Source organism: Lemur catta, chromosome 13 (assembly GCF_020740605.2).
Source record: "Lemur catta isolate mLemCat1 chromosome 13, mLemCat1.pri, whole genome shotgun sequence".
Taxonomy (NCBI): Eukaryota; Metazoa; Chordata; class Mammalia; order Primates; family Lemuridae; genus Lemur; species Lemur catta.
The window spans coordinates 81,930,149-82,000,045 of record NC_059140.1 but is presented as its reverse complement, the minus strand read 5'-3'; the positions used below and the strand labels follow the sequence as shown (position 1 = coordinate 82,000,045).

The window sequence follows — 69,897 nt, the reverse complement described above, 5'->3', positions numbered from 1 at the left end:
GCTGCGGGGGCGGGGAAGGAGGAGGACGAGGGAGAGGGGCAGGGAGAGGACATGGGGGAGGGGAGGGGAGGGGAGAGGGAGGCAGGGGACGGGGAGGGCCCAGCTGGGAGCCCGAGGGCACCGTCCCCACCCAGGCGAAGGGCCCCAGGGCCTACCCCAGTTGCTACTCAGGGAGATCCCCTGGCTCTTAGGGTGTCCGCGGACCGCAGCGGCGACCCCGGTGGGGGTCCCCGTGAGGAGCAGCAGCAGCAGCAAGCCCAGGGCAAAGGCCGGGCATCGGCCCCGGGCTGATAGGGGCGCGGCCATGAGGCCGAGTCGGTGTCCCCAGCACGTGACCCGGCACTGCGCCCCCAGCCGGCGAGGGCATCCCCCGGCATGTGACTGCGCCCGCAGCAGGTGACTGTGCCCCCGTCATGTGACTATGCCCCAGGACGTGAGTGCGCCCCCAGCAGGTGACTCTGCTCCCCGCACGTGACTACCCACGCCTGGACCCCTAACAGCACCCCCACGCATGATTGCGCCTGAGCGCTGGACACATGACTGACACCAACAGGTGACAGCACTCCCAGCAGGTGAGGGCGCCAGTCCGGGTACAGCACGTGACAGCACCTCAGCCCCACCCCAGCGCCCCTAGGTTTGCGTAGTCAGCGTCCCACAGTCAGATCTGGACGCACCGGCTCCATTTGAGACTTCCGTGTTGGGAATCGCGATGTTCTCGGCTTTCTCCGTGGCAGAATTGATTCTTTTAGGTCAGTTACTGTTTATTTACACAATCTGCCACCCAGCTGTCAAAAACCTTTTTATTAAGGTTTCATTTGCACACAGTAAAATTCACTCCATGTTGCAAGTTTTGACAAATGCGTACAGTCCTGATGCCACTACCAAGATACGGAAAAGTTCCATGGGATTACCTAACAACAGATGGGAAGATTTATAAAACTTCATTGAGAGATGTTAAAAGCAAGTGGAGAGAAAGGAAGGCTTAATGTTACTAAATAGAAATACAATCGTCTTCAATCAATCTAGAGAATCAATGCAATTCCAATCAAAATCCTGACATAAGTTTTAATTAAAATTATTTTTAATTGGTCATAATTATATTACATTTAGGGAGAACAATGGGATGTTTTGATACATGTATACAATGTGGAATGATTAAATCAAGCTAATTAACATTTATCACCTCACTTAACATTTTTTGTGGTGATATATTTGAAATTTACACTCTTAGTATTTTTAAATATACAATGCATTTTTCTTGACTATCGCCACCCTGCTGAGCAATACATCTCAAAACTTATTTCTCCTGTCCAGCCGGAACTCTGCACCCAGCAGCTCCCCATTGCCTGTCTCCCCAACCCCCAGCCTGTGTGACCACCACCCTGCTCTCCACTACTATGAATTCAACTTTTTTTTAGATTTCACACACAAGCAATATCATGTGGTATTTGCCTTTTTGCGATTGGCTTATTTCACTTAGCATAATGTCCTCTAGGTTTATCCATGTTGCCCCAAATGACAGAATTTCATTCTAAGGCTGAGTAGCATTCCATTGTGCGTATATACCACATTTTCTTTACCTGTTTATCCGTTGATGGGCACTTAGGTTGATTCCAGATCTTGGCTGTGATGAATAGTGTGGCGATGAACATGGGAGTGAAGATATCTCTTTGGCACTCTGATTTCATTCCCTCTGGATATATACCTAGAAGTGGGATTGCTGGATCACATGGTAGTTCGTATATTTAGTTTTTTGAGAAAACTAATGGCGGTGCCAATTTACGCTGGCACCGACAGTGTACAACGGTTCCCTCATCTCCCCTTCTTTGCCAACAACCTTTATCTTTCATCTTTTTTGTAAAAGCCTTTCTAACAGGTGTGAGGTGGCAGCTCATTGTGGTTTTAATTTGCATTTCCCTAGTGATTATTGCTGCCGAGCACTTTTTCATATAGCTGTTGGCCATTCGTGTGTCTTCTTCTGAGAAGTGTCTGTTCAGGTCCTCTGTCCATTTTTAAATTGGGTGGGTTGCTTTCTTACTGTTGAGTTCTTTATATATTTTGAATATTAACCCCTTATTAGATATGATTTGCAAATATTTTTTCCCACTCTGTGGGTTATCTCTTCCTTTTGTTAATTGTTAATTAATTAATTAATTTGTTAATTTGCTTTTTGTAAAAGCTTTTTAGTTTGATGCATTTTCATTTGTCTACTTTTGCTTTTGTTGCCTGAGCTTTTGGAATTGTATCCAAAAAATCCCTGGCCAGGCCAATGTCAAGGAACTTTTCCCCTATGTTTTCTTCTGGTAGTTTTATAGTTTCAGGTCTTATGTTTAAGTCTTTAATCCATTTGGAGTTGAGTTTTGTGCATGGTGTAAGATAAGGGTCTAATTTTATTCTTTTGCATGTGGATAACCAGTCTTCTCAGCACCATTTATTGAGTAGACTGTTTTTTCCCCATTGTGTGTTCTTACCACCTTTGTCAAAAATCAATTGACTATAAATGCATGGGTTTATTTTGTATCTCTTAATAATTTATTGTACGGTTGTTTTTAATAGTTTGTATTTTAACTCTCAAAGTAAAGATAAAATTGTGTTACATGCTACCCTTCCAGTAGTACAGAATTCTGAATATGACCATATATTACCTATACCATTAAGTTTTTTACTTTCATGCTTTATGTTATTAATTAGCAGCCTTTTGTTTCAGCTCAAAGAACTTCCTTTTGCAATTCCTGTAGAATGGGCCTAGTGGTGATAAACTCCTTAAGCTTTTGTTTGGGGAAGTTTTTATTTTTCCTTTTTTTATATCTCCCTCATTTCTGAAGGATAGCTTTGTGGGTACAGTATTCTTGGTTGATGGGGTTTTCTTCTTCAGCACTTTGAATATACATCCCACTCTCTCATGGCCTGGAGGGTTTCTGACAAGAAAATCATTGATAGCCACAGTGGGACTCTCTTAAATGTAGTATATTTCTTACCTCTTGCTGCTTTCAGTATTCTTTATCCCTTTTTTTTGGATAATTTGATTATGATATATCTTGGTGAACTCTTAGATTAAATTTGATTGAAGACCTCTGAGCTTCCTGTACCTGGATGTTGTCATCTTTCCTCAGATTTGGAAAACATTCAGCCATTATTACCTTAAATACACTGTGCCTTTTTCTCTCTCTTCTTCAGGAACTCCCATTATTCATAATAGTGCCTCATAATTCTTGTAGGACTTATTTTTTCTTCTCTGACTGAATCATTTCAAATGCTCTAACTTCAAGTTCACTGATTCTTTCTTCTGTTTGATCAAGTGTGTTGCTGTAGCTTTCTATTGAACTTTTTAGTTCAGTTATTGTATTCTTTATCTCTAGGATTTCTATTTATTTTTTATTGCTTCTATTTCTTTGCCTGACATAGTTTTTTTAAATGCACACTGAAGGCTTATTTTAAGTTATAATTCATGTGGAATGGTAAAAGTCCAACAAGAATAAGGCAGATAAAATTTTCTTACAAGATACCAAATCTTATTGACGCTATAGTAAATTAATGGATAATGGAATTGTCCTAGTCATTCGGGGTGCTATAACAAAATATAATAAAATGGGTGGCTAATAGACAAGATTTATTTGTCATAGCTCTGGAGGCTGGGAAGTCTGAGGCCAGCATGGTTAGGTTCTGATGAGAGTGCTCTTTTAGGTTGTACAATTCTATTATATCTTCTCACTGTGACCTCACATGGTGGAAGAGTGTGAGGGCTTTCAGGAGTCCCTTTAATAATGGCACTAATCCCATTCATGAAGGCTCCACTCTCAACCTAATCACTTTTGAAAGGTCCCACCTCTTAATACCATCACACTGGGGGCTAGGATCCCAACATATGAATTTTGACAGAACACAAACATTCAGTCCAACAAGACTAGAGCTCAGAATTAGATCTCTCTCCATACATGGAATTGAGGTGCATAACTGAGGTGGCCTGGGAGATCAGCGGGGAACAGAAGAACTACTCAATAAATGGTTCTTGGAAAACTGGTTATCTATATGGGGAAAAATGAAAAAAGAAAACTGCTTCACACTTTATACAAGAAAAAACTTAAATGACAAAACAGAACCCTTTAAAACTTTAGATTAAAATACAGATAGGTTTGCAATAATGGCAAACAATGTCCTAAGGGCCAGTTCTACCAATGAAGACAACTGAAAATTCATGACAAAACATAAAAGCCATCTCCATAGAAGCAGGAAATATCTACAAGCTGGTGATGAATCACCAGAATCAGACGGAGGGAAGCAAGGAGGGCCAAGTATTGGAGGCTGTTTCTGGCCTTTTGGAAACGGCAGCTAAGTGACTTAGTGTCATTTTTGGCAGTCTTTTCGGGTTAGGGAAACAAAAGTAGGAGTCCAGGATTCACCACGGGTGTGGCCCATGGTCAACCACACCTGCTCCAGGCTGAAAACAAGAAGGGACGCATCCGGGGAATGAGGGTGAATCAGAGGTAGCCAGCCCGTCGGTGGCTGCAGCCCAGCTTTGAGTAACTGTGGTGGCTCAGAAAATCTCAAACCCTGAACGTGGGATAAGGCAACTCCAGATTGCCAGCGTCTCCACGTGCTCAGCAAAAGCAAACAAAATCCTTTTAGGGTGATGATGGTATCACCCTTCCCCATAAATTACTAATAAAAACAAATTTTGAATACCTTTCCAGCACATAAGCAAAGAAGACCAGAAACGTGAGATACTATGCCATGACTGAGAATCAGCAGAAAAACAGACTTGAAGAAACCCAGACACTTGGGTTGTCGGCCAGAAACTGTAAAACGAGTGCGCTTATTATGCTCCAGGGGGTAAAACCAGGCTTGTAAATTTTTCGCAACAACTGAAAACTACACATTTGACAAAGGAGATTTTTCCCCCATAAAGAACCAAAAGAGAACTTCTAGAAATGAAAAACACAAAAATCAAAATTCAGAACTCATCGAATGGCTTTAAAAACAGTTTAGACCTGGATGAAGAGAGAATTCAGGATCTAGAACACAGTCAGGAGAAACTACTTAGAATGGGAAGGGAAAAGGGGCTGCTCAGAAGAGGAGTATGAATGCACTTTAGTGCTATATGTATGCACATTTTTTTAAAGAAAAAGTGCTATTTTTGCTTTGATTGTTTGAATAAAACAATAAAAAGAACTTATGTTTCTGGCCAAGATACAGTAACAAGAGTCAGGCATACCCTTCACCGGAAACAACCAAAATATAAAAAAGAATAAATATAGGAAATTGGTTTTCAAGACTTGAACAGTAAGCAAAGAAAGATTGTGACCCCTGAGAGATGGGAAATAAATGGAGTTGGCCCTGTGATGGCCTCAGCTTCCAGGCCACGGCGCAGGAACGGTGAGCCCAGATGGAGCCTGGGGGCAGATCCGAGCCGTGGAGGCAGGGGTGAGAGTTCTCAGGCCACGGTGCCAGAGGTGCCAGAGCTGCACAGAGAGGGAGAACCCTGAGAAATGAACAGCGTCCCCCGCGGGTAGATCAGCACAATCATGTTTGAAACTTACCCAGGTGGGATAAAGAATATCCCCAAAGAATTAAAAAGAACGGTACCCAGTACTCAAACAGGGGCTGGGAAGAGTGCCTGTTCCTACTGGCCAGATATAAAAACCTCTTAAGTCACAGGGCCCTGGGTAGAGTGCTTATGAAGCTCTTGCCTAAGCAATGAGAAATAATTCACATTAGACTGAACAGTGTGGCAAACCTGTAGCCTTAGTGCCACATGTGGCCCTCCAGGTCCCCAAGTGTGGCCCCTCAACCAAACCCAAACTTCACAGAACAAATCCCTTTATTAAAAGGATTTGTTCTGGCCGGGTGCGGTGGCTCATGCCTGTAATCCTAGCACTCGGGGAGGCCAAGGCGAGAGGCTCACTTGAGGTCAGGAGTTCAAGACCAGACTGAGCAAGAGCGAGACCCTGTCTCTACTAAAAGTAGAAAAAATTAGCCAGGCATGGTGGCACATGCCTACTGTAGTCCCAGCTACTTGGGAGGCTGAGGCAGGAGGATCGCTTGAGCCCAGGAGTTTGAGGTTGCCTTGAGCTAGGCTGACGCCACGGCACTCACTCTAGCCTGGGCAACAGAGTGAGACTCTGTCTAAAAAAAAGAAAAAAAAAGATTTGTTCCATAAAATTTGGATTCAGTCAAAAGGCCACACTCAAGGGTCCAGAAGGCCACGTGTGGTCCCCAGGCCGCAGGTTCCCCACTCCTAAGCAAGACCTAAAAGATCTAACTATATTTAAACAACTGCAGCATCACGGATCTGGCCCGAGGTCCTACAGTGGGAAGGCCCAGGGAGAAAACAGTGCAGCAAGATGGCCGCGGTCCCAACTTTGGGAGCGGTCACTAAAGGCTTCGCGATCTGCAAAGGAACATCTCGTATCTCTCCAAGTCCCAGCATCCCACGTAGAGGTGGCACCGGGCTACGTCCAGGGCAGGCCCGAGGCGTTTCTCTCTGTGTCTTCATGTCCCACCCGGTGATTATGTCGTCCTCACACTTTTGAGTTTTTCTCCACACTTAAAAGAACCCAGTTGTGGTGTTAGATCATAGAAGTTCCTCAGAGAATCTGTGATTTCTTTTTCTTTCTTTTCTTTTCTTTTCTTTTTTTTTTTTGAGACAGACTCTTGCTCTGTTACCTGGGCTAGAGTGCTGTGGCGTCAGCCCAGCACGGCAACCTGTCTCCTGGCTTCATGCGATCCTCCTGCCTCAGCCTCCCGAGTAGCTGGGACTACGGGCACCACCATGCCCAGCTCATTTTTTTTACTTTTAGTAGAGACAGGGTCTTGCTCTTGCTCAGGCTGGTCTCAAACTCCTGACCTGAAGTGATGCTCCTGCCTTGGCCTTGCAGAGTGCTAGGATTGCAGGCATGAGCCGCCGTGCCCAGCCTTGCTCAGAGAATCTGGACCATGTTCACAGTTTGGTGCTTTTCTTGATATGTTGGTGCTGTGGGCTGGCTCTACCACACATACCACCGGCCAGGTATCTGGGCTCAAATATGTGGGTGAATTTACCCTTTTAAGTGATTCATTTTTCATCACTTTTCTGCATAACATGCTTTGAAACGTACACATTCTTTGGGTATGGTTTAATGACACTCTACAAAGTTTTTCATGCCTATGTTTAAGTCCCCAACAAAGACACAGAATGTTTGTGTCTCCCTAGAAATTTTCGTGTGTCCTTTGGCATTTCCTGAACCCCCTGGTAGGGACATCTGCCTCTTTGTTGTGGGCAGGTGAGGAGGCTCCTGTGTCCTGAGGCTGCCCCTCCCTCCACCCGCCCCGGCCAGACACACTCACCTGTGCAGTTAAACAGTCAGGAGTGACGTGGTCCCCAGTCCCGTCCAGGTGGACCACGATCTGCCAATCGGAGCCCCTCGCTGCCCTGCCACTGCCCGCAGCACGTGGAGTCTGCTGATGGGAAAACCCCAAACTCTGTAAAATAACTTAAAGAGGTTTATTCTGAGCTAAGGTGTGTGACCATGGCTGGGGAGGCCACATCCAAGAAGCCTTGAGCAAGTGGTCCTGAGGCAGTCGGGTCACAGTTTGGCTTTACACATTTTTGGGAGTCAGGAATTACGTGTAAAATCATAAATCAATACATGGAAGGTGCACATGGCTTTGGCCAGAAAAGGCAACACATCTTGGAGTGGGGGCTTACAGGTTATAGGTGGGTTCAGAGACTCTTTGATTTATAATTGCTTACAGAAATAAAGCTCTGACTGAAAGCCTGGAGTGTTTTAAGTTTAGATAAGAAAGCCCGTTGATCAGAGACAAGCCACAATATACGGACTCAAGTGATCTGTTGAGCAAATTGATGGCCTGCGGGTGATGTAACCCTTGCCCTGCGTGGGTTGGGTCCTGTAGTATTTAATGGTCACAAAGAGTCTCTTCTGTCAGCCTTATGGTCTCTGTTTAACATTAATGCAGTCAATTGTTGGGTCTAAACTCCAAAGGGAGGGGGTAGAATGAGGCATGTCAGACCTCCCTTCCCTTCATGGCCAAGAACTCAATTTTAAGGTTTTTCTGGGGCCCCTTGGCCAGTAGGGGCTTCGTTCTGTCTGCGGCAGGGCTTAGGATGTTATTTTAGTTCTCAAGTCACAGGTGGCCCCTGGGCCATCCCCACACCCACCTTCCTCCCATCCCTTCTCTTGAGAGAGGGTCTCATGGCCCCCACCGGGGTGGGAGGACGGAGAGGGGGCAGCAGTCCTGGTCCCCCCAGGCAGCAGAAGCAGCGAGGGCTGCCCGGGGCTCTCTGGCCAGGGACAGAGGATGCTGAGAAGCGAGGCCGTGGCGCTGGCACCACCCCCACTGTGTCCAGGGCCCCCGACCCACCGGCTCAGCAGTCACCACATGCCATCGCGTTTTCAACTTGGAGGGAAGGGAGCACGTAGTGAAGTCATCAGAAAGAGAGAAACTGAGGCAGAGGAGAGGCTGGTGAGAGCAGGGACAGCCAGAAGCCCAGATGCTGGACAGGGCCACGAAAGGATGGGGACCGTAGCAGGCCAAGCCTTGCGGGCTGAGGGGAGGATGTACATTCCTCCTGCTCCCCCAGGGGGCTGCACACCGAGGGGTCTCATGGTCCCTTCACAGTGAAGATTGCGAGAGGCGGGAGTAGACGCCCAGGCTGCTTTGGAACCTCTCCTGGGATGGTGGGGTTTGCTCCCGAGACACACCAGGCTGGGCCCCGCCAATCACTGAGCACAAGTCCAGGCATTTTGGTTTAGGGGCACCGGGCCCCCTCAGCCCAGCCTCCTCACACACAGCACACTTCGTCCTAGCGACCCACCCACCACCGGCCACCCTGGGGCCATCCAAGCCCTTCCCTGGGGACCCACCTTCTGGCTCTGCACCCCTGCAGGGTCCCCCTTGCGGGTGAGGCTGTTGAGGGTCACATCCAGGAGGGGAAGGGACTCTAGGTGGGGTGGGCAATGCCGTGGCGGTGGCTGGGGGACCTTGAGCAGCCACCATGAGCAACCAGCCCACCACACACCACACAGTGTGCACAGCCCCCAACCTCAAGGCAGTGGGATGCAAGCACATGGGGACCCCAATGCCTGCCCCATGCCCCATGCAAACACCTTCTGTGGGGTCTTCAACCCCCCTCCCCCCTCCCTGCAGCCTGGTCCCAGAAACATGGGACCTGGCAGGGGTCTTGAGGACCATCTACCCCAGGAGGAAATACCCAGGTGTTGGGGCCCAGAGCCCAGGCCACAATGTGGGGGTGAAGGTTCCTTCCAAGTTCTGCTCCCAACACTGGTGAGGACCCCAGCCTGGGTAGGGAAGCCAGGCTGCCCTGGGCCTGGGGTGGGCGCACGACGTAACCCTCCGAGTCGTCGTCACGAGATGGCAGCTGGTATCTTCACTGGCGTTCACAGCCCCCTGGGGGCCCTGTCTTCTTCCACGGCCCCCAAGGCAGGAGGGCAGCCCACCACGGCTGCAGGATGTCAGGGTTGGGGCCAGCTCAGGGCTCCAAGTTGGATCCTGCTCTTACCAGCTCCGGGCCGGCCTCAGATGGTTGGGCAGCCCGGGCCTCAACTTCCCCTCTGCAGACAGACAGGCCTAGAGGCACCACGTGGTTCTGGCCCCCTGTGCAGCCTGGTCTCCCCTCCTCTCTGGACAAAAGGTAGGGTCCCCCAGGCTGTTCACAGGGTGGGCAGGTCGGCAGGTGCCCAGACACTGAAAGGGACCACCGCCTCAAGTGGTTCACGTTTGTAGAGCCTGAGGGCTTCTTACCAATCACTGGCATCCCCCGGGATTGGCGGGAGACCTGAGCACCCCACACCCCACAGCCTGAGTCACCGCAGATCTGTGTCCCCATGTCCAGCTGAGCTGCAGCCACTGGGCCAGCCAGCCCTGTTCACAGCCCAGGAGAAGGTGCCCCAACCACTCGCGGAGTCCTGAGCATCCAGCCCGGCCCACCGGAGCCCAGCTCCGTCCTGCGCCGCCCCGGGCCTGCCAGCAGGACCCAGGGGCAGAAAGAAGCAGCAGCATCCCCAGCCCAGCACACGGCTTCAATCAGAGCCTGGGCGAGGTCCGGCCAGGGCAAGGAGCCTCCCTGCTTCCCGGGCCAGCGCGTCCAGACGAGGAACACGCCCACTGCAGCCCAGCCCACCCAAGGCCCTCTCCTGCCAGCTGTCTGCTTTTGAACTTGGGGGAAATGGGAGGCAGATTCCTGCGGTCAGAACAGCGTCTGCTGTGGTGGGGGGTGGGGACGGGGGCGCTGGGTCCTCGCTGTGGACGAGGGATCGGCCCGGGCTCCCTGTGGGCCTGGCGGGGTGCTGCTCCCCGGGCAGGGCCGAGCTCCCTGTCCCTGGAGCTGCCCCCACCCCAGACGGGGCTCCCTGGAAGAGCGTCGTCAGGAAGGGCCGGGCCTGGCCAGGTGGCCAAACCGATTGAGCTCCGGGCAGCCGTCCACGGGCCTGGAGCACAGGCGGCCCCTCCCGTGTGCCGGGTCAGCCAGAGGCCTTGAGGCGGCCGCCCGGCCCCACCTGCCAGGCGGAGCCAGTTCCCAGCCCCGCCAGGCAGCCAGCATGCCTGGAATGTTCTCCTGCATCCTGCGAGGGCAGCTCCGCACATGCAAGCAGCGTGGGCAGGCTGCAGGACACCGGCGACAGGCGGCACGGGGCGCGGCGCACAACGTGGAACGGAAACGCCCCGCACCCCCCGCCCCCTCGCTCAGGCTGTCCTGTGCACGCAGGTAGGAATAGGCGGCCAGGGACACACCCGCACATTGAAGATGTCAGTTGCCGGCCGCCAGTTGCCAGCCCTGAGGTAAGTCGCCCTTCATTCACGGGTACAGCGAATGCTGCGGTGACGGCCGCGCACCCCACGCTCGCTTCCGTAGGACGGAGCCTTTCTGCGCGCGGAGGGTGGAGGGTCAGACCGGGGGACACCGTCAAGCTGCCCTAACGCGGGCCCAGAGGGACTTGAGCTCCCACCAAGGCACCTAGGAGCTTTCTAGAAGAATTTCAGCTGTGTCACACTTCCAAGAGCCTGGCAAGCATTGCATTTTCCCCCATGTTATTATTGTTTCACAGCTTGACGTTCTGGCCCAGGAGTCAGCTTGCACCTGTGTCTGGATGGCTTGCTCGCTAGGAATGCTGCTTACATTTGTACACGGGTGAAAAACATTAAAAGAAGAAGAATGTGTCATCACGTGAAATTTATGTGAAATCCACATTTTGGGGTCCATGAGCCATGTTGGACCACAGGGACGCTCACTCCTTTACCTGCCGGCCAGGGCTGCTTGGCTGTGACAGGAGCAGAGCTGAGGATCCACACACAGTGCAGGGCCGCGAAGCTGCAGGCCCCCGACGGGCAGGGGGGAAAAAAGGGTGATACCTTGTCATCTGTGGGGGTGGCCACCCAGAGCAGGAGGACAGACAAAAAAAACAGAAACAGAAAGGGATACAAGAGAGGGGGAAAGTATCAGTTCCTCCTGAGGGGAGGAGGAGGGAGGAGGGAGGACCTTCTGAGGGAAGGGGGAGGGAGGCAGGGAGGACTTTCTGAGGGGAGGAGGAGGAGGGAGGGAGGACCTTCTGAGGGAAGGAGGGAGGGAGGGAGGACCTTCTGAGGGAAGGAGGGAGGAGGGAGGACTTTCTGAGGGAAGGAGGAGGGAGGGAGGGAGGACTTTCTGAGGGGAGGAGGAGGGAGGCAGGGAGGACTTTCTGAGGGGAGGAGGAGGGAGGCAGGGAGGACTTTCTGAGGGAAGGAGGAGGGAGGCAGGGAGGACTTTCTGAGGCGAGGAGGAGGGAGGCAGGGAGGACTTTCTGAGGCGAGGAGGAGGGAGGCAGGGAGGACTTTCTGAGGGAAGGAGGAGGGAGGCAGGGAGGACTTTCTGAGGGAAGGAGGAGGGAGGAGGGAGGACTTTCTGAGGGAAGGAGGAGGGAGGCAGGGAGGACTTTCTGAGGCGAGGAGGAGGGAGGCAGGGAGGACTTTCTGAGGCGAGGAGGAGGGAGGCAGGGAGGACTTTCTGAGGCGAGGAGGAGGGAGGCAGGGAGGACTTTCTGAGGCGAGGAGGAGGGAGGCAGGGAGGACTTTCTGAGGGAAGGAGGAGGGAGGAGGGAGGACTTTCTGAGGGAAGGAGGAGGGAGGCAGGGAGGACTTTCTGAGGCGAGGAGGAGGGAGGCAGGGAGGACTTTCTGAGGGAAGGAGGAGGGAGGCAGGGAGGACTTTCTGAGGGAAGGAGGAGGGAGGCAGGGAGGACTTCCTGAGGGAAGGAGGAGGGAGGGAGGGAGGACTTTCTGAGGGAAGGAGGAGGGAGGGAGGGAGGACTTCCTGAGGGAAGGAGGAGGGAGGGAGGGAGGACTTTCTGAGGGAAGGAGGAGGGAGGCAGGGAGGACTTTCTGAGGGAAGGAGGAGGGAGGCAGGGAGGAGTTTCTGAGGGAAGGAGGAGGGAGGCAGGGAGGACTTCCTGAGGGAAGGAGGAGGGAGGCAGGGAGGAGTTTCTGAGGGAAGGAGGAGGGAGGGAGGACCTCCTGGGCGAAGGCTAATGTGGGGAAGAGCTGAACTTCACCACAGCCTGCTCCCTTCGTCCTCCTGCACCCCTGCTGTCTCCTCGAAGCCTGGCCCTTCCCCCTCTGTGTCACCCCCACCCCTTTCCTTATGTCTCAACCAAAGTAAACTGATTTCAACCCTCTTCTAGCCAGCTCTTCCCAAACACCCACTGGGCCCACTCTGCCCCCAAGGTGTGAGGTCCCCAGGGTTCAGCTCCTGCGGTACCACTGGCTGGCCCACAGCGTCCTAGGTGTGACAGGTGCCCTGTTCCCAGCGTGAGTCTGCAGGTGCTGTTACCCCATGCACGGCGGCTGCCGCACGGCTAGCAGGAGGGCGCGAGGGCCAGCTTCCCAGCCACCCGGTGCCCAGGCGGGTGTGGCGAGGTTCAGCCCCGCTGCCCGGATGTGCCTGGGTCCTCCCTCTCAAGTGGCCGGATGCTGGGGTGGCTCCGGAGCCTAAATTCCCTGTGCCACTGCTGGCTGTCACGCTCCCAGAGAAGCCCTCAGCGGCTAGCCGGAGAAGCGTCCCAGCGAGCACGGCCCCACCCAGAGGCGCCGCACAGCTAGGACTCAAGAGTCCAGGCGTGGCCCGGGAGCTGGGGCCAAGGACCTGCCGTGGGGCGGCCAGTGTGGCACAGGGCAGGTCCCTGCGTGGTCAGACAAGGGTCTGCCGCACTCGGCATTCCCCGCCTCAGTTTCTCCACTGTGAGGTCTCCTCGGGGAGGTCCCCTGCGCTGGGAGTTCCTGCAGACACGTCCCCTCCGGCCGGGCCAGCACAGCTGGTTCTGATTAGGGCAGGCTCCGCGGCCCTCCGTGATGTGAGCTTGTCAGGGAGGGAAACCCGATCCCTCCCTCGCCCCACATTCCTGCCTGAGGAGCCGCAGTGGGGTCCTGCCTCCTCCTGGATCCCGGGGACTGGGCAGGACACAGCCAGGATGTGGCTTCTGGCAGGAGAGCTGTCCAGAGAGCTGTCCCCTCCAGTGCCCTGGCTTCTGGGGGACGCTGGCTTTTGGCTCCGGGGCCTCCTCGGGAGGTGTGGGGCTTGCTCCCCCCCGCCCAGGGCCACGCACCGGCTGGTCCCCGCTCAGCAGGCCCCGAGCTCCCCGGGACATGAGAAGATACACCTCCCGTGCCCCAGCCCCTCGCGGACCCAGTGACGGCCTGCCCAACTAGACGGGAGGGCAGGAGCCACCAGGAACATGCCACCACGCCACCTGCTTCCCTCCTGCCCACCTCCAGGGTCCGGGAAGGGCAGACGCAACAAGAGGTTGTGCTGACCCTGAGGCCTCCGTGTGGGCCCTGCGTCCGGGGTCCTGTGCCCCTGTGAGCACGGGCCCCGTGTCTGTCCGCATTCCAGTGTCTGCAGTGGGCTGGGGTGAGCTGGGCCTGCCAGAGACGCCATGGCCCACTGTCCCCGCGGCCGCGGCCCCAGGCCCGTGCTCTGGAGCAGAGGCCCTCGGGCTCCCAGGATGGGCCTGTGGGAAAGCCCTGGGAACTCGGAGTCTCCCTGGATCCCCCATGCCGGTGGCACCCAAGCCCAGGCCAGGAGCCCGAGGTTGGCTGGGCAGACTGAAGGCTCTGGGCCCACCCCTAGACACAGCAAAACAGACACCAGACATGGCTGCAGGGTCCACGTGGGCTCTCAGCATTCTCAGGGGACAGAGATGCCCCCGGAGTCCCATTCAGGGGCCTCTGCGTGTGTGCAGAGGCTGCTCTGTCAAACCAGAACAACCACTCGCCGACAAGGGCCTGGAAGCAGCAGCTCCCCTGGCACCGGCCGAATGGCCACGCTGGAAAGCGTCTGGGGCAGAGCTCTGGGCCAACACCCTTCCCGCTGTCCCGACACGGCGAAGATCGTGACGGGGGTCTAAAGCCAAGCCCTGCCCTCCTCCAAGCGCCCTCTCTGATCCCCGCATTGTACCCGGCCTGGAGAGGACAGTCCCCAGCAGTCCAGATGCCGGGGACGTATCAGGCGTGCAGATCGGGGCAGGCGTGATGCCGGGCGCGGGGAGCTCCCAGGGAGCCCAGCAGGGCAAGGCTCTGCCCCGGCTGGTCACAACTCTGACCCAAGGGCCCCTGCAGGGGGGGTCCAAGCTTCACATGGTGAAGCCATCTTAACCTTCTTGTAACTCTGTATTTATTTTCTGAGATTTTCCATGCATTTGGCTGCACTGGGTACATGCTGTGGGTGCCTCAGGGTGTCTGCAGGTATCTGTGTGTCTCTGTGTACATGTGCATATGCATGCGCCCGTGCGCGGCGCGCACACACACACACACACACACACGAATAAACACCTGCTCTGCTGGAGCAGAGATCACATTATGCCTGCCTCGGTGGGGATGGAGGAATCCCAGGGAGACTCTCCCCACGCTGGTTTTGGAGGATGGGCACATGCCCCCAGGAGCTGGGAGACAAGAGGGTATACTTCCATTCTGCAAATAACCACCTGTCCTTACATAGATTGAAAAACAAAGTAGAGGCTGGGCATTGTGGTTCATGCTTGTAATCCCAGCACTTTGGGAGGCTGAGGTGGGAGGATCACTTGAGGCCAGGAGTTTGAGATCAGCCTGGGCAACATGGCAAGACCCTGTTTCTGCAAAAAACAAGAAAAATTAGCCAGGTGAGTTGAAGTGTGCCTGTAATCTCAGCTACTCAGGAGGCTGTGGAGAGAAGATCACTTAAGCCCAGGAGTTCTAGGCTGCAGTGAGCTATGAGCATGCTACTGCACTCCAGCCTGGGCAACATAGCAAGACCCCTCTCTACAAAAAAAGAAAAAATTATCCGGGTGTGATGGCACCTGTAGTCCCAGCTGCTCAGAAGGCTGAGGCAGGAGGATTGCTTGAGCCCAGGAATTTGAGGCTGCAGTGAGCAATGATGACACCACTGTACTCCAGGATGGGTGACAGAGCAAGGCTCTGTCTCTAAAATAACAAAGAAAAAATTTTTAAAAAAGAAAAGAAAATGGCAATCAAAGAACAATCCCCGAGAAGAGATTGTGGATTTCAAACTTACTGTTGGCAGCAAAACAAACGAAATACTTTAAATTATGCACTTACAACTATGCACTAAGTGCATAACATCTCTGAAGACAACAAGGATAACAAGACTGCTTTGATACACACAAAAAGTGAAATCTGAGAATATGAATGACCATGTGGTCTCAGCCATAATTTATTTTGTGGGTTGACCAATAAATTCAATGTTTTTTTTTTGTAGCTTGACTTGCAATGTCCAAAGACATTTTAATTAAACTGACCCAGACGCTCAAGAGAAGGAAAGTGTTGTGAAGTTCATTCACAAGTGCTTGCATTTTTAATCATAAATAATAGAAGTTGGCAAGAAGTACCCAAAACTTACAAGGACTTTAAAACCATCCCTAATATGTGAAAACGTTTAGTTTAAACATAGGGTTAGGGTTAGGGTTAAGTTTAGAGTTAGGGTTACTTTTGCATTAGGGTCAGGGTTTGGGTTAATGTTAGGGTTAGGGTTAATAGCAAACGCTGTGGCAGAAGGCTCTGACTCCTATCAGAGAATGTTCCAGAGACCAGCCCTTGCAGAATACAGTGCCTGGATGTAGTTTGCCTGTTCTATGAAACCTCCAGCGAGCCCAGGCTCATGCCACAGACAGCAGAGCCCACCTGCTCAAGGTCCCCTTTGGGGTCAAACCCTCCATTTTTGGAAGCACCTGGCCATAACTCTGTAGAATGGTGTTGGGGCCCTGTTGCCATGGTTGGTAGCCTCGGGCAGCTGCTCACCTGCCCTGGGCCCAGGCTCTGTCCAGCAGCTGGTGGTTCCTCTGCCGAGGGGCTCCTGCCCCTCAGAGTTGAGCCCAGCCTGTGACAGCCACTGTCCCTGCTCCCAGCCCTCGGCCATCGGAGGAGGTGCCCAGGCCTGGCCAGCTCACAGTGCCAGGAAGCCTTCTCTCCTGTGCCACCCACCCTACCCTGGCGGGCGCCCAGACAGAAAGCCTGGTGGGAGCAGAACCAGCGGCCAGGCAGCGGCCAGCACATGCCCACCGGGACAAGCAGGACGCAGCCTGCAGGGGCTGCGGCTGGGGCATCGTTTTGCAGAGGGCGCTGCTGGCAGGGTCTGGCTGTGGCCACAGGAGCTGCAACCTGAAGCCAGGTGTGGGTGTGAGGCTCACTTCTCCTCAGACCCTGCCAGGGCCTGCAGGGGAGCGGACATAGGTGACAGGGTCTTTTCTGACCGATTTTGGAGAGCTCCCAAGGCCCCAGTGAGGACGGGGCCTCAGAGAGGCAGAGCAGCTGGGGTGGGCAGCCCCGTGGAGAGTGTAGGGAGAGCCCGGACTTACTCCCCGGCTCATCCGGGGCCAGAGAGGGAAGTCACTGGGGGTTGGTGAACTGATTCTCTGATCTATCAGGGACCCACAGCCCTCCTACTGACGCCCCACATCCCAGGAAACCCCTCCTGGGATGTGAAGAAGCCCAGCGTTTGGGGACAAATGGGAAAAACTGGAGGAAAACTGAAAAATCCACAGGGTGATCCTCAAACTGGGGTCGAAAGCAGCAAGGTTGTTAGTGCCCAGCGGATACAACCCCTGGTTCACACACATGAACACATAAGAACACACCATGCACATGCACACACACCTACACACACCCGAGTACACACGCCATGCATGGGCACAGACACTAGCACACACCTGAGCACACACTCGCACACACAACACGCACATGCACACACATGCCCGCACACACACCACTTGGCCTGTGCTCCTCCCACCCAGGGCCCGGAAGGCTGAGAGCCCACAGGAAGGGGGCCTGGTGGGCTTCAAGGGGAACGCCCCCACGGCTCCCCAAGCCAGGCCGCCCTGTGCCTGGACACACTACGCGATCAGAGCGCTGCAGACGCACCTTTGCGGTACAGGGTCCCTCCGTCCGTCCCTCGGGTAAGCCCCGGCAGACCGAACCCACCTCTGGAGCGGCTGGTGAGACGCTGCTCCGGGTCAGCGTCCTGCGAAGTCCCGGGACCCCTGCAGGAGACCCCAGGCCGCGGGTGTGGGCGGGCCGGGCTGCACGGCGTGGGCGAGGGACCCGCGTCACCTGGGGGCTGTTTCCAGCTCACTCCGGGCCTCCCGAAGGTGCAAATCCTTTCCTCCCCTCCCCTCGCACTCACGGAGGGCCCCTCGGCCTCGCTCCGCTGCCGCCGCCCCCGCTCGCTCCCTCCACGCACGCGCTGGTGCGGGCTGCAGCGCGGGAGGTGTCCGCGCCGCGACCACCGACCCCTGTGCCCCCCCGCCTCCGCTCCACGTGGACGCCGTCGCTCCCCCACCGCGGGTCCCATCCCGGCGGCTCTCCAGACCCCAGTCCCACCCCCACCGCCCACTGCGGGGAACCCCCCTGCCGCGGGGCCGCTCCTCCCCCCACCAGGCCACGCCCACCGCGGGCCCCTCCCACTCCGCCTGCCCTGCCCGCCCCGCCCACCCACCGAGGCCACGGCCAGCCACCGCCCGGCCACTCCCACTTCCCTCAGCCCACAGGCCACGCCCACAGCTCCTCTGCGGGCCCCTCCCACTCCGCCCAGCCACCGAGGCCACGCCCAGCCACCGCCCGGCCACTCCCACTTTCCTCGGCCCACAGGCCACGCCCACCACCTGGCCCGCTGCGCCTCCCCCCCATTCCCGCCCCACCCCGCGCTCATCGGGGTCGCCCCGGCCCCGCGCCCCGGCTGGGCTCGCGTTCCCCCTCCGGGGTCTGGGCGGCGTCGGGCGCCCCTGCCCGGGCCGGCACCTGCGCGCTCCCGCTCGGGGCTCCAGGCCGGCGCGCGCCGCGCTCCCCCCGGGAGGGTCCTGCGCGCCCGCAGACGGCGGCGGGTGCCGGGCAGAGCGGCCTCGCTTTCATCGGACTCCAAACGTCGGGAAGGAGTTAACTCTAAAGGAGGGATCGCTTCCAAAGCTAAGCAGAGGTTCTTGTTTTGGAAGCGTCTCCTCTGAAAAATCGCGGAACGTCGATGCTTTCTCCCGAAACCGCAGGCGACGTGTTTACCGAGCCGAGCTGCGCGCTCGCGGGCCGGGCCGCCTGCAGCCCTCCGAAGCCCTCCCGCCGCGTAGAGTCCCCGCCGTTCGCCACCTCCTCCAGACAGGCTGGAGAAGTTGGGCACCCTGGTTGGGTTCGGAGAAGATAACGGTGTGTCAGCTCTCTCCGAGCAGTCCGTGGGTCCACCACGGGGTCTGTTCCCAGCACTCAGGTCTCACGCCGCAAAGCTTCGGCCCCCAGCCTGCGCCGTCTGCTGTGCCTGGCCAGCCTGTTCCTGCCCCCACAGCCTGGGCGCCCTCAAGACACACACACACACACACACACACACACACCCCTCTGAGCCTGGCCCCCTCCTCTGAGCCACCTTCCCTCTCACAGGTACCACCAGGTTCTCCCTCCTCGGAGCCTGCAGGGAGGCCCATGTGGCCTGCACCTTCCTCCCTGGACCCCAAGTCCCCTGAGTCCAGGACAGGCCTCTTCTCCCTCCCAGGGACTTAGGGGTTGTGGGTTGCATGACCTCAGGGCCAGGAGGGCCAGTCTCCTCTCAGAGGGCCCACACATGTCCCGTGCTGACCAGCCAGAGGCAGCGCCCTGTGTGCTAGATGGGACTACTAGCCATGACTGCGCCGTTTGTGTCGCTGGCTTCACTGCTGCAAACACTCCACTGCGACATAAACCATTAAATTAAAAACATGCTGCACATGTGGAATGGATCCGAATGTCTCCATGGATGGCATTTTTAACTACCTGGCCTTTCTCAGGGAGAGCAGGGGAAGCCCTCCCTCTCCCTGGTGCTGGGCAGTTGCTCCATGTGGCCACACACTCGGCGGCCCTTGGTGTCTGGACTGGCCACCACCCTGCAGTCCTGTGGCCAGGGACAGCAGCATAAGGTGCTCAGGACAGAGGTGCAAGCCACCTCGTGTCAGCAGGGCTGGAGACAGCAAGGGGTGGTCTCTTCCCCTCCCTCAAAGACACCTCAGTAGACCAAGGGGGCTCAGGCCTCCCAGGTCCACCAGCACCGAGGGGCTTCTGTAGCAGGAGCAACCTTCAAGAGGGTCATTCTGTAGGTCTCCTTCAGCCCCAGAAGCCCTCGGGAGGAGGGGCTGCGGAGAGGAGGTAACGCCTGCCCTGTGGGGGCCCACGCCAGCAAAGGCCTGGTGGGGGCACAGGTCTTTAGAACTGTGTGTGGGATGCGGAGACAGATGTTCAGAGACAGATGTAACTTCCTGAGGCCCTGCAGACAGTTCTCCACTCCCACCAGGTGAGTGGGCAGAGCTGGCCCGCGGCTTCCTGGAGGAAGGAAACGCAGAGGGGGCAGATCCTAAGATGCCCAAGATCCAGGGACCTCAGTCCTGCTGCCACGAGGAACCGAATTCTACCAACAACCTGGGTGAACTTGGAAGAGCCTGAGATGGGCCCGGATGACAGGGCCCCACTGACACCTTGATTTCAAATGCCGGCACTGGGAATTGTGAGACAAATAAATCTCTGTTGCCTCAAGCCACATGGTCTGTGGTACGTTGTTATGGCAGCCCCCCCAGGGAACCAGCACAGATGTTGTTACCAGGAAGTAGGGGGCTGGTGGGGGGGTGCTGCTGTAAGAAATACCTAAACACGCAGAAATGGCTTTGGAATTAGGAAATGGGTAGAGGCTTGAAAAATGTTGAGGCACGTGATGGAAAAAGCCTAGACTCCCTTGAACACTGCTGGTAGAAATGTGGACGTTAAGGCCTCTGCCAGTAAAGGCTCAGAGGAAATGGGGAAGACGTTACTGGAAACTTGCTATGAAGTGGCAGAGAACTTGGTTGAATACTGTCCTGCTCTTGGGTGGAAAGCAGAACTGGCGAATGATGAACTTGAGGAGATTTCTAAGCAAAGTGTTGAAGGTGCAGCCTGTTTTCTCCTTGATGCTTACAGTAAATGCAAAACGACAGAGATAAATTGAGGATGGGACTGTTAAGCAAATAAAAACCACAACCAACATTTGATGATCTGGGAAATTCTCAGCCTGTCCAGACAGCAAAAGATGCTAAAATTAGGAGATTCATCGTTAGGAAGGTGTGCTCTGGAGAGAACACCAAGCATGTGGCTGGACATTTTACTAAAGAGATTAGTTGTGTGACTCATGGTGCATTCAACCATCTCAACAGAAGCCAGGAATAAAGATGGGGCTGTCTAAGAAAGACCTGTGGAGGACCCTGTTGTCTAATGTATCGATCCCTGTGACATACACAGGAGACCCACATGGTTTTTGAGATTGTTATATCAGCCACACGCCCAGGAATGCCCAGAGCCCCCAGGAGCGGGAAGAGGCTATGCAGGGTCTCCCCGAGCCTTGGAGGGAGCATGGCCCAGGACACCTTGATCTGGGGGTTCCTGGTCTCAGACCTAGGGGAATGATCGCTGTTGCAGGTGCCCGAGCTTGGGAGACACCAGCTCCAGGGCACTAAGGCTGCGCTGTGGGTGCCATCCTGGGAGGGCCACAGCGGGTTAGACTCCGCCTGAGGACAGGGCTTCCGAGGCATGGCCGTCCCGGGCTGCTGTGACTGGGTAGGGCCGCTGGCCAAGGCCACGCCAACCTCCCTGTGCAGGACAGCCGTGCACCCCACGTCCTTGAGGGTGCTTGGGACACACAGAACCACTTGGCAGGGAACACTAACATGCATCTTTAAGGAAAATTCTAAAACTAGCACTTCCCTTTTATTTCTGGATGGAAATAAAGCCATGAAAGCAAAATCAACACTTTTTTTTAAAGGTACAGTCATGCTGTTCTCACTTTTGGTCAAAAACATGGCAATGAGCAAATACGCAGGACGAGGTGACTGTGGCGGGCGGGCCTGTGCCCTGGAGGCCGTGGGGCTGTCCTGGGTTCCGGACCCCGCCCTGCTCACAGAACATCCTGCAGACACCTGCAGGGAGACCTCGTGACTGACATCTTCCTCTCACGCTCACAGAAACAGTGGAAGGAAGACGCAGCCTCCGCGCTGGGCCGGGCTGCCACGGCTCCGCTGGGCAGAGCAGCCGCTGAGCTGGGGCGCACAGCCCCATGGTCTCAGGCCCCGAGTCAGGCGATACCTCCCTTGGGGCGTCACAAGAGCACCACCTTCCAGGCCTTGATCTTGGGGGCATGTGCGGGGCAGAGACAGGAACCCGGGGCAGGCCTGTGGGAGGAAGGCAGCTCTACATCAGCTTCCTCATCCGCCGGTTGTGCTTATCGATGGTCAGGGTCGCCCGGTCCACGGCCGTGGCCATGCCGTCCAGGGCCTCGTCCTGCCTCTCCAGCTCCGTCTCAGCACCCAGGGCCAGCCCCTTCATCCTCCTCAGGATCTGCGGAGAAGCGCAAGACCACCGGTGAGCTGCCTCCCTGCACTCTGCACACACTGCAGCCCTGCCGTCCCCGCCACAGGCCCTCTGCCTGTGCGGAACCGTTCCCGGGCTGGCTGCACTCAGGTACTGGCTGCAGACGGACGTGGGCGAAACAGGGTTTAGAAGGAAAAGTAAAACCCTTGTCTTGTCTGTAGGTGCGAGATGTTTCCCACACAAACGCCAATGCCCCCCCGTGGAGGAGGAACCGCGCGACACGCACCCTCGGCAGAGCACGCGTGGAAGTGCCAGCGGCACCTGGGGCCTGGCGGGTGTGCTCGGGAAGCAGCAGTGCGTGCTGCCCACGGGAATGCCGCGAGCCGCGAGAGGAGGATCCCTGGGGTGCTGCCGGCCAAGGACACGCGCAGGCCCCTCTGTTCTGACCCCGCCGGGTCCATGACAGGCTCACTGTGAAGCGTTGGTCCACCTGCACGCTCACTGAGCCTGGATTTAACAACTTAAAATACTTATGTGGCAACAAAAAGGAACACATTTTAATAGAAAGTTTAGTGACCCACCACTTGCAGTAAACACGTGCCCGTCTTGCAGGGACAGTTCCAGATCGCTGGTTAGGTCAGGAGAAAGGGCCCACAGACGCCGACCCACGGGAGCTGCTCTGGGTACTGAGTCCCACGGCCGGGCCCCTGCGGCAGGGCAGTGGCGATCGAGGGCAGGGCCCCAAGCACAGCGGGAACCCTGGCGCCCGGGCTCTTCACTGCTCGGTGGCAGGCAGGGCAGCAGCCTGGTGGGATGCAGACGGCTCGGGGTCTAGTCACAGAGACGCCGCCTGCCCTCCTGGCCCACCCCTGACCTGACCCGAAGCCTTGGCGATGCCTCCTGACGCCGCCTAAGCAACCAGAAACAGGACAAAGGCGGAGGTGGCCAGGAGGGAGGGCAGGGCGGTCAGATCCAGCTTCCTCCACGGGAACTCGCAGCTCACATGAGATCACAAATGCGAACAAGCTGTGAAAACCGGAAAGGGCCCTGCCAGGGTCGCCACATGCACATGGGAGCCGCACCGACAGAGCCCACCCCTCTCCGTGGACGGGGTGGGGGCTGGGTCACGCCAGGGCGCGGCAAAGCAAGGAGAGGTGAGAAGAGCCACGTCGCTCTTTCCAAACAGCGTCCCCGCTGTGATCTCTGTCATGAGACAGATGAACAAACTCCTGGTGTGAGCCGGAGTCTCACCCTCTGGGAACTGATGGAAAGTACATCAGTTGAGTCATGACTTAGAAAACTGGACGGGGCTCTGGAAAGTATACGGTGGGGTCAGCGGCTGGGGGGCGGTGACCTCATACAGTAGGTCTTTTCCATCTCACTCTCCCATGAGCTCACATGGCTGGTGCCCAAGCCCGGGAATCAGGAGGACAGGAAACGGCAGCTCCCCGCCGGGTGGCGGGTTCCCTCCGTCTGCCCCACTCTCGCTGGCATCGGGGGTCCCGCCGCACACATCCCAACACTCAGGCCGTGAGGGGGCCTCCCCAGCATCCACCAGGTGGGGACACGGATCTGCGCCAAGTCTCTTCTCTGAGTCCCTGTCCTTGTCAACTGCATTAAAATGTGATTTAAGTTTGTTTTAAACTGAAACGTCCTTCAGGACCACAGCTGGGAAAGGGACTTTTTGCGACTCGGCCCCAAGGGAAGCCCAGGCCCCGGCCAGAGCCCTCGACACGCAGGCTCCCACCAGCCACGCACGAGTCCTGCCGCCTCCACGGCCACTTGCTTTCATCCTGATGAAACAGTGCGCGTGGACAGTCAGAAACAGGACAGAAACTAGAGGAGAGACAAAAGCCGTCCACAGTCCGGACCGCTGCCCGTCAGACCACGCCGTCAGTGCCGCGGCGCATTTTCACCCATCTCCCCCTCCCTCCATCCACATATGCGCCCGGAAAGCACGCACACGTACAACTTTGTTTCCTGTTCTTCACCCTCCCGCTGTCCTCAATAAAAGCTAAGAGTCTGGAGACCTGTGCCAGGCACCTGACACTGCTCTCAGAACGCTGCCACTTTACCTCAGTTGAGCCTCAAACTCATCCTGCGTCTCACATGAGGTGACGCGCCCCCAGCTCCACCTCGGCTGAGCCGCCCATGGCAGGGAGCGCTCTGGGCACCACTGGGACACGCCCCACTCAGGTCACATCCCAGCACCCTGCCAGAAATCGCATATCCCCTCAAAGGCAGTGGAAAGGCCCTGACACAGCCAAGGGGGGCCGGGCCCAGGCCCCGCGCTGGCTCCACAGCCCTGAGAGTCCACAAGGAGACGGCCACGGGGCAGCCCGGAAGGGCCACTTCACGCCTTCATACACCCACACGTGCATACGTGAAAAATGACAGGTAAAATTAATTTTAACAAAATATTTTACTTACTCCAATATCCAAAATACTGCCATTTCAACACGCAATCAAGATGCTGACATTGATGATACATCATATTCTTCTACCATACAAAGTCCCGGCAAGCCAGTGTGAGTGTCACACACACAGCACGTCTCGCTTGGACCAGCCACCATTCAGGGCACCCGGAGCCACATGAGGTCACAACCACAGCGCGGCACGATGCCCCTCCACCCCTCAAAAGGCTGAATGACAGCCGTGTGAGAGGACGGGTGTGCCAATCACCCTGGTCTGACCCCGCACGCTCCACGTATCAGAACATCACTATGTACCCCATGTGGACAACTGTGTGTCAATTACAAAATAAAATTAATGTTTAAAGAACAGGCTGAATAAACTACCTTTTCCCAGTCCACAACTGAACAGTGGGAAAAGCAAAAATATCTAGATTGTGGGCCTTTGCCTAATAAACACTGTAATAATATGCACATATAATTAACCGTGACCAAGACCAGCTGATCTGTGTACAAAAGCTGGGGCATTCTACTGTGTACACATTCGAAATAAAGGCTGGTTCCCATTCAACTTTTTGATTCAGAGAAAGTCTCACCAAGCGGAAGGCCTTAAAAAACAGAACTCATTCCAAACAGCCTGTTGAGACCCTCAGCCTGCCTGCCAAAATTGCACTTGAAATTAATTAATGCTGCGAAGCTACAGGAGAGATCTTTGCAGCTGTGAGGTCGGCAGACAAAGAAAATTCCTGCGTTAACCTTCAAACTACTAGTGCCTTTGGAATACCGGTCCAGAGTCTTTTTCCTTTAAGAAAGGGGCTGAAGTAATTAAATGGCATCGTGTGCATTCCATAGAACAGGGACGGAAAGAATGGAGCACACGGAGTCTGGCCAAGCCTGAGAACAGTCGTTCATCCCGAGGCCTGGGATGACAGGCCGTCTAGTCATCGATGTGCGATGTGGCCAGCCCGGGAACATCGTGTGGCCTCTGGGAGCCCGCGCTGGGCTCTCCCCAACCGGAGTCACCAGTAAACCAGCCCAGCAACCGCCTGCCCTGCGCCACCGCCACCTCCACCGAAATCACTTGTCCAAAGGGCCTTTGGGTTTTGGGAGAAACTAACTTTTCTACACTTTGAGGAAGGACACAGCCCACATATGCACAGGCAGGATATGTAACAGTCCGATGGGAGCACAGCCCAGGAGAAGCATTTGGAGAGAAACCACAGGAGCAAGGAGAGCTCTCGGGCTCAGTGTGGCTGCAGATGCCCGATGGGCGCCAAGCAGCAAGCTCCGGTCCTCGAGCTGGGAAGGGGGCAGCCAGAGGGGACTCAGGCAGGAAGTGGGAGGCACAACGTGAACGGACGGAGCCAGAGAACTAACGAGGCTAAGGAGGGAAGAAGACGGCCGTGGGACCCAGGACAGCACGTAAGTCCCCTTCCTCAAACACCACCGGCGAGGGGACTCTGCAGGCTCTGCTGACCTGGGCAGCAGCTGTTCTGGAAGAAGTGCCTTCCACTCCGTCACCTGCCACAGAAGCCTCTGTCTCCGCAAAGCTCTGGCGGACTCGGGCCCAGCGCCACCAATGTCATCTGGGCTGATAGTGACATCACACCAGGTACACACAGCAAATGTGGGGACAGTCCACGATTTTCAGCATTTCCACTTTATTTATAAAGACAAAAACTAAATTATGGACAGAGAGCTGAACAGAGTAGCGTGGGTCTACGCGCCCAACAGACGAGTTTAGATACATGTGCCGTCAAGCTGCAGGCTGGGGACGGGGCCCTAAAGTGTCCCTGGCCCAACCACAGCCCGGGGGGAACCCGCTCTGTAGAACACAGGGTCTTGACACTTCCAAACCATCTGTGAGCCCCGGCTGTTGTCCCCACACACCCCACACAGCCTGGGAGCACACCCTGGGCCACGCCTGGCCACACAGACCAGGACTTAGCTGCCCTGAGCGCAAGGCCTCCGTGAGCCGTGGTGTCTGCCCTGGCTTGTTACTAAGCTGACTCACCAAGGAACTGTGAATTTTCTTGCAGTGAGAAATTAGCAACCATTTAAGAACAGAGCTGGGATAAATCAAGCTGTCTGCAACTCAAAATAGTTCTCCCAGTCGGGGCCATTAACGTGCTGCAGAGGTAGTTAAGAGGGGAAAGTTGGCTTTCGCTGTGGCCAAAGCCCTGGAGGCCGTAAACAACACTCTCGGCTGCCATCTGTCACACTCGGCACTTGCAGACCACCCTGGGCCTGCACAGTCCCCTCCTGCATTCCTGGGGGCCGCAGGGGTCTGGGCTCCCCATCTCGGGACCCCCCGGGCCTCACTGTTCCTAGGGGCCTTTGAGATGGGAGAAGTGCCCAGCCCATGCCTTCAGGGGTCCCTCGGCCTGGTGCTGCCTCTGCCAGCCCCACCGGTCACAAGTGGCCAAGCTTGCTCAAGACTGGGACACAGAACGGCAGGGGACAGAGGGTGTCCTGGGGGCTGGCCTGGACTGTCCAGTGGATCTGATCCAGGCTCCCCACTATAAGACCACAAGGGAGTTTCCCATTAAGAGGGTCAGTGTGTAAGAGAGCAACAAGCCCTCACCAAATAAAACATCTGATTAATTTGAAAGGAGCACCACTGAAGGTGCATGTCACCCCTGGATGTGAGACCTTCAGCAGTCCCCTCAACAGGAAACAAGCTGAAAATGCATTAAAATTTGGCTCTTGGCCAGGAGCAGTGACACCTGTCATCCCAGCACATCCCAGCACTTTGAGAGGCTGAGGTAGGAGGATCATTTGAAGCCAGGAGTTCGAGACCAGCCTGGGCAAGATAGTGAGACCCCCATCTCTACAAAAAGTTAAAAAATTAGCTGGGTATTGTGTTGTGCCTGTAATCCCAGCTACTCAGGAGGCTGAGGCGAGGGGATCGCTTGAGCCTAAGAGTTCGAGGCTGCAGTGAGCTATGATGACACCACTGCACTCCAGCCTGGGTGACAGAGTAAGACCCTGCCTCTAAAAAAAAAAATTAAATAAAAAAATAGAAATAGAAATAAAATTTTAAAATGTGGCTCTTCCCAGTTGACAGGGGCATAGCCCACAGCACACCTGATGCTCTTCCTTGTGGGTGCGGGCCTCGTGGCAGGACACTGCTCTGTGGAAAGGGGGTGAGAACGGGGCCTGGCACGGGGGAGTCACGTGACCCACCATCCATGCACGTGCTCCCAGGACACCTGCGGCACTGCTCTCGCCCACTCAGCACAGACGGGCACGGCTGCATCAGAGACCACACAAAACCCACTTCCCAGCCTGACCCAAAGCCTGCACGGCACTTGCTGGCTGTTTTGAAAAGTTGTTAAACAGATGTCAATAAAAGACAGAACTCTACGCAGACGATCAGTCAGGAAACAGCACTGAGCAGCGCTGTGGACCCCCCGGACCTGGAGACCATGCAGGACTCTCGCCCCAGACAGCAGCTGCCTGCCCCCCGATGCACGTCTACCCCAGGACTGACCGCGTGCTGCGCGAGCCTCCACGAGCTTCAGACTGAAATAACAGGCGTCTTCTCTGACCACGGTGGAATGAAACCAGGAACACGGAAAACTAGAACACTCACAAATTAAACTACCAACAGATCAAGGAAGGGAAACTGGTAAATCCTTTGAGATGAATAAAAGTGAAAACGCAACATGCTGAAATACAGTCATGGGCGCTGAACCACTGGGACGCCTGCTGAGACACGCGTTGGCGGGTGGGTCCGTTGCCGTGTGACAGCAGTGTCCTCACACACCTGAGTGGTGCAACCGCCCTCACCTGAGCGCTGTGGTGCAGCCTCCTGCTTTGGGGCCGCAGCGAGTGACGTGTGGACGCTGCAGGCAACGGCAACGCAGCTGTGGCCGTGGTAAGTACCCAGATATATCTCAACACAGGGCAGGTGCAGCGAGCACACAGCGTAAAAGGTACAGGCAGGAACTCTGTGCTCACAGAGCGCGCAGGCAGCCTGTCGGGCTGGAGGCTGCTCGGGCGAGGGACGGCACCAGACGCTCCTGCAGACTTCACAACCCGGACACTTCGCCTACACCAAGTTTATTTAAAAAAAGTTTTTCTTCAATAATTAATTAATGTAACTGTTCATCTTATAAACTTAAATTTTTAAAAACTTTTGACTCTGTAATAATACTTAGCTTAAAACACAAGCACACTGTGCAGTTGCCTGAAAATATTTTCTCGTTACATTCTCATTCTGTAAGTTTTTTCCTATTTTTAAAATTTTATTTTTTTTTAACTTTTCAAACTTTTTTGTTAAAATCTAAGACACATGGCCGGGCGCAGTGGCTCACTCTGGGAGGCCGAGGCGGGCGGATTGTTTGAGCTCAGGAGTTCGAGACCAGCCTGAGCAAGAGGGAGACCCCGTCTCTACTAAAAATAGAAAGAAATTATATGAACAGCTAAAAATATACATAGAAAAAATTAGCCAGGCATGGTGGCACATGCCTGTAGTCCCAGATACTACAGAGGCTGAGGCAGGAGGATCGCTTGAGCCCAGGAGTGTGAGGTTGCTGTGAGCTAGGCTGACACCACGGCACTCTAGCCCAGGCAACAGAGTGAGACTGTCTCAAAAAACAAACAAACAAAAAAAAAAAACAAGACATAAACACACATTAGCCGAGGCCTCTGCAGAGTCGGAGCATCCAGGTGACGGACTTTTTTGGCTCTGCAGTAATCCGACAGGACCACTGTAGTACAGGTGGGTCACCGCTGACAGAAGTGTCACTCTGTGGCACGTGACTGCACCAGCAAACCACAGCCACGTGGTGCTGACCCTGGAGTACGGGGTTCGGCATAAGAAAGTCCACATGATCCACCACATCCACAGAACGAAGAGAAAAACCACACAATCATCACAACTGACGCAGAAAAGGCAGTGCCAAGCCCAACATCCTTTCATGATTAAGAAAACAAAAAATACTCAGAAAACTAGGAGTAGAAAGAACTTCTTCAAAGTGACTCAGGGCAATTGTGAAAAATGCACATCTAACAGCATGGCCAGAGGAGAAGCCTGAAGCCCTCCCTAGAGACGAGGAACAAGGGAAGCTGCCCCTGCACCACTGCAAGGCCTGGCCAGCGCCACGAGGCGAGAAAAAGGACCCGTGCCGCAAAGGAAGCAGCAAAACTACCTTTGCTTGCAGAGGCCACGGTTGTAGTGGAGAAAACCACAGAAAGACTCCACAAAAAACTGCCACAACTAAAATACTAATCCAGTAAAGTTGCAGGATATAAGATCAACACAAGAAAAATCAGTTGTGTTTCTTTTTTTTTTTTTTTTTTTTAGATGGAGACTTGCTCTGTTGTCCAGGCTAGAGTGCTGTGGCGTCAGCCTAGCTCACAGCAACCTCAAACTCCTGGGCTCAAGTAATCCTCCTGCCTCAGTCTCCCGAGTAGCTGGGACTACAGACGCACTCCACCACACCCAGCTAATTTTTTCTATTTTTAGTAGAGACCAGGTCTTGCTCTTGCTCAGGCTGGTCTCGAATTCCTGACCTCAAGTGATCCTCCTACCTCTGCTTCCCAGAGTGTTGGGATTACAGGTGTGAGCCACTGTGCCTGGCCAATCAGTAGTGTTTCTATACAGCAATAATGAAGAATCAGAAAAGGAAGTTAAGAAAATAATTCCATTTATAACAGCATCCAAAAGAATAAGACACATTTATCCTAGAAATACATTTACCCAAGGAGGTAAAAGACTTATACGCTGAAAACTACAAAGCACTGCTGAAAGAAATTAAGAACTGAAAAAATGGAAAGCCATCCTGTGTTCCTGGATTGGGAGACCTGATATTGGCAAAATGGCAGTACTACTCGGTGATCCCTATCAAATTCCAACAGCATTTTTTTAATAAAGAAATAAAAAGATTGATCCTCCAATTCACATGGAACTGTAGGGACCTGGAATAGCCACAGGAATTTTGAAAAAGAACGAAGTTGGAGGACTCACACTTCCCAATTTCAGAACTTACTACAAAACTACGGTAATCAAAACAGTGACACTTAACCATAGGACAGAATTAAGAGAGAAACCAGAACACCTACAGCTAATGGATTTTCCACAGGGGGTGACAGACTGTGCAATGGGGAAAGAATAGCCTGGGTACCAAACAGTGCTGGGAAAACTAGATAGCCACACGCAAATGGATGAACTTGAAACCTTAGATCACTCCATATCAAAAAATTAACTCAAAATCGATTGACAACCTAAACATAACAGCTAAAACTATAAACCCTTAGGAGAAACACACGGCTAAATCTTCAGGACCTGGGATGGCTCTGGCAACGGATTCTTAGATATGACACCAAAAGCACAAACAGAAGGGAAAAAATAGATAAGCTGGACTTCATCAGAACTAAAAGCTTTGTGCAATCTGTTGTATTATAAAGAATTTGACTGGCCTTTGTCCCTGGTTCCTGGGAGGGAGAATATAAGTCTTGGGGATTTCCAAAGTGACAGGAGTGTCTCTGCTGTTTGTGAGCCCCCGGGACCATGCCTGAATTTATGATAATGCAGTGACTAACCACGGGTCCCCAGTAGCTCTGGGATGGGGCAGCCACGCCAGGAACACAAGCCCTGTGGTTAGGGGGTGGGGCTCGGGGCGTCCCAGCAGTTGTCAGCTGGGAGGGGGCGGTGCTGAAGACCATGTTCAGTCATGTGACCAATGATTTGATCGATCACAACTGCCATATGAAACCCCAACAAAATCTCTGGACACCGAGGCTCCGTGGAGCTTCCCGGAAGGTGATACACCAATCCCACAGGGAATGGGCATGGCAGTGTCACCTGCGGGCCCTCCCAGACCCACTCTCAGTGTCACTTCGCTGTGTACGATTTGTATCCTTTGTACCAAAACTGTAATCTTAAGAAAGGGCCTTCCTGGGGTCTGTGAATCATTCCGGTGCATTATCAAGCCTGAGAAGGGGCCTGGAAACCCTGACTTGTGGCTGGTGGGTCAGAAGTGCAAATGGCCCGGGGACTGACCGCAGCTGGCGTCTCGGGTGGGGCAGCCTTGCTGGAGCCACGGCCTTTACCTTGTGGGGTCTGTGCCCACTCTGGATAGTTAGGGCCAAAAGTAAGCGGCCGTAAACCCGCTGGGGTTGGTGTCTGGAAGGCACGAAAGGACATCATTAAGAAGGTCAAAGGACAAGCTAAGGAATGGAGAAGATGTCTGCAGATCGTATCTGCTTGGGGCCTGACATCTAGAACACATAAGGACTCCTTCCACTGAACAACAAGGCCAGCGACCTCACCACTAAACGGGCAAGGGAGGTGAGCAGACATCTGTCCAAAGACATCCAAATGTCCAGTAAGCACATGACAAGAGGCTCAGCACCACTGGCCACCAGGGAAATGCAAATCAAGGCCACAATGAGATATCACGTCACACACCAGGATGGCTGGAATGATGTTAAAACAGGAGACAAGTGTTGGCAAGGATGCAGAAGAACTGAGACCTCTGCACCCTGGGGTGGCAATGCAAAGTGGTGTAGCCGCTGTGGGGAGCAGCTGGTGCTTCCGTGAGCAGCTAAGCCGAGAACTACTGGCCGTTCCACGATGGGGGTGCAGTCGACTCCCCTTACCTACGGTGTCGCTTTCTGCAGGCAACCGAAAAATATTAAATGAAACTGAAAATATCAAATAAAAAATTCCAGGAACAATCTGTAAGTGTTATATTACACACTCTCTGTTGTGAAATCTCTCCCATCCTGCTGCATCCGCTCGGACAGCCACAGGAGTGCACGGCGCCACCTGCCCTCTGTCGCTCAGCAGCCGCCTTGTCTTGGTGACCATGTGGACTGTCACGCAGTCACAGTTCTTGTGTTTAAGTACAGTAATTCTTATTTTACTTATTAATGGCCCCAAAGCACAAGGGTAGTGATGCTGGCATATTGCTATAATTGTTCTATTTTATTATTGTTGTTAATTTCTTACTGTGCCTGATTTATAAATTATGCTTTACCATAGGTATGTATGTACAGGAAAAAACTATAATAGTATATATGGGATTTGGTGCTATTTGTGGTTTCAGGCACCCACTGGGGTCTTGGAGCGTGTCCCCTGCAGATAAGGGGGTCCTGCTGTCTACCCGGCAAACTGAAGGCAGGACTCAGACGCTTTCACGTCATTGTGTGCAGCAGCCTACTCACCATGGTCACAGGTGGAAGCAGCCGGTGACAGTAAACAGAGGAGTGGACAAACATGACCTGGTCTAGCCACACGATGGACTTTCATCCAGTTATAAAACAGGAGGGAGGGCCGGGCATGGTTGCGCATGCCTGTAGTCCCAGCCACTGGGGAGGCTGAGAGGCAGAAGGATCGCTTGAGCCCAGGAGTTTGAGGTTGCTGTGAGCTAGGCTGACGCCACGGCACTCTAGCCCAGGCAAGAGAATGAGACTCTTGTCTCAAAAATAATTAATAAATAAACAAATTAAATTAAATCAAATAAATAAATGAATGAAAGAAATAATGAATGGAGGGAAATACTGACTCACTCTACGGCATGGATCAGCCTTGAGGACATGCTCAGTGAAATAAGCCAGACAAAAAAGGACAAATCCCGTGTGATTCCACTCCCGTGAGGGACCTAGAGTCATCAGATTCACAGGGACAGAGACGACTCGGGTGCCAGGGCTGGGGGCAGAAACATGGGGGTACTGCTTAGTGGGAACAGCGTCTCTGCTTGGGGTGAGGAACAGGTTTTGGCAACAGTGGCAATGGTTGCACAGTATCCTGAATGCGACTGACGCCATGGAAATGCGCACTTAGAAACGGTTAAAAAGACAAAATCTGTGCTATATGTATTTTACCGCAATAAAAACAAGTTAATGAAGAGAAATTCCACACTACTACAACACGTGTCACCTCCCACAGTCAGGTGTTCAGTAATGAAATAAGCCGACCGTCGACCTGAAGACCCGACCCTCGCTGAGTGACGAGTGGGAGACAGGGTCGACGAACCCTCCGAGTACCAAGTCTCCCTGGGGCAGCTGGTCTCCTCCTGGTGGTCTGGGAGCTGCTCTGGGGGGGCCTGCTTGGATGCCTGCAATCCTGCCCCAGCGCAGGCCCCTGTGCCCACAGCTTCCAGGTGGTCTCTGCTCAGACCTGTGGGTGTCTGGGACCCCCCAGGGCTGCAGCCGGCTAGGACTCCCTCCCCCTGTGGCTCCACAGGTCCCACAGCCCAGGGCTGGCTCCACCACCAACACGCCCAGTGCACAGGAGCTCCGAGCGGCCATACGTGTGCGTGTGGCTCACCCGAGACTGGAGAGGGCGGGAGGGCCCGGGGGAGGCTGTTACAGAGGCGGGTGGTGCTGAGGCTACCAGTGGCCCAGCAGGCCGACGGAGCAGAGGGGAAAACACGATGAGTATTTAAAACTGAGGCGTGCCACCTCCCTGAGATTCGTCTTTCAGGCCATGGCAGTCGTGTCCGAATTAGGGACGCCCTGGGGACACGTGCTGAGCCTGGGCCCCACGCCTGGCCCAAGGCCCCTCACAGGACGCAGCCTCCCATGTGTGCGGGCGGTGGAAGCTGCGGGGGCATCTTGTCTTTGTTCCTATGGTTTAACATTTAGAAGAGACACAGGGTATGATGTGGGAGCATTGATTAACGATAACTCAAAACTAAAGCGACCCTGGAATTCGTGGACCAACTCGGTGCTAATACCTGGACTCGTATCAAAGCCATGAATACAAGCAGCATCACGCAACCTCACCAACCCCCAAAGCCAACCTTTCCACTGTGGCCCATAATAACGACTGAACAAAACAGCCTGGAAAAGCTCCAGAGGAAAGCTCAGGATGCTGGGAGAACCCGAATGGAAAAGGAAAGAAGTCTGGAATTATCCCAGCCCGCCTTGCCCGTGATCTCCAGTGATTCTAAACCACGTACAAGACAAGACCCAAACTCCCCACTTGGCTGGCAGTTCCTGACAGGCACACGATACATCTAGCTTCCTCCGCAGAGCCTGCCCGGCCGTGCCCTCTGCCACGACCCGCCTTCCAACTCCCAGATGAGTGCAGTGCCCTGCGCAGCTCTTTCTGTGACTCGGGACCTGCAGGTGCCCGTGGGAGCTCTCGTCCCTGCACAGGGACAGTGAGCTCAGGGAAAATAGCGCAGTTATTTCAGGCTGAAAGATAAGCCTTGAATATGATTATCTTTTTAGTTTTATTTATGTTTTAGAGACGGGGCCTCACTGTTGCCCAGGCTGGAGTGCAGTGGCGTCACAACTCACTGCAGCCTCACACTCTGGGCTCAAGCGATCCTCCTGCTCAGCCTCCCGAGGAGCTGGGACTACGGTGCGTGTCACTGCACCCAGTTGAACATGAACATCGTGTCTGACGAGGAGGCGATGCGGATGAACTGAGGGAAGCGAGAGTCAGAGACGCCAGGGTGGGGGGGCCAGGGAGACAGCAGCAGGGAGGAGCGCTGCAGACATGGAGTGGGTTCCATAGCTTCTAAGACAGAAAGAACATACAGAAAAGGACATTAACTTCTTAAGATAGTTTCACAGCAAGCAGGGAACCCAGGATGACTTCCGGAATGATCCAGCTGACTGTCAGAGCAGGTCCGCGTGGGATGTCATGCTGCTGAGCAAACAGTGGTGGTGTCACCACACACAGACGTGAAGACAGAAGCACCCGGGTCCTCAGGAGCCTTGGAAGCTGCCCGGCCTCCGAGTCCCCCCGCCGTGAGCCCCACCAGCCACGCGGGCTCCAGCCAGACCCTCCCCACACCAACCCGCCAGCTCCGTTTCCACTGAACTCACTGACTCTGACTGAAGTGACTGAATCACGCTGGTCTTCCTTTCAATGTCTGTGCTTTGCGTTCGCTGTTTATGGAGGTCTCACAGACAGTGGCAGACCGGCTGCCCTGACCAGTGGTCCCTGTGACTGGCACCTGCTGGGACAAGCCACCGTGTGCCCTTCCTATTAGAAATGGTGGCCAGAACCCAGAGTAGTTGCCATCCCTGCTGCAGCCAAGGCTGTGACGTCTGCCTGGTTTCTCCCTGGGGACATGGGGAGGCAGACACCAAAGTGGGACAAGACAGAGAAACGGAGATTAGGAAGAAGCTTCCCTCCAACCTGGAATGCCCTGAGGGAACAGCCAAAGGCCACCTTTTGTTCCACGTGTCCAGGCCCCGGGCCCTGAGGAGCAAGCAGAGGGGCTCTGCCAAACCCACCTCCCGCCCTCCACGGCCGCAGTGACGCAGGAGCCAGGGTGGACCGCAGACCCCAGGGCTTGCCACGCCAGCCCCCGCCCGGCCCCCGCCCGGCCCCCGCCCGGCCCCGCACAGGCTCAGCCATGCTCTGCCTTGGCAGCCCCGACTGCAATGCACACCACCAGGACACGTTTCAGCGTGATGGCTTTAATAGCATTTGCAACAAAAACCACAGCTGGATGGAGGAGGGTTTCTTGCATTTTTGTTTTCCCCAGAAATTTAACTCATTCTGACTTACGCTTGGGCTTCAACTGTACAGCTAAGAATTCTTCTCTAAATAGGAAACATGTGTTTTGCCTCAAAAAGACAATCTTGTGTGAAACTAGGTTGCTGCTGCGAGGAAGGACGCCTGCATCTGACCAGTGTGCTGCCCTCGTCCCCTCCCCCACGGGCCCCCTCCCAGCCTGTCCCTCTCCTACTGCTGCAGCTTGCTACCGGGGCCCTGATTGCTCCCAGCGTCGAACCCTACTGGGCTCTGGGATGCCTCTTGATGACAACACCTGTGCCGTCACAGGGAAAGACAGCATCCCAGAAGTCACTGAGGAGCCCTGTTCTGCCCTCGGCTCTCTGCCCCTTCACGCTGACATGTCCCCATCGCTCCCTGGCCTTGAGGTGAAGGGCACACTGCACAGCCACCACTTGAACCAACAGGAAAGATTCCTGTTTTTCCTCCCAAAGCGTTGTTTCCACGTCAACCTAAACATGACAGTGAGACACAGAGTGAGCGTCTCGGCCACAGACACCTTCCCAGGGGGAGGGGCATGCTCAGATGCCACCGGCCTCAGGCCCACACCCTCTCGAGGCTCTCAGGACGCCAGGAAAACCCAGGCAAGCAGGTTTGCCTTCATAGTATTAAGGTTTCCCAAAAACCCCAAGCAAACAAGACCTATGCAGAGTGAGTTCTGAAATCAATGGGCCTATGAAAAGAAGTGACTAGTAATCTGCAGAATGTGCTAGTGACAGCTAAAAAGCAGCACTTTTGTGTGTCACTGCTAAAAATGACTAAGTAAGACCAGGAGGAAAAAGTGCCAAGTGATGTCTATTTAAACTATCCCATAGCAAAGATGAACACTTTTTTCCCAAAAGGAAAGAGCTGAGCTCAAAGGAGTTCATGCTTACACAGACACATAAGGTAAGAATTAGTTTTTAAAAACAAGTTTAAGAGATACGCCATGTTTACCAACCGCCTGACGGAGGTGGGCAGAGGTGCCTGCGACACACTCTTTTCAAAAACGGGGCCCGGGGCTGCCTGCTGACTCGCGGGCTCAGGGATGGAGCCTGCACCCCCACGGACACGAACCACAGGGTCCCAGGGCACGCTCGCAGCACAGCAGAGAGCCGGGCTTCCCCACAGATCGACTGCCAGGGACGCAGACACGACGGGGGGAAGCTGCACGTTGCCAGGCTCTTGCCTGGGACGGCCTCGCAGGCCGTGATTCCAACAAACGGCACGTGCCACAGCGAGACGCCCGGGCAGGCTTCAGCCTGACGCTAGTGGAGGACACTATGCCATTATTTTTTATTTTATTTATTTTTTATAGTTTAAGGTAAGAAAAGCATTACGGTTATTTTTAATGGTTCTTATCTTTTAAAGTCACGTACTGAAGTAGCTGCGAATGAAATGATATGATGTCTAGGTACAGCCTCAAAACTTATTGAAAAGGCGGAAGAAAAGCCAGTATGTTGTCCAGCAACAATACAGAAAATTAAACAGTTTTACATCCAATGCTTAAATTTCAACTTCCTGGGCAACAGTGGTGATAAGCCTGCGTGAGAACCAGTGCTGGGCGGCGAGACTGAAGCAGCCATCGCACGCCACGCGTGTGCTCCCGCAGCACCCTCACGGAACACGGACACAGAGCGCACGCACACGTGCACACGCAGCACAGGGCACGTCACACACCACACATACACACACATGCGCACGCCCACGCCGAGCACACACGTGTGTGCAGGTAAATGGACACAGGTGGTTGCCAGGGCAACCGTGTGCATGGGAAGGCGTCTGGGTGTCGTATGTGTCTGCGCACCATGAGGCATGGGGACTCAAAACGGGCACTGCCTGTGCCCCCTGCGGCTGCAGCAGGTGGGTGGCACAGCCCCCTCCAGGTGCAGCTGGTCCCGAGCATGTTTCCGGTCGGGAGGGGAAGGGAGCAGCCTGTGGAGGGCAGGGACACACCAGCTACCGAGGCTCCAAGAACACCTTACCTGGGCCAGTTCCTTGGCTTCCCCCTCAGAGAAGAGTGGCTGGCTCATCTGCAGCTGCGGTGGCCTGCCCTCCTGGTCCCCCGAGGGCGGCTCTCGGTGCACGGTGTAGCCCATCAGCCCGGACGCTGGAAGGGAAAAGCATTGTCATGGTTAGGGTGACATCTTCTGGAAGGTGCAAACCGCCGAGAGCAGTCAGGACTTCAGAGAGTGACATCCAGGAGGGTGGCAGCCCTGCGGCCTGGAGGGGCATCCCGTCATGTCCCTGGTCCTCTGCCCTGGCCTCTGTGAGCCACACCACACTGGGCAGACTCTGCAGTGCTGCCAACACTCGGGGGTAGTTCTATTTCTATCTCTCAGAAGAGAGGCCCTTTATCCAAGAGTGGTAATTTTTGGGGGGAGGGGAGGGGACTGAAGATTTGGAGTAGAAAACACAAGACTCGCTGGCCCCTCACTGTGTGAAATGCACACAGAATCCAGGATGGGAAAGTGCAGTGACACTGGAGCCACCCGAAGCACGCTGTGGTTCTGCAGAGCACAGGAAGTGGCTGCCTGCCCAGGCCAAGCGAGGCTGAACGTCCACGGCGGCCGAGGTGGGAGGTGAGTCAGTCGCCCTGCGGTCAGGGCACACGAGGCCGGGCGGTCTCACCCCAGGTGGAGCGCACTGGCCATAAACCATGTGGCTGGTGGCCACCTCCTGCAGACGGCCACCTGTCCTTTATTTAGAGAGCCCCCACACCTCCTGGCCCAGATAAGGGCTCAATTAACATCTCTTGTTTGCTCTTCTCCACAGCACCCAGGACCCCAGCGTGTGCTTACGAGGATGCTGGGACAGGCAGTGCGATGGGGAGGGTGGGTGGCCTCAGCATCCCTCCAGGATCCCGCCGCGGAAAGCACAGCCCCTGCTCCCTGACAGTGGGCTGGGACAAGGCAGCCCGGGAGCCGGTGCTAACGCGCTGTCAGGAGAGCAAAGGAGAAGGAACTACAGCTGGGGTGAAGGCTCCCAGAGTGGGGCCCAGCTGGCCAGTATCCAGGATGCCCAGCAAGACCCCCCCTCCATGGGGAGAGACCTCATACTCGCTCATGTCCCTCCAGCTCCAACCTTATCACCTCTCAATATTCTCAAGTTCACTGTCCCTGGTCCCTGTCAGCACAGGAGGGCCAGCCACGCCCAGGTCAGCACAGGGACGCAGGTTTCCAGGAGGCCCTGAGGAGGGACAGGATCTAGGCCAGGTGGAGAGAGCTCAGGCACCAGCGTTGGGGGAAGGAGGCCCCTCCACCTCACACCCACCATACAGGCACACTTTCCCCAGAACCCCACACTCCTTCCACTGGGCAAAAACAAAACCCACCATGCTGATTTCATAACCTGTCTCTGCTCCTGTGTATACATTTCCCAAGTTCTGCCCCAGCCAGCGCCTGAGCTCGCCAATCAGCACTTCTGCTAATCAGAGCTTCCCCCAGGAGGTGGCCGACAGCCACAGCCAGCTGGGTCCTAGGGAGGAGCCCTTCTCTGAGCCGGTCAGCAAGGTGTGCTGGCTGGGCCGGGCTGTAAGATAGAGCAACAGTGACAAGACGCGTCCCTGGGTAACTACCGGCCTGGGCCTGAGGCTACAGGACGACTGCCCATCACCTGACAGTGCCAGCGCACCCTCCACCGGCAGGGCGGTGTCTCTCGCAGCCCAGGGTGGGCGCCCTCCCGCCTCAGGGCACCCCATGCCCCACGAAGGCCCCACCAGGTCCTCTCCCCGTGGGGTCTGTCTCCCATCTCCAAGTGCTGACCTGGGGGCACCTCTAGCTGCCCCCCCCCACCCCCCGGCTCCAACACAGGCTTCGAGGGCACGGCCCCCGCTGCCCAGCTGTGCGCTAGCTTTCGCTTCAACACCTGAGGCTGCACCACAGAGACACACTGAGCGCTCCTGAATTTTAACAAACGGGATTTTGCTCAAATACCCAGAAATCGGAAACAGAGGATGTTGCTAATTCCATGCCAGCATACGAGGTCCGGCCCTTCCTGGGACCCCTGGGGGCTCCAGTTGGAACCTCTCTGCCTTGAAAGATGGCCTGAAGCTGCTGACCTCGCACAGACCAAATCCCCATGATCCGTCCGGCACACGCCTGGGCTTCCTGCTGGTGGCCCGCCCTGCCACCAACACTGCTGAGGACAGGCGGGCGGCCCTGGGAGGAGAAGCCCAGGCAAGGTTCTCAGGGAGCAGCGCTCAGGCAGGGGAGGCCTGGCGGCCTCTCTGAGGTAGTGACAGCTGGCCAGCAACAAAGAAAACACTGGAAGGCAGACGGAGCCCTTGGAAAGCACTACACACGGCCCCTGGGAGGGTATGGGAGGGCTCTGCGCCCTGAGCCTTCCTCCCAAACCCACAGCCCAAACTGACCACGAGAACACGTGAGACAAACCCTAAGGGGCCATCCTGCACCCTGGGCCAGGCCCCCCGCAGGCTGTCAGAGCCCCAGGGGCCCAGGGACATGTGAGGCCGAGGGTCAGCTGGGGTCCCGGTCAGGGGGGTCCCGGGAGCTCCTCAAACACGAGGAGGAGATCTAGAATAAAATGAAAAGTGGGTTCTAGTGATGACAACACAACCATCACACGAAGGAAGGTGTTAACAGGGCGGGGAGCCGGGGACACACAGGGACTCTATCTCTGACACTGTTCTAAAATAACAAGGTTGTTTTAAAGATGCAACGCAGAAAACCAGCGATCTGCAACAGCGCGTCCCCCAAGCTACACGGCCGGCCGGCCCAGGCCAGGCTGCGACTTCTCCAGGCTGGCACGGGCATCACCGCCCAGGTCTCTGGGAAGTCTCCCGTCCAGAGTGTCACTCACAGAACGAGTGGCCCACCAGTGCTGCACGACTGCCACCCTGTGGCCAGGCACACACAAGCGCTCACCCAGGGAGCAGGGATTTCGGAGACATCAATCATGGTTTCCACCTCCCAGGGCCTGCGAAGCTTCCAACCAGGAGCAGTGAACAGAGAGGAACTGGCACAGAGTCACTCTGCTGTGACATGCGATGACAACAGCAGCAGCAAGGTGGCAGTGACAGGGAAATCCTCACTGGCCATGCGAGTCCACGAGCAGCACTAAGACCCCAGCACGCTGGATGTCGCCTTGCTGGGCTCCCGGCTGGCTTCTCGCTGCTGCGTGGCCCCTGTGCTGGGCGGCCCCCAGTTCACCACGGGGAGACACACCCACCCCAGAGGAAGGAGCACCCAGACTCGGCCCTCCAGACGGCCCAGCGGGGTGTGTGTGCTGGGGGAAGTCGGCGCTGAGATGGAGCCATCTGCCATCACATCACAGCTCAACACACCCACACGCCTAAAAATGACTCCAGTGACAGTCATGCTATGGCCCATACATGCGATCACATCGCAGCCTGAGTCATGCTATGCAAGCAGCCACAGGCTCTCCCTGTGGCCACAGCCCGTAATCTCCAACCTTAGGTAGGAAAGATCACCCTGGATGAACAACGAGGCCTAACCCCACACGTGGAAAAACCATAACCACATCAGAACCACTACACGGAGGAGACTGCTCCGTGCACTTCAGCCCGCAGGGACTGCCCTGAGAATCCCACTGCCGATAAACCTGGCTGGCAAACACTCGGGTGCAGACGGCACACGGGGTGACACAACCTGCAGCAGGACTCCCCGACACGTCACCTCCCAGGACCTCTCAGGACCCACAGAGCTGCAGCCCACTGGCAAGCACGACCTCCCCTCTCCCCCGAATCACATGCCTGTGCCACCTCTTCAGTCTTCTCCCACCAGGACAGTCCCCACCTGCACAGGACGTCCTCACCCCTCTCCTCCCTGAGGCACATGCCTATGCCACACCTATGCATTCCTCATCCATTAGGACAAACCCCACCTGCACAGGACGCCCTCACCCCTCCCCCAAATCACACGCCTGTGCTACCTCTTCAGTCCTGGTCCACTAGCACAGTCCCCACCGCACAGGACATCCTCCGAGTCACACGCCTGTGCCACATGTCTATCCACTTGGGTAGCTGGCAGAGCCTTCCTACCTCCCCCCCGCCTGTCGCACGCTGGGGCTCCGTGAGTGCAGGCCACGCACCCTTTGGCCTCCTCATGATGAATGATGGCTGTTGTGTTACAGCTCAGCCCATCTCTGTGCCGTTTGTGCCCTCTTCTCCGTCTGAACCTCCCTCCCTAATTCCATTCCAGGATCGTGGCCAGTTCTCTCTGATATAGTCATGTGTCACACCCAAGGAGGGTTTTGTGTCTGTGCCGTGTTACAGGTGTGCACCGCAGTCCTGGGGATCCCAGTTGGCAGTGGTCACATGGCTGACAGCAGACTGCAACTGTCCCCTGTCCCCACACCTGTCCAGAAGGGGTGCGGTGCTGCGCCGCCCCTCAGAGGGCACGAGCCAGGCGGGGCTTGGCCGGCACCCCTTCCTCAGGCTGGGTGGCCAGGCCTCCTGCTATGGGTCACCCGTTGGCTGGCACTGCCTACCCTTCTGAGCCGTGTGTGGGTCAGCTTCTGCCTTCTGCCTTGACCCTAGGAGCCACAGAAAAATCTGGAAATACCAAGAATGCAAGTTTTTAAATTAAGTTTTAAAGTAAATATTTCCAACATTTTGGTGCTCATGGGACCAGGGCTATCACCACATACATTTAATTTTTAAACCTGAAGCCATCTAGTTCCATATTATGTGAAGGAAACAGACTACTGAAACTGAAATCAATCACTTAAGAGGAATAGAAAAAAAGATGACATAGTAGCAAATCTCTCTCACTTTTAACAGTGAGAGATTTGGCAATGAAAATTCATAAGGAAAGAAAATTACTTGCATACGTGCTATATACACACACACACACACACCCACACATCAAAGTATGTACCTGCAGTGTATGTGTATTACATAAACAATTACCTATGCATGCATGCAGATTAGCTACAATGCTCACATTAGAAAATGGAGTACTTTATGACTTTGGGATTTCTTAATCAGGGCTCAAAAACAAACTTAAGGGGGAAAGTGGTAGATGTTACCACAGCAAAATGAAAGATTTCTAAAATGGAGGAAGATGGTTTGGAAGAAGTATCCGCAGCCTCCAAAGTCTACAAGGGATTAATACTTAGAATAGATAAGGAAGTCTTACAAATCTGGGAGAAAAAAAAAAAAAAGACAGCCCAACAGGAAAGAAGAAAACAGAACAGGCAGCACACAGAGCAAAACTGCACGCCCAGAACGAATAAAAATCAGATGCTCCACCTCACAATGAACGAAAGGATGAAAGTTAAAGTAACATCGAGATGCCACCCGACCCCAAGAATGGTGAACTAGAGGCAGGCTCCCCAGCACCAGGGGGAGGCGGGGCCTGAACGCCACTGTCCATGTGCAAAGCACCTGGCATCTGGCTCCTTAGCCCAGGCCTGGGTCAGGCCCAGCTGAAGCCCACACTCCACACGGGCCTGCAGGAGAGCCCCCAGGGCCACTCAGCACAGCACCTCGAGAATGAAACAGACCACTGAACCACACTGCACAGTTCGCAAATATACAGATCCCTAAACACGTCTTGGCAGTGGGCTGGGAACATGTCGATTAAATGACCAGGGACACAGGAGCGTAGCAGGGCAGGGGTGGAGGAAGGGAGACTCCCAGGGCCAGTGCGGTGGTGCCAGCTAGAACCAGAAGGGCTGGCTCTCACTCAAGTCAGAGGGAGGGAGAAGAGAGACCAACACGTGGGAATGCTGAGCTGGGAGGTTCCGTCAATTCTGAAACCTGCATTCTGAAAGCCCTTCTGACTGTGTCTCAGTCCATTTTGTGTTGCTTTAACAAAATACCAAAGACTGGGCAATTTATAGAGAAAAGAGGTGCACATGGCTCACGGCTCTGCAGGCCGGGAAGCACTACCTTCTGGTAAGTGCTTTTGTGAAGTTTCCTAACATGGCAGAGGTGAAAGCAGAAGCAGAAATGTGCAAAGAGACAGACCCACGGAGCATCCTGGCTTTCTAACAGCCCACTCTGATCCATCCCTGCAAGACTGATCCAGTCTTGCCAGAGCCAGAATTCACTCACTACTAAGAGAATGACACTAAGCCGCTCACTCGGGATCTGCCCCGTGTCCTCACCTCCCAAACTTCAGCATGAGTTCTCGTGGGGACAAAAAAAAAAAAAATACAGACCACAGCACTGACCTGTTGTAAAATCCACCTGTCTATCAAGTGTATGACAAATTTCGGTAAGTCAAGGTTCACAGATGTCAAGTCCTAAGGAGCACGGTCTGGAATTATTTCTATGTATAAACAAACGGGCCATCTCTCGTGAGCTGGAAGCCAACAGTGGCTCTAAGTGGTGCATCTAAAGTATTTCCTGTGCACAGGCCGGGGCTGGCTGTCATTTCGGAAGTCCACGCACACACTGCCTTGCTGGTCACCCACCTGCGTGCCAGACCGAGGTGCTCTTCTCCGCAGCGGGAGAAGCTTTCATGCTGCTGAGCATCGAGGCGTCTTCCAACAACTCGATCTTCTTGCTGAACTGCATTTCTAAAATGGGGATGGCCTCTGGCAGCTTGGCGGATATCACACGGTAAGCCACATCTGGCTTTCCAATGAACCGCTGGCGGATGCTAATTTCATAAGGTGAGTAGACCTTAATGTCATCCACGTCTTCTCTTTCAAACCTGTGCATGAGCGAAGAATCGGAGTCATGGATTTCTAACCCAGAGACAAGGACGGTGAGCCTCCCTGGCCTGACACGAGACTCTGTCCTTTGGGAAATAATGGCAGGAATTGTGGTCACTATCCCTTCCTTTCCAAAAGGTTCACAACTGGCCGCCAAGGCACCTTCCCTGGGCTTTGTTTCTGGCGGCGTCTTCCAAAGCTTAGAGCTGAAGGGCCACCAACTCGGAGATTCCAGTTCCGTCAGCAATCTGAAAAGGCAAACAAAACAGAAAAACAAACTGATCAATTTTTAAAGAGTGATACTTTGTTTTTTTTTTTTTTTAGAAAACTGCTTTAACCTTTGCAAAGAACATTACCAATTTATAGTATTTCTCTGCCCTACTCCCTCCATGGAGCAGAGAGACCAGGGATTATCATCTCCATGTTTAGGGGAGAAAACTGAGGCTCAGGGCAGTACAGACATCTGCCTGTAGACACAAAGCCAATCAGGAGTGAGAGGTAGCAAAACGCACACCGTCTGACTAGGATGTTCCTCTTTCCACACGGTGCTGCCTTGACCTAGGTAATTTGGATTCAAAATAAATCCTGACCTTAATCCCTAGAGAGCTATCTAAAAGAACTTTCTGTGGTACCATAATGTTCTATGTCTGCACTGTCCAATATAGCAGGAGGCCAACGTGGCTACTGAGGCCTGGGAATGCAGCTAAAGTAACTGAGAAACTGAATTTTTAATTTAATTCAATTTTAATGTTGTTAAACTAACTACTAATAACACCAAGAAATATATCTAAAAAGTCAATAGCAAAGAGAACAATAAAGATAGGAAAGGAAAAACAAAGGAACAAAGATCAAATGGAACAAACAGAAAACAGTGAGACGGTAGGATTAAACTAAACCATGTTAGTGTTCACACTAAACGTAGGTGGACTAAATCCTCTAATTAGAAGGCAAGCCTGGATAAAGAAACCATATCTGGCTATATCTTGCTTACAAGAGACACGCTGTGAGATACAAAAACAGAGATACATTGGAAGCAAAGGATTGGAAACAAGATACACCATGTCCAAAGTAAACTTTAAGACAAGAAGTATTACCAGGGGTAAAGATGGGTATCACATAATAACCAGAGAGTCAATCCAACAGAAAGACTTACCAATATTACACATGCATGCACCTAATAACATAACTTCAAAATCCATTCAGCAAAAAATTGACAAAACTAAAAGGGGGAATAGATGATCACAGTTGTAGATTTTAACACATTTCTCTCAATGATTGATAGAACTAGAAGACAAAAAAATATTAGTTAACAATGCAGAAATTTTGAACAACACTATTTAACCAACTTGACCTGACTGATACAGAAACATCATCTAACAAGTGCTGAATACACACTCTTTTCAACTACCTTCAGAACATTCACAAGCAAGAATGTAATAAGTCTCAATACACCTCAAAGACTAACATCATACACAGTATTGTCCCCTATCCTCAAGGAAATGAAATAAGAAATCAATAACCAAAACATAACTAGAAAATCACACTCCTAAATATTTAATAATACATGATCAAAAAAGGAAAAAAAAATAGAAATTATTTGAAGTAAATGAAAATAAAAATACAATATACAAAAAATGGTGGGATGCAAATACAGCAGCCATTAGAAATTTATAGCTCCCAATACAAATTTTTAAAAATTTCTTAGAAAGGTTTAAAAATCAGTGATCTGAGATTCTGTCTCAAAAAGTTATAAAGAGCCAGTTAAATCTAAAGTAAATAGAAAAAGGAAAAGCAGAATTCAATGAACTTGAAAACAGAAAAAAATATAATATTAACAAGCCAAGAGTTGTTTTTCTGAAGTGATTTTAAAAATTAATAACCACCAACAAGTGATAAAAAAACAAAAAGGTAACTGGGCACGGTGGCTCATGCCTGTAATCCTAGCACTCTGGGAGGCTGAGGTAGGAGGATTGCTTGAGCTCAGGAGTTTAAGACCAGCCTGAGCAAGAGCAAGACCCTGTGTCTACTAAAGATATAAAAATTAGCTGGGCGAGTTGGCATGCTCCTCTAGTCCCAGCTACTTGGGAGGCTGAGGCAGGAGAATCACTTGGGCCCAGGAGTTTGAGGTTGCAGTGAGCTACAATGACACCACTGCACTCTAGCCGGGGTGACAGAGAGAGACTGTCTCAAAAAACAGAAATTGAAAACAGAGGGAACAAAATACACAAAAAATAAAATGGCAAGGCCAAGCTCCTTAGTCGGGGAGGAGGGGCTGCTCTACTAGCAGAGAGGTTGGCAGGATTTGGGGCTCAGGTCCTCAGCTTCGTCGGCTCCTCCCACATGTTCACATTCAATTTCCAGGAAACCTGCCCTTCTCAGTCGATGCCCTTGGCTTAACAGCAAATGCCACGCCAAGTGGGGTTCACCCTATGCTGTAACTCAGCACCTGCAGGATGAGACTCTGGTCCCCTTCGGGGTGGACACTAAAACAGCCAGGCCACTCGAGTGACGCCCTGAGCTCACTCTTCCCTCTCTGCCCACTGCCCAGCCAGGTCAGGACACCAGACAATCTCAATTACACTCATCAGCTTGATGAGAACGTTCTTAGGCATCAAACTCATGGCCACCTGACTGTGCCTGTTTTACGCATCTGACTAGGACCAAACAAGGGTGCTATTTCGCATTTCCCTACTGCCCCATCATGCCATGGACTATCTGCTCCCACATCCCTGAACACAGAGCTATCGGCAGCTTTAACTCTAATCAGGTTAGAGAACCAATCCCAGAAACCAGTTCAGAAACCTCGCCCTTCACTCTTGATAGCAGAATCCGTATTAGTCAGAGTTCTCCAGAAAAAGAGAACCAACAGGTTGCACATGTCTGTGTGTGTCTGTGTGTGCACACGAGTGTGTACTGGTTGGGAGGAGACAGGTTTATTTTAAGGAATTGGCTGGCATGATCGTGAAGTTGACACATAAGCTAACCACACGACAGCCCACTGATAGAATTATTAACAAAATTGGATGGGGAAAAAAAAAACTCACCTTGTTATTTTTACTAAATTCTAACTGAAATTTACCATTTCCTTCAATTCTGAATGTAAGCCACCACCTGTGACTTTCACCGATAGAAACTCAGATACTTCTACATCACATCGCAGTGGCTGCAGATCTCAAAATGCTGTTAACATTCACTGCTGCTACAAAATTACCATACTTATTAGACCTGTCAGTGGTCTGTATTATCCAGCACATTAACAGGAAGCACTTGTATCAGTCATTAAAGGAATACCAACGCACATCCCTCCTTTATTATGGGCCATTCTTAATAAAGATTGTGTATAATTATCCAAAGTAAATTAAAACAAAAATCCCATGGTCAGTCTGGTCTACTAAAAATAGAAAAATTTCAAAACTAGCCAGGTGTGGTGGTACCTATAGTACCAGAGGCTGAGCTAGGAGAATCCTTTGAGCCCAGGAGTTTGAGGCTGCGGTGAGCTGTGATGATGCCACTGCACTCCAGCCCAGGAAACAGAGCAAGACCCTGTCACTTAAAAAAAAAAAAAAAAATTTTATCCAGACGCACAAAAAAGCAGGAACTGGCCATGAAACACTAAGTCAAAAGACATGAGCCAGCTGCATGCAAAAGCTTGGCTACGGATGGGGACGGCTGGAGAAGCTCGTTCTCCAGCTATGTTTGTGTTTCATCCTGTGAACTGGAACAAGAGGATGTCCCCAAGGATGGCAGAGAAAGCCAGACGGTGCACCAGCAGCCTCCACCGCAGGGCACGGTGCAGCCGTGAGCCGAAACGTGCGCTGCCCTCACGCATGCTGGGGCCAAGTCCTCGCTGTGCCACCCCCTTCAGGGCCTTCTCCCGCAGATGCTACCTCGGCAGTGGGCCGGGGGACAGAGGGCAGAACTGAGCTCACCAGGGCGCAGGCTTCCCGGGACAGCGGTGATGGCGATGGCGGATGCTCTGTGTCCGCGTGGCCTGGCCATGGTGCCCAGACGTTCCGTCAAGCACTGCCCTGGGTGCTTCTGGAAGGCGTATGTTCTCAGAGGAGATTAACGCTAAATTCAGGGGGCTTGCAGTAAAGCTGACAGTGCCACACCTCACCGGCCCCCCCAATCTGCTGGAGGCCACGACAGAGCAGACTGACCCCCCAGCAAGAGGGAGTCCTGCCAGCAGAGAACTCAGAGAATTGGGACCCTGAGCGCAACTCTCCCCGGTCTCCAGCCCACTGTGTCCCGCGAAGACTTCAGCCCTGCCAGGACGCATACCGCTTCTCTGGAGAACCCCAACCGACAGGAACAGGAGCTCGGGGCCTGGGGCACCATCGTCTCTGGGTCCCAGAACAGGGCCGGGACACCTGCCGGCCCTGCGATGACGCTGTGTGGGGGAAGGATCTCCTCATCTCCTCTCACCCAGCTGAGGGCAAGACCCGCCTCCGTCCAGCGACCGAACCTGCGCTGAGCACAGATGTGCCAACCCAGCCCCAGGTGTGGGCTTTGCCCACCACAGCCATGGCTGCCTGGTGGGGACATACTCACTGTCCTTTGAGTGACTACAAAAATTAGAAACAATACATTTCAAAACTATTTTTAAAGAAATAATGATAGAAATTTAAAACACATAAAAATTTGAGCTTAGTGAACTTAAAACACCCCCCCACACACACACACCAAAAGACGTGGCCTTATGAAAAAGGACCGGGGAGCACAAGAACAGCAAGCTGAGCCAGCAGCGGGCAGTGGAAAGACAGCCCATGCGGCACAGCAGAGGCCCAGATGCTGAGCGAGGGCCGGTGGGGGGACCAGGCCCCTCTGAGAGCAGGACAGGACCCGCGGGCCCCAGGCCGTGGAAGGACCCGCCTGAGCGGACCCTGGAAGGAGTCGGCAGTGGAATCTCCACAGAGCCAGGAAGCAGCCCCCGGAGGTTCCCCCACCAGGTGGGGACTGCACGGCCTACCCTGAGGGTCCCTCTGCAGAGCCCAGCACCGACCCCACCCACACAGCGACACCAGAGAAGGGGCACTCCTCACAAAACAGAATAAAACACACCGACAGGAAAAGAGCATCTGGGAAAAGCAGACACCATCAAGGCAAAACAAGACTAGCGATAACAGCCTAGGAGACAAGAGGTGAATTTCACAACACAAGATCAGGATGCTTTCCAGAGAAACACTAGGAGAACACAAAAGAGTTTTCTGGAAAGTTAAAAATGCAAGAGAAATAGAAAAACAGAAAGATGAAACACAAGAAATATAAATTAGAACAAGACGACAAAATAAGCCAAAATAAGACAGAAAAGACATAAGAGGACAAGTACAGGAACTCAGGTATGTATAAATCATTAAATACGAAATGTCTGATTTCAAATCAAAAGTGTAGTTTATTATATCTCAAAGCAGCAGTACAATTAATCAAAGTATGTGCCTCAACTACTGACACAGTGTTGCCATCTTAACAGTGGCTTGTTTGTGACAGCAGTGAGGGGCCTGGAGCGCAAGTGGTGACGAAATCTCGGAAGGCATGTTCCATGGCTTGTTGAGAACTGAATAATTTCCCTTGCTAGACGTGATCCAAAGCCTGGAGAAAGTGGTAGACAGTTGGTGCAAGGTCTGGTGAATAGGGTGGATGACAGAGTTTCCAAGTCCAGCCTCTGTAGCTTGAGGAGCGTTTTTTGTGCCACATGTGGTCTTGCAAGAGGGGGGCTGTCTCTATTAACCAATCTTGGCTGATTACTCAAAAGCAGCCTCATTATTTCATCCAGTTGGTTGCAGGAGACATCTGCTGCAATCGACTGAGCAGGTTTCACGAAGCCGCAGTGGATAATACCAGTGCTGGACCACCAAACAGACACCGTTAGCTTTTTTAATGAATATTTGGTTTTGGACTGCACTTCATTGGTATCCAACCACTTGCAACTGTCAAAAATAATCCATTTTTCATCGCACGTAACAATATGGTGTAGAAATGGTTCGCCTTCATGTCGTGACAGCAAAGAAAGGCAAGCTTAGAGACGATTTCTCTTCTGACACTAGTTTAATTCACATGGAACCCATCTACCCAGCTTCTTCACCTTGCTGATTTGTTTCAACTGTCCAATATTGTTGGACTAGTAATGTCAAACCTTGCTGCTATTCACACACAGGTTGAGATGGATTTGCTTCCACTACAGCTTTCAGCTCATCATCATCCACCTTGGTCTCGGGTCGCCCACGTGGCTCATTTTCAAGATGAAAATCATCAGAACTTCTCAAACCACTGACGTACTGTGTGTTCATTAGCCACATGCTTCCCATTGATTATTTGAGCTGTGTATGCTGCATTGGTTCCACAACAGAACTCATATTCAAAAATAATGCAAATTTTTTACTTACCCACAGTTTCACAAAAATTGCTCTAAAAATTATTGAAAGATATTCACAAGCCAAAACATGTGTTTGAAAGACTGAGGATGTATCTTCACAGTAAAAATAAAACTACAAGTGTCAAAGTGAAATGTCAGAGATATCAACTGCCAAACTTAGTACTTATGGAAATCGGACATTTCATACATAATAACCTAATAAACCATGAGACACAGAGAAAAATTTTTTAACAAAGTGAAGAAATTGCATTGAAACACTCTATAAATTTCATACCAAAGACACAATGAAAAATCAGAAGAGCTCATCAACCAGGCTGGCACTAGCCCTCACTAGTGGGGTCTCACTCTGCGACCCGACAGATGAGGGCCTGTCTGGAACCCCCAGAGGGCAGCCACAGACACACTAATGTGCCCAGCGTGGTGTACGCAGCAGGTGCTTGGCCCAGCCTCAGCATGCTGGGTGTGGCCTGGGCGTGGTGCAGGGCACAGGCCGCCACACGTGTGGCCTCCCTGCGGCTGCCGGCACAGTGCACACAGCAGGCTCACCTGTCAGCCACCTCCAGGTCTGACTCCATCTTGTCCAGGCCCCTCATGACGCCATCCAGCTGCTGGCCCTGGTGGTGAAGGACTCTGGCCGTGTCCTCCAGGCGCCTCTGGGAGCCAGCCATCAGGGCCGTGAGCTCCTCCCCCCGGGGCCTGGGGGCAGGCGCCCCAGCCGTGGCTCCGGGCTGCGACAGCAACAGCTCTCTCCAGAAGTGCTCGATGACGCTGAAGACCACATTCCGACTTGGCCGCAGGGAGCCAAACCAGTGCTTGGCGCCACCCTTCTCCAGGACGGTGAGGGAGCTGAAGACGAAGTGCGAGGCCTCCTTCTTGATCTCGGCTATGCTGGACAGGGGAAAGCCAACAAGAATCTCTCCTGTGTTGTCAGCCACGAATCTGAGTGCCAGCGGCAGCAAGGACAGTCTTCCTGGCACCCATCGCTTCTCGAGCTCTGCGTAGTAGGTGCACGGCCACGTGTGGATGATGCAGACGTCCCTGCTCATCTGCTCCTGGGCGGGTCCGTGCCGAGGGCCAGACCAGCACTTCTGCCTCTGAAGGAGAAGGGACAGGACTCAGGGAAGGACAGTGCCAGAGACCCCATGCAGGCCTCAGTCTCTGGCCTCACTCTCAGGCCTTTCCCAGCAACACTGTCTGTGATGTCCCCTATCTATGCACATTCAGGCAATTTTCTACTCATGTTCCCGTTTGGAAACTCTTTTTCTTTCTTGAGACAGAGTCTCGCTCTGTTGCCCGGCTAGAGTGCAGTGGCGTGGTCACAGCTCACTACAGCCTTGAACTCCTGGGCTCAAGACATCCCCCTGCCTCAGCCTCCCGAATAGTAGGGACTACAAGTGCACACCACCATGCCTGGCTCATTTTTTAATTTTTTGAAGAGATGAGTTCTCACTATGTTACTCAGGCTGGTCTTGAACTCCTGGTCTCAAGCGATCCTCCTGCCTCAGCCTTCCAAAATTGAGATTATAGGCGTGAGGCACTGCACCTGGCCCCCTTTCCACAGTTCTATATGCTCATTTAATGCACAGAGGAAACAACTGTGCAAACTTCCCCCTCTCGTGCCCCCAGCTGACCTCGTGGAGCGCTACATCCTGGGCAGTGACGTGCACACGCACGAGTTCCCTGTCTGCAGCTCTAGCCAGCTGTGAGCAGTGAAGGCGTCCCATCTGTGTGTTCAGTTACACTCGTCAGTGCCGTCTGAGAAGTCTCGGATGTCAGACCTGAAGGAGCTCCCAGGGACACGCAGTCCCACCCTCTCGCTGTACAGAGCAGGCGTGGGCCTCACGTGAGGTCCAGCCCCGAGGCTGCGACTCTGCCGGGGCCAAGCAGGCCTGGGGACGCCCAGCCCTGGCTCTCAGGGGCAGAGTAGCACTCGTTCCACTTCTCTCTCACACACGCAACCTTCCTGACGTGACTTCCCTCATAAACACAGGAGAACACAGAACCAGTGCGAAGACGTGGAGAAGCGCAGGCCTTCCGCAGCACGGCAGGAGGCACTGGACCCTCCTCGCTGCAGCAGATCGTGCGCCAGCCGCCCTGTGCAGCAAGCGCAAGAGACACAGCACCAACGCGGCCCCTGGCTCGGGAGCCTAGGCACGGCTGGGACTCCACTAATCTTCTCACAGAGTGACACTGCTCGGAGCCATCGCCGCACTGGACACCGCGGCACACAACACAAGCAGGATGAGACGCACAGGAAAGTGCCACCTGTGCTGCAAGAGCCTGAGTCCAAAGGAGATTCTACGTGCACGAGAGCAGGGCGGGGTGAGGACCGGCGGCGCATGGTCAGATGCACTGCAGGGCGCACAGCAGCCACCGCTGTGGAAGACGTGTGGCTTGACTGTGGCCACCTGGCTGGTCCCCTTGTCCACGGTGTGGCCCATGAGGCCACAGTCTTTGTCCCGCAGCAGGCAGAGCCACTCCCCACACTGCAGGGGGCCACCTGTCCAAGGGACCTGGAGCCCCAAAAGGGCAAGGGCCACATTTCATCCCTCAGACTTCCTCGGCGACAACCTCATCACTGAAGGAATGGGACAGACGCCCACGGTTGGTGGTGTCCATTCTGCTGGGACCCTGGGGACGGTAGCCTTGATTAAATGTCCTATGAAGGACAGATTCAATCCCAGCCCAATTAATGGAAGTGATGTGGGAAAATCTGGCAGAAGCCAAGATGGTGCAGGAACACAGGGTGCAGGTGGTCGGAAGGCAGTTCCCCACCTCGTCTCTGCGTGTCTGTGGCAGCTTTCGTCCCACGCTATTGCGACGGATGCCTGCACAGGAGGCCGCCTTGGCCGTGGCTGGCATCTCCCACCTGGTCAGAGAGGAGATCTGACCGGGATGACGAGGACGCTGTCTGCTTTGTGGGCAGAATGAGGCAGGCTTGGCCAGGCGCGGTGGCTCACGTCTGTAATCCTAGCACTCTGGGAGGCCGAGGTGGGCAGATTGTTTGAGCTCAGGAGTTTGAGACCAGCCTGAGCAAGAGCAAGATCCCATCTCTACTAAAAAATAGAAAGAAATTAGCTGGACAACTAAAAATATACAGAAACAATTAGCTGGGCATGGTGGTGCATGCCTGTAGTCCCAGCTACTCGGGAGGCTGAGGCAGAAGGATTACTCGAGCCCAGGAGTTTAAGGTTGCTGTGAGTTAGGCTGACGCCACGGCACTCTAGCCTGGGTGACAGAGCGGGACTCTGTCTCAGAAACAACAACAACAACAACAACAAAACTTCCTCCACATTTTAATTCAGTTGACAAATGAGCATATGAGGCCGGGTGCAGTGGCTCATGTCTATAATCCCAACACTTTGGGAGACCAAGGCAAGAGGACTGCCTGAGGCCAGGAGTTGGAGACCAGCCTGGGCAACATAGTGAGACCACATCTTCACAAAAAAATAATCATCCAGGCATGGTGGCACCTGTAGTCCCAGCTACTGGGGAGGCTGAGGCAGGAGGATCACTTGAGCTCAGGAACGGGAGATTACAGTGAGCTAGGATCGTACCACTGCATTCCGCCTGGGCGACAGAGCGAGACCCTGTCTCTAGACAAGAAAAAAGAAAAAACTGTGTGTACTGAACATGTACAAACTTTTCTCCTTGTCCTTATTCCCTAAACAACAAAGTATAACCACCATTCACGCAGCATTTGCGTTGTACTAGATAACACAGGTAATCTGTAGATTTCAAGCACACGGGGTTACATGCAAATACCACACCACTTTCCAGTATCTGTAGTGGGTCCCGGAGTCAATCCCCTAGGGATACTGAGGGAGACTGTGCCTAAAGTTAGGACAAGCCTAAAAGAAATGTTGTCATCATCACAAAATAAGATGAGACTTAAAAGTAATGAAAACATCAGGGTTCCAGGGACCCCAGACATCATCTAGGCCAACTGGTTTGGTTGTTCTTTGGTTTTTGTGTCAGGGATAGGGTCTTGCTCTGCTGCCCAGGCTGGAGTGCAGCAGCATCGTTGAATCTCCTGGGCTCATGGGATCCTCCTGCCTCAGCCTCCCGAAGTGCTGGGATTACAGGCGTGAGCCACCGCACCTGGCCCTCAACTGGCTTTATTTTACAGAGGAGCAAGCACAGCTGGTCCATGGCAGAAACGGCAGAAGTTCAGGGGCACCCTGCCTGATCCTATCTCCTGCATCATTAGGTATCTGCAGGGACATCAATCCTGAGAAAGTGGCAGTCTCGGGATGTGGGTATCTAGGAGGCACAGCACACGGTCCAGGCACCAGGGGAGGGCTGGGTGAGCAGACAGAACAGTTATGTTCAAAGACAAGCAACAACAAGATTGCCCATGATTGCCACTCAGGAATGAAGGCGGCAAGTGTAGAGAACATTCTAGGACAGCCTGCGGAGGCCTGAGCTCCAAGGAAGGCAGGCCTTCTCTGGTCCCAAGGAACACACGGGACAGAGCAGAAAGCAGCAGAGGCTAGCAGTGACCACAACCCCCCAGGACACGGGGATACCTGGCCTAGGGCTAGAAGCTGCCCAAGGAGACAGGGCGGAGACACGGCCATGCCGGGCCTTATAAGAACCTGTCCTATTAGACGAAGGGGAAGCCCAGCATCACACGTGCTCCAAGCAAAGCACCTTGCGCCCTCCCCAGGGAGGCTCCAGGAGATTTCCTCAGCTGCCCAGGCCTCTCCCCGCTGAGCAGAAGACTGGCCTCGCCCCCGAGGGAGGGCCTGGCAGGTGGGGCTGCAGCATGGTCCCTGCCCCGCTGAAGGCACAAGAGCCGCCTTCCCACATGACAACACCTCACACCACGTGGACTAAGCCAGCGTGAGCCCGAAGCGGCATGCGGCTCACCGCACCCATATCTCCCACAGAGGAGCACCGTGGACGGCCCAAACCAGACAGGGAGGAAGGCACTCAGACCCCCAGGGCCACAGCTGACGTACCCACACCCCCAGTACGCCCACGGCCACAGCGGGGCCCAGTGAGCACTGACCACAGCCTCCGGGTGTGGCTCTGCTGTGGCTGCCACGAGGCCACCCCGCGGGCCCTGGGCTAGGTGACACAAAGGTGTCTGCTACTCAGAGTCAGGGGAGGGTGGAGCCCACCAACTCAGCCACAGCGCTCACAGTGTCCCACAGGCCAACCATCAAGCTTGCGTTCTGTGCTCCTGGCTGAGGGCTGCCCGGTCCTCAGCCACGCCTGGCCTGCGGGGTGACGGACCACACCTTGTCACCATCGTCTCTGCACACCTGGAGAGCTAGGCCCAGTGCAAGAAGTGAATCTGCATTAACAGTTACCTGACCCAAGCCCCACTCTTGAGCATGTACAGCTGGAATGAAATTAAACACAAAATCCCTGAAGAATTATTACACCTGGCATCACACTGTCAGAGGAAGCACGCTGTGGTTCCAACTCTGGCCCTGCCACAAACTTTATGGCTCCGGAAACGTTACCTCACCCTCTGGACCTGTTTATCCAGCACCAAAATAACTGAAACACCTAAGAACAACACCAGCTCTAAAATGCCCTAAAATTCAAAGACAGAAGAAATAAAGGAAGACTAAAAAATCAGGAGGCAAACAAGACGCTTCTCATTATCATGTTACGGGCAACAAACACGAGAAAGGTATTCAAGTTTGATCGATAGCAAGGAAGAAGCCAGGGGAGAAACATGTGCCCATAACTTTTCCGACCACAGGTTTCCAGGGCACCTTTCCCAGAAAACCAAAGTCAACAGAGATCAAGGACAAGGGCGGAAGTGAGAACACCCCACAGTGCGTCAGAAGCCGCCCAAACTTGGACTTGGCCCCTGTGCCCGACCAACACACCTGTCCCCATGTGGAGGCCACAGGAACAGGGTCCCTGCTCCCCTCAAGGCCAGGCCCTCCCATGGGCCCTCGACCCCACCCTTGCCCTCTCTCCTATGCCAGGCACCGCAACCCTTGCCAAGAGCCACACATGGTCTGTCACAACTACGAAGCTCTGCCAGGGAGGTGTGCAAGCAGCCACACAGGACTCACCAACACAGAGGTGAGGCCGTCTCACCGAAGCCTCACTTACGAAAATATGACAGCCAGACTTGGCCCTTGGGCCATGGCTCCCTCCAGAGAGCCGCGTGCACCCTGACTTCCTTGATGGGGCCCCATTTCTATGAGTTCCTGTGTTCAATCTCCTTTGCTGCTTCTTCCTCTTACAGCTCACTGACCTGGGGCACAGCCTAGGGCCTCTCATGCAAGCCCCTCCCCCTAGGGGAGTCCACATGGTCCCATGGAACTACGCATCGTCCCCATGCTACGGCCTCCCAAACACGGCTCGCCAACCCAGACGCCCTCAGGGCTTCAGAGTCAGTTATCTGATCGCCTGCTGGGCAATGCCACGCCACACCTAACAGGCACCCCCAACCCGCAAGCCCCACAGTCTGCCCTTCTCTCAATAATTGCACCCGGGGCCCAGGAGTTCTGGATTCTTCTCTTCCACATCCTCCCAGACAATCCCTCAGCAAGTCCTGACAGCTGTCCCGCCCTCCATCCCTGGGCCCACACCACCACCAGAGGCTCCGGCATTGCCTGAGGCCAACCCACACGAGTGACGCTCTTGGGGAAGGAGTCCACGGTCACCTGGACGGCACTCCCCACGCACCGCGATTTGTATAATGATCTCTTCTAGCATCTCCATCACTCGTGTGCCTGCTGAGACGCAGTATCAAGTAAACAACCTACTTTTAGTTATTTTCCAAAGTTCCACTGTCTGAGGCCGGGTCCTCCCTCCCCTCCACACCTGGACAACTTCTCAGCTGACCTCCTCACCTCGCCCTGGCCCCACCACCTGTTTTCCACCCAGTAGCCAATGACAGTCAGAAAACAGAATTAGATAACGTGGCTGCTTTAGGAAAACGCTTCTCAAACCATGTTTCTCCTCTGCTCTCACACCACAGCAATCCCCAACACAAGGCGCCGTGAGCAGGCGGGGTTTCCCACACACGGCGCAGCGCACACCAGCTGCGCATCCTCCAAGTCAGTTCCTACACTGTCTACCCAGGGGCAGCGGTCAGGTCCCACAGGTCAAGGACTCAGTCCCCAAGACTGACCCCTCCCCCAGCTTGCAAGCCCAGGCCTGCATGGCTCCTGACCAACCGACCCGACCCCTCCCTCTTTAGGTTTGATTAATTTGCCGGAGCGGCTCACAGAACTCAAGTAAACACTCACTCATTCACTGGCTTGTTATAAAAGATATTACAAAGGATACAGGTGAGAGACACAGAGGGCGAGGTGTGGGGGGTGGGGCGCAGCTCCCATGCCGTCCCTGAGCCACCACACTCCAGGAACCTCCATGCATTCAGCTATCCAGAAGCTCTCTGAACCTTGTTCTCCTGGGGTTTTATGGACGACCTTGTCAAAATGTGATTAGCCTTCAGGATGTGGGGTGGGACCCTCTCTGGAATGACAGTCTTACGATCCACAATCAGAACAGTGGGAAGCTGCAGAGATTCTGTTTTCTGAGGTCTAACACACCAACACCGTAACAAAAGACTGTAACTAGGGAATAACAACAGGAGTTATGAGCCAGAAACCATGGGGGGGCAAAAAAAGACATATATATATGTCATAACACCACAGTGTCTCATACCTGTAATCCCAGGACTTTGGGAGGCCAAGGCAGGAGGATTGCTTGAGCCCAGGAGTTTGAGACTAACCTGGGCAACTTAGTGAGACCCCTGTCTGTACAAAACATAAGAAAAATCAGCCGAGCGTGGTGGCACGTGCCTATAGTCCCAACTACTCCAGAGGCTGAGGCAGGAGGATCACTTGAGCCCAGGAGTTGGAGGCTACTGTGAGCTATGATCATACCACTGCACTGCAGCCTGGTCAACAGAAAAAGAAAGAAAAGAGAAGAAAAGATCACTCCTCTGCCAAAGCCTTCCTCTACATACCTGGAACGAAACCCAAGCTCCTTGCCGTGGCCCAGTGGGCTCTGCAGGACCCACAACCTCCTGCCTAAGCCTCTTCTCCCTGCTCCCCAGGTCTGTGTTCAAATGGCATCCTCACCCTTCCTCACGCACCGTCACCAACCACAGCACTCACACAGCACCAGAGAGCCCTGTATGTGCTCTCACGGCTGTTCTACTAGAGAAGGTGACTGCCACAGGAGGGGTCTTGTGCACGATGCCCACACCATGGGCACCTGGTGAACATGTGCTGAGTGGGCCACAGTCACGTCACCAGGACCCAGGACCCTGTCCGTCCGTCACATGCTGCCTGCTGTGCGATGCATGCTGAGTCCTCATTTGGTCTCTGCAGGCTGCAATCTGCAACCTGCCTCCGCCAGTGCAGATGTGGACCGGGGGACCTGCGCTGACCCTGAGAACACCCAGTGGAATCAGTGAGGGAAGCCACAGCACGGGGCCCAAGGGTGTCTGAGGTCAACCCACACGAGTGACGCTCTTGGGGAAGGAGTCCACGGTCACCTGGACTGCACTCTTCATGCATGGCGATTTGCATAATAGATCTCTTTCAGCATTTCCATCACTCATGTGCCCCCTGAGTGAGACCTAGTGTCGAGTAAACAACCTATTTTTAGTTAATTTCCAGTGTCAAAGAACAAGAAACACTTTGCACACCTTCCACGAGCTGACGACCACAAGAAGGCTCCGAGCAAGAACAGTGGCAGCTGTGTGTGCACGGCGGGGGCGGCGGGCACTGCTGGCTTTTCCATGACCTGCCCTCCTGCTCCTGCAGACCCGCCTCCCACTCCCTCAGAGGTTCCCAGCTCCAGCCCTGGAGGCTGACACGCCAGCTGGGGCGTTACAAGAGAGCACAGATTCCCCACCGTTCCCACTGCATTTCCCCTAAGGTGGTGACTTCAAGCCCCTCCTGTTGTCCTCTTTCCAGCTGGCCCTGCCCCAGGGTTGGATTCTGTGGGGCTGGGTGGGGCCGAGAATATTCATGTCTCGCCAGCTGCTAGGGCTGCTCTATAGGCCTCGGGGTGACACACACCTGTGTACCAGTAAGGCCTCCGGAGTACGACGGTGGTAATCCTGACACCACAGGGCCACCGTGTGGACCAGGGGAAGTAATGCACAAGCATCTGGCCCAGAGGGAGCGCTCCAGAAACCAGCCTCCATCTCCCTCCTAGAGTCACAGGCTCTGCTGTCCCCGTGGTCTTGGGCCCAACCTCCCCTTTCTCAGGAAACTGGGTCTCGACCACAGAGCTGCAGAACTCCTCCCAGGAAACAGGCAATGCCTTCTGAATTTCATATTTCCCACGACGGGAACTTCCGACCATACCTCCCAGGTCCTGAGATGACAATAAACACTCTGCTCCCGCCTCCTTCCCATTCGCCTCCCACGTCTATACTCAATACAGCTGAAACCAAACACCTAATTAATAATTAAGGGGCATCTGGTCAGTATGTGGCAAGATGGCAGAGGACACTGTAGATTAAAAGCAAAAATAGATTAAAAACAGCAAGTTTACATCCATAAGCTTATATACATACCCAGTATGTGGTGTGGAGACAGACAGACCCTGCGTGTGCATGTACATGTGCACATACAGGGAGGGACTGCGGGGAGAGCGGGCGAAGGGAGAATACTTGCACAAACGAGTAGAACGAATACATGCATGAATGCGTGCCTGGAAAGATAAGTTCTATACCAGAAAATAAAAAGTGTTCTGTTCTGGACTAAAAACAGAACTACCATTCCATCCAGTAACCCTACCACTGGGTATCTACCCCATGGGAAAGAAATAAATACATAAAAAAAAAGATACCTGCCCTCACATGTTTATCACAGCACTATTCACAATAGCAAAGACATGGACTCAACCTAAGTGTCCATCAACAGAGGACTGAATAAAGAAAACACGGAGGCTGAGTGCAGTGGCTCAGGCCTGTAATCCCAGCACTCTAGGAGGGGAGGCAGGAGGATCCCTTGAGGCCAGGAGTTTGAGACCAGCCTGGGCAACATAGCAAGACCCCATCTCTACAAAAAATCAATTAGCTGGGCTTGGTGGCACGTACGTACCTGTAGTCTTAGCTACTTGCTACTTAGGAGGCTGAGTTAGGAGGATCGCTTGAGCCCAGGAGTTCAAGGTTACAGTGAGCCATGATGATGCCACTGCACTCCAGCCTGAGTGACAGAGTGAGATCCTGTCTCTTAAAAAAAAAAAGTGGCATATATACACAACTGAATACTATCTAGCCATAAAAAAGAAATCATATCTTTTGCAACAATATAGATGTAACTGGAGATCATTATCTTAAGTGAAATAACTTAGTTATCACCTATAAGTGGGAACATGGAAGCAGCCTGTGGAATGATGGACAGTGGAGACTTGGTGGGGGAAGGAGGAAGGATACGCAATCATTTCGAGGGTACGCTGCACACTACTGGGGGGTGGTTACACTAAAAGCCCAGGCTTCACCACTAGGCAAAACTGCACTTGACCTCTTAAATGATTAAAAACCATTTTTTTTTTAAAAAAGGTCTTCTGTGGATAGGGTTATGGGTGATTTTTTTCTCAATCTTAACTTGTCCAAGCGTTCTCATTTTCCACCACACCTGACCCAGTAAAGAATCCCATACCTTGACCACACAGGTCACAGTGAAACCCGCCAGGAAGGACCCACAGCACACAGGGAATCACACAAAGCCCAGAAGCAACTCTCCCCTGCCCTGCTCCCTCAACCCCCGAGACCCCATGCTCCCCTCCTCTGACCTTCCCTGTCCTCCTCCTGGGTAAACTTCATGCCCCTTGGAAATTGTCCCAACACTCCGGACCTCTCTTATCCCTGCTTGCCCTCAAGGGTGAATAAAACATTTGCATCACTTGATAAAGGGAAGGCAGCTGTCCCCCCACCCCCTAGGGTGTCTCCTGGTCAGGAATTAGACTACGTGGTCTCCAGATATTACAAGGCACAGCCTCAGCCTGCCCACCCTCAGACCATCAACACCAACCTTCAAAACTGACCGAGAGGTCTCGCGCTGGGTGCAGGAGCCTAGCACAGGTGCATCAAGTTTCTCTAGAGGTGAGAGAGGGTTTCATTGTACTTCCTTCTACTCCACTGTGCAAGGCTGCCCAGACCCTATACTCTCCTGCAGACCACCCTCCTGTGTGACGCTGGGCTTACGCAGTAAGAAATCCTTCTTCTTCTCTGTGTTAATGTGAGTAGGTTTGAGTTGACAAGACTCTGTAACACACTGAGACAACTCCCTCTAGTGTCGCTTAGTCCCCCCACTTTCTTTCTGCGTCTTTACTGAAAATCACAGTGACTTGACTGCTCTGTGATCTGGCCAGCTGCAGGTTTTTCTCCCAAACCAAGGCCTTGAACATTCCCAGGCACTGGTAAAGGTATGTGGGTTTGCTAGAAAGAAATTGGCCTCAGGCCTGAGCCTAATTCCTTAAACCTTCACACAAACTCCATACCCTGACCCCCAGCCCAAACCTAGGTAGGACACCCCTTTTTTCTCACTGTCCACGGCGAAGATGCACAGCAGTACCTCTGTGCGCAAGCTCCCCTAATAAACGCTCTGGATTGACCACCCCAGCACTCAGGGCTTCTCTAAGAATCCTAACCTCCCCCATCTCTGGATGGTCAGGGGTACTCCCTTATGGGAACTCCACTGCCGACACTTTTAGGGCTACTACAATCACCGTTTCGGCAGGACAAAAAACATCACCCTCAGAGGTCCCCCCACTGCAGACCTGCTGATATGTGCCCAGTTCCAAATCCATGCCCTCACTCCCCACACCTTCATTTCAGGCACTCTCACATTCCCCGCTGCCCCTCCAGATACCTGCCACCGCCCTAGGTTCCCACCACCCCCTCCAAACCCCAGGGTACCCTCCAGGTCCCCAGCACCCCCTTCACGCTCCAGCATCCCCTCCAGGCCCCAATATCCTCTCCAGGTCCCCACTGCCCCGCCTCCAGGTCCCTAGCATGCCCTCCTGGGCCCCAGCATCCCCTTAGGTCCCCAGCATCCCCTCCAGGTCCCCACAGCCCTCCTAGGTCCCAGCATCTCCCCACGCCCGTCCGTGCCCCAGGATCCCACCTCCTGCCCTCTGCCCCTTTCCTGGCCCAGCCCCCCTCCCTGCCCCCCACCCCCACCCCCCGGGCCTCGGGAAGCCGAGGGCGCGTACCGTGTCAGCCACAGCGAGCAGACTGCGCCGAGGGCGAGCGGGAAGGGCTCGGTCACAGGCCCACCGCACCCCACCGCCCCGCTCTCCTCAGGCGCCGCGGGGGGCGCGAACACGCAGAGTCTCCGCGCGCCGTCCGGGTACCGACACCGACGCCGGACGCAACCGCAGCCGCTCGGCAGCTCTCGGAGCGCCTGGCGCCTGCGCGGGGGGAGGCGGGCCCGCGGCGAGCCCCGCGCATGCGTGTTGGGCGGCGCCCGGGGCTCGGGTCCGGGGGAAACGCGGCGCCCTCGGGCTCGGGGTTCCGTGTCCGCGCCTGCACTTTCCGCTTTGGCCGGATGTGAGGAGCGCGACCTGGGCGCCGGCGTCCCGGGCCGGGCCGTGATCCGACGGCGGCCCCGAGTCTCCCGTGCCCGGCCGGATGGACCGCGAGACGCGCTCCCTCGCCGAGCGCCACTTCCGAGGCGGCGGGTGCGGCGGCCAAGCCCCGGGACGTGTGGCCTTCATCCCGGAGCCCGCCGCCTTCTCCTACGCCGACTTCGTCCGCGGCTTCCTGCTGCCCAACCTGCCCTGCGTGTTCTCCGGCGCCTTTACCGAGGGCTGGGGCGGCCGGCGGCGCTGGGTGACTCCCGCGGGCAGGCCGGACTTCGACCACCTGCTGCGGGCCTACGGTGAGGGCGGGGTGGCGGGGCCGGTGCCCAGATCCACAGGAATGAGGCAAACTGAGCCATGGGCATCAGAGCCCAGGCCCAGACTCCTGGGACAGGGGCAAACCGTGGGCATCACAGCAGGTGCCTAGAGCCCCGGGCGCCCTGGAGATTTCCTCTGCAAACGGTTTGGAGGGCGGATGGAGCTCGGGATCGGCAGCATGGAGGACTCTCAGCACAGTCTGTGCCTGACCTTTCTGTTTCAGGAGATGTGGTTGTACCTGTTGCAAACTGCGGGGTCCAGGAATACAACTCGAACCCCAAAGAACACATGCCCCTCAGAGACTACATCACCTACTGGAAAGAGTACATCCAGGGGGGCTACTCCTCTTCCAGGGGCTGTCTCTACCTCAAAGACTGGCACCTGTGCAGGTAACGGGTGCTGGCTATGGCACCACCTTCCCTAGTCCTGTGTGAACCCAGAGGTCTGAACCCGGTGGTAGCCCCTGTCTGCACAAAGAGGAGCTCTTCTTTTTCCCAGTTAGGAATTGTGATCAATTTAAAAGAAATACGGCTGTCTTCAGCATGGTTGGAAGTGTTGCCCTTTGGGAAGGTCCACACCTTTTCATGAGCGGAAACCATTTTAATGAGACCACCAGCTGGCTCAGAGTGGGTGTTTGATTAACGCTGAGTAAATCAGCAAACAGTTGAATTCTTGCTTGTGTACATATCAAGCTGAGAAAGGCAGAGGGAGATAGGATTCAGGCCCCTGTGATTGCCGTGGCCAATCTAGAGTGCATGAGAAGCACCAGCACCTCCTCTCTTCTCTGTCACACCGCTGCTTGTTGGTGCAGAGAGCTGGCTTGGGTGCACTGTGGGTCAGCTGTGACCAGACACTGTCTTGGCTCCAGGGATCTCCTGTTGCAGTAGCAGAGACAGACATATAGACCCAAACACCATCATGCACTGTGGATTTGGGGTTTAGATAGCTGGGGTTTTGGTATATGTACATCCCAGATATTGCTGGCATTTTTCGTATAAGTATATCCCAGATGGTACATGGGACATTTCTATTAGAAAATTGTTCATTCTAAATTCAGTTTTTGGGCCGGGCGCGGTGGCTCACGCCTGTAATCCTAGCACTCTGGGAAGCCGAGGTGGGAGAATCGCTCGAGGTCAGGAGTTCAAGACCAGCCTGAGCAAGAGCGAGACCCCGTCTCTACTAAAAAATAAAAAAAAATTAACCGGATAACTAAAACTATATATAGAAAAAATTAGCCGGGCATGGTGGCGCATGCCTGTAGTCCCAGCTACTCAAGAGGCTGAGGCAGGAGGATTGCTTGATCCCAGGAGTTTGAGGTTGCTGTGAGCTAGGCTGACGCCATGGCACTCTAGCCCAGGCGAAAGAGTGAGACTCTCTCCCGAAAAAATAAATAAATAAATTCAGTTTTTACCAAGTGTCCTGTATTTTATCTGGCACCGTAAAAAGTAAAGAGAGCAAATGAAGGCCTGGGGTCAGGCGTTCAGGGGAGGTTACAGGAGAGATAACATCTGAGCAGGGCTTTTACGGATGAATAGGAGTTTGTCAGGTACACAAAGGCAGGCCAGGCAGATGGACTAGCATGGTGTTTTGGAGAATTACAAGCAGTTTATTGCTACTGGGACTCTCTTCCTGTCACTGTCTTTGACCAGGAGTAACATGTGAGTGGGTCCAGCAGCTCTTTCCTGCATGGTATTGCTGCAGTTGCACCTTCCTCCGTGCTAGTTTAATGTACCTGTGTTTGGGTGCTCATTATTGGGGTTGTAGAGGTGGACCTGGAGGGAGGGAGAGGTTGAGAGGGTGAACAGGCAGCCCTCATGCCTGGGTCTGTGGCCTGGCATCGACCAGGCAGAGCTGGGTTCACTGGGGTCAGTGAGGAGTGACGGAAGCCCACAGCTGCGAACGATGATGCTGGTGTTACGTTTAGAGCCCCCAGCTCAGCCAGAGGCCGAAATCGTGGGACTGTGCTGCTGCCTGTGCGAGCTGTACGTGCGTTATCACAGTCCACTCCCAAAGCCTCCTTAGTGGCTTATGGTTCTGTGGTCAGTAGTTTGGGTGGGGCTGAGCCTGGCCCCCTGGGGGCTGTGGCTGACTGGCAGCTCCATGGAGCTGGGTGGTCTCAGGTGGCCCAGCTCCTGTAACCCCACACTCTGCTGCACGTCTCACTTGCCAGCGTGGGCAAGCCTGCCAGGGTGGGGCAGGGCAGGGAGGTGGGCCCGGCCAAGCCTGCTGCCCTCTCCACAGGGACTCCTCGGTGGAGGATGTGTTCACCCTGCCTGTCTACTTCTCCTCCGACTGGCTGAACGAGTTCTGGGATGCCCTGGATGTGGATGACTACCGATTTGTCTACGCTGGGCCCAAGGGCAGCTGGTGAGGCTGTGGGGGTGGGGGCGTTGTGGCTGCCCACTTGGCTTACGGGCCCAGGCCAACAGGAGGAGGGAGCTGCTCAGCACAGGTGTCAGAGCTGGGGTCTCTCCCGCATGAATAATGGGCCACCCTTGCCTCAGTTGGAGGCCTCCGGGGCACTAAGTTCAGGTGACTGATTCAGAAGGAGCAAAGCCCACGCCGGATGCTTCGAGGCACAAACCAGGAGCTCTTGCCGCATGCAGGTCTCCATTCCACGCTGACATCTTCCGCTCCTTCAGCTGGTCCGTCAACATCTGTGGGAGGAAGAAGTGGCTCCTCTTCCCTCCAGGGCAGGAGGAGGCCCTGCGGGACCGCCATGGCAGCCTGCCCTACGATGTGACCTCCCCCTCGCTTCTCGATGCCCATCTGTACCCGAGGCGCCAGCACTGCGGCCCACCCCTGGAGGTCACGCAGGAGGCGGGCGAGATGCTGTTCGTACCCAGTGGGTGGCACCACCAAGTCCACAACCTGGTGAGACCTGCAAGGCCACCCGAGTGTCTCCCCACTGGAACGTGACCTGCCCTGGCCCTCCTCGGGGGCCTGCAGGCGAGGTGGTGCTGTTACGTGGTGTCCTGAGGCCCCACTCCCTGCCTGCTCCTCCCCTGGGCCCCACGAGCTCTGAGCCAGCTGTGGACCGGGACGGTCTCAGCGCTATCCTCTCCCTGCCGAGAGGGCACTGCTGGAAGGTGGGAGTGGCCCCTCCTGGTGGCAGCGGGCTGGGCCCCTGTGGTGTGTTCCGAGGTCCTGGTCATCTTGGTAAGCCAGGCAGGGAAACGCATGGTGGGCTCTTGGGCAGCTGTGCTCTGCCCCTCCCAGGACGACACCATCTCCATCAACCACAACTGGGTGAATGGCTTCAACCTGGCCCGCATGTGGCACTTCCTGCAGCAGGAGCTGCGCGCCGTGCAGGAGGAGATCGGCGAGTGGAGGGACTCCATGCCTGACTGGGACCACCACTGCCAGGTGGGGCGGCCTGCCCAGCAGGGTGGGGGCGGCAGGGCGTGGTGGGGCAGGGACTCTCCAAGGCCAGGCATGAGGACCTGCAGGGTTGGGGAGGGGGAGGGCAGGCCCGTAAGGCCCTGCTGTGCCTGGCCACCAGCTGTGTGGGTGATGGGTCCACCTGGGTCAGCCCTGACAGCGCCCAGCCTCTTGATGCCTCTGTTTACCTGGTCCCTGCTCTTCGTCCTCGAGGACTGGGCCTATGTCTGGGGCTGGAGCCGTTGGCTCACGGGCCTCCTCCCCTTTGGCCCAGGTCATCATGCGTTCCTGCTCGGGCATCAACTTCGAAGAGTTCTACCACTTTCTCAAGGTCATTGCTGAAAGAAGGCTGCTCGTCCTGGGCGAGGGCACGGCAGGGGGCAGTGCAGCCACTGAGCTGGGCCCCGAGCAGGCAGCGTTCGATGTCGGGCGTATCGCGGAGGTGCTGGCCTCTGTGGTCGAGCACCCTGACTTCCAGAGAGTGGACACCAGCATGTTCTCACTGCAGCCCAAGGAGCTGCTGCAGCAGCTGAAGGAGGCCATTGCTGTCACCTCAGTACTTTAGTGCCCTCCCCACCTTGAACAACGTGGCCTGGGTGCCCCAGGAATGGCCCTTCCTGTGGGTCTGTTGCAGTCCTGGCCACCCGTGGCCGTTGTCCAGGCCCCTGTTCTCCGGGCCTGGCAAGGTCAGGGACCCTGGATCTGCTGAAAGGTGCCAGGTGGGGTGTTGGTCTATCCGACCTGCAGCAAGCCTGGGAGAGCTTGGGCTGGGTGGCATTGTGACTGGGTTTTCTTGGAGTCCCCACGCCCCTAGCGAAGGCCAGGACATCTGAGCCAAGGGGCACATGCATCCCCTCTGCCTGCTCTGGAGGCTCCTCCACATGGCACGAAGCTGCCACGTGCTCACCAGGGCCTGAGGCAGAGGCTGGGCCTGCCCGACCCTCCTGTGCGGGAGACTGGGTCGGGGCAGAGGTGGGCCACAGCACCTGCTTCCTCGTGGCCCCCACACGGCAGGCCTGGCCTCTGAACTGGAGCTGCAAAGAGCCTCCCACTAGTGGCCTGTCTGCCCTCTGGGAAGCCTGGCTGCTCCTCTGCCAGCCTCCTACTGAGTCCTGGGGCCAGAGGGGCTATGGTTCCTGTTAGTCACACTTGCTGTGCGTTGCAGGTGACCGTAAATCCTTAAGGGAGGAGGGAGCAGGCAGGCTGTGTGTCCCCTGCCCAGCACCTCTTCCTGTAGCTCATGCACCTCGGTGCCACCTTGCCCTCTGCAGGGATGAGTCTTCCACTGCTGCTGCACGCTGGGCACAGCGGCTGAGGTGTGAGTGGGCTGCTCACCACAGCCCCATCCTGGCCCCTGTGGAGGCACAGTGGACCAGCAGCCTGGTTTGTGCCATGGGGGATGGGCTCTTTGGGGCCATCCGTGGCTCTGTGGCTCCCCCCTCCAGCAGGAGATGCCCCAGACTTTGGCCCTCTAGTAAGAACCACAAGGGTGGGGGCCAGGGCTCCACCTGTGTGCCTTCGACCCCAAGTCCACTCCTCTTCAGTTGGCCCTGGGTCTGCCGTCCCCACCCCGGCAGTGGAGGACGAGTCTGACTATGACATCCAGTGCTGCTACCTGACTCTTGGCCAGGATGGACACCCAGGAGGGCAGGGACTTCTGTCTGTTCTGTTAAATGAATTATGCCAAGTGCCTGGAAAAGCAACTGTACACAGTAGGCATCTCTCATGTTTGTCAAATGAATGGACTCCAACCAATACCTACCCAGGTGCCCCAAAGCCGTCCCTCCCTGGTCTGGCTGCACCAGGGTCAGGGACCCTGAGGTGGCATCTCATGCCTATTCTATAAATGGAGACACAGCATTGTCCAACTGCAGGCCAGCAGGGGCTGAGGCAGAGGCTCCCTCATGGTGGAGAGGGAGGTGGACGTGCTGGTGGGGAGGCTTTCTGTGGCTTAACCCGTCTAGTCCCTAGAAAACGTGAGTCTGGTCCTCAGGAGTGAGCTGGGGCTGGCAGGTGTGGTGGTATGCCCAAGGCACTGTGAGCAGCAGCTGCAGCACCTGCTGGGTGGTGGCAAAGGCCCGAGGGGGTATGGCCCCGGTGGTGGGGACTGGGTCCCTGCCAGCTTCTCCAGTGTGCCTACCTTGCCCATCCTGCCCTGCGCAGCAGAGCTCAGTGGCACCACGTGTGACCTCCAAGGGGTTGGGCCGCGGCTGACCCAGCACCCAAACCTCAGTGACTGGGCCCAGGAGCGACATGAGAGCCCAGCAGAAAGCTGGGTACCGTGGCTCACACCTATTAATCCCAGCACTTTTCGGGATTTGGGAGGCCAAAGTGGGAGGATTGTTTGAGTTTGCTGTGAGCTGTTGTGATCAGCCCACTGCACTCCAGCCTGGGCCCCAGACAAGGACCCTGTCTCAAAAAAAAAAAAAAAAAAAAAGATTGAGGTTGGGGAATAACTCAAAATATCAGCACCTTCAAGTCATTTAAATGAGGATGGCTCCTCCCTGCCCAAGATCCCGTGTTGAGGACCTGATTGCAAAACATCTCTGTGGTAAAGATGAAGAAACCGGCTTCGTGGTGTCAAGAGGCAGCATGAGGTTTCGCAGGTCACAGCCCACCAGCCGTCCAGCAGTGGGCTGTGTGGTCCTCCCATGCTCCTGACGAGCGTCTGGGGACCTGTGTGCCCTGCGTGGGTGGGAGACCTGTGCAGACACTGCTGTGAGAGCCTCCTTGGCCTCGCAGTTGGGTACTGTTGTCCTTCTAAGGGGCGTATTGAGGCAGTTGCAGGGGCAGCAAGGAGGGGATGCCAGAGGGTCCAGCGTGCGGGCTCTGAGCAGCAGGCCAGGGAGTGGAAATTCACTGCCCGGCCAGCACCCGATGGGCCCTGTTGTTCAGGGGTGGCAACTCCTGGCCTGTAGCTTGGCAAGAATGGGAAAGAATGCTAACTCTTGG

General features: G+C 54.5%; 3 protein-coding genes across 5 annotated transcripts in view; 1 reads left to right on the top strand and 2 right to left on the bottom strand.

Moving 5' to 3' along the window:
- PRSS38 (serine protease 38) overlaps positions 1–330 on the bottom strand; it is an 11,164-nt gene extending 10,834 nt beyond the window's left edge. For both annotated transcript variants that reach the window (XM_045567729.1, XM_045567730.1), the window contains exon 1: positions 156–330. In XM_045567729.1, coding sequence (XP_045423685.1) covers positions 156–306 — 151 coding nt within the window. In that variant the 5' untranslated portion in view covers positions 307–330. The remainder of the gene's footprint in view (positions 1–155) is intronic.
- Positions 331–21,166: 20,836 nt separating this feature from the next.
- SNAP47 (synaptosome associated protein 47) lies at positions 21,167–62,962 on the bottom strand. 2 transcript variants are annotated; one of them, XM_045567727.1, is made up of 6 exons: positions 62,878–62,962; positions 61,695–61,759; positions 51,262–51,809; positions 44,100–44,590; positions 37,682–37,806; positions 21,167–21,845 (listed from the first exon to the last, which is right to left on the bottom strand). In XM_045567727.1, the coding sequence occupies exons 3-6, from the start codon at positions 51,759–51,761 to the stop codon at positions 21,699–21,701; spliced, it is 1,263 nt and encodes a 420-aa protein (XP_045423683.1). In that variant the 5' UTR covers positions 51,762–51,809; positions 61,695–61,759; positions 62,878–62,962; the 3' UTR covers positions 21,167–21,698. The 2 variants fall into 2 exon arrangements, with proteins under 2 accessions (XP_045423683.1, XP_045423684.1); XM_045567728.1 differs by lacking the exon at positions 61,695–61,759 and having other exon boundaries at positions 62,878–62,958.
- A 249-nt stretch (positions 62,963–63,211) lies between these two features.
- Positions 63,212–69,300, top strand: JMJD4 (jumonji domain containing 4). The gene is made up of 6 exons (XM_045567726.1): positions 63,212–63,545; positions 63,788–63,953; positions 65,806–65,931; positions 66,171–66,438; positions 66,784–66,930; positions 67,220–69,300. Exons 1-6 carry the CDS (start codon positions 63,296–63,298, stop codon positions 67,508–67,510), a joined length of 1,248 nt encoding a protein of 415 aa, XP_045423682.1. The 5' UTR covers positions 63,212–63,295; the 3' UTR covers positions 67,511–69,300.
- The last annotated feature ends 597 nt before the right edge of the window (positions 69,301–69,897 follow it).

What these genes read in the sequence shown, in the direction of transcription:
- SNAP47 (XM_045567727.1), bottom strand. Translation starts at nt 51,761, where the DNA reads ATGAGCAGGGACGTCTGCATCATCCACACGTGGCCGTGCACCTACTAC. An exon ending in GACCTGGAGGTGGCTGACAG is followed by an intron (nt 44,591 to 51,261) that starts GTGAGCCTGCTG and finishes TTGCCTTTTCAG; the next exon opens with ATTGCTGACGGAACTGGAAT. An exon ending in AAGCCAAGGAACTGGCCCAG is followed by an intron (nt 21,846 to 37,681) that starts GTAAGGTGTTCT and finishes GCTTCTCCGCAG; the next exon opens with ATCCTGAGGAGGATGAAGGG.
- JMJD4 (XM_045567726.1), top strand. Translation starts at nt 63,296, where the DNA reads ATGGACCGCGAGACGCGCTCCCTCGCCGAGCGCCACTTCCGAGGCGGC. An exon ending in AAAGACTGGCACCTGTGCAG is followed by an intron (nt 63,954 to 65,805) that starts GTAACGGGTGCT and finishes CCCTCTCCACAG; the next exon opens with GGACTCCTCGGTGGAGGATG. An exon ending in ACCACCAAGTCCACAACCTG is followed by an intron (nt 66,439 to 66,783) that starts GTGAGACCTGCA and finishes TGCCCCTCCCAG; the next exon opens with GACGACACCATCTCCATCAA.